General features: G+C 44.0%; 1 protein-coding gene across 1 annotated transcript; it reads right to left on the bottom strand.

Moving 5' to 3' along the window:
* Positions 1–30,768: 30,768 nt before the first annotated feature.
* Positions 30,769–49,663, bottom strand: capn12 (calpain 12). Its single transcript, XM_084147513.1, has 22 exons — positions 49,269–49,663; positions 47,944–48,013; positions 45,390–45,508; positions 40,698–40,831; positions 40,156–40,327; positions 39,848–39,931; positions 39,668–39,753; positions 39,496–39,573; positions 38,899–39,092; positions 38,572–38,774; positions 38,460–38,471; positions 38,158–38,237; positions 37,919–38,041; positions 37,776–37,812; positions 37,589–37,663; positions 37,450–37,495; positions 37,093–37,154; positions 36,343–36,411; positions 33,262–33,340; positions 32,965–33,081; positions 32,802–32,854; positions 30,769–32,333 (listed from the first exon to the last, which is right to left on the bottom strand). The coding sequence occupies exons 1-22, from the start codon at positions 49,464–49,466 to the stop codon at positions 32,307–32,309; spliced, it is 2,118 nt and encodes a 705-aa protein (XP_084003639.1). The 5' UTR covers positions 49,467–49,663; the 3' UTR covers positions 30,769–32,306.
* Between the last annotated feature and the right edge of the window lie 22,426 nt (positions 49,664–72,089).

The following is a 72,089-nucleotide window of genomic DNA, read 5'->3' as shown; positions in this document are numbered from 1 at the left end:
CTCCCATTCTTCTCTGCAGATACCCTCGAGCTCTGTCAGGTTGGATAGGGAGCGTTGCTGCACAACCATTTTCAGGTCTCTCCAGAGATGTTAGATCGGGTTCAAGTCCGGGTTCTGGCTGGGCCACTCAAGGACATTCAGAGACTTGTCCCGAAGCCACTCCTGCGTTGTCTTGGCTGTGTGCTTGAGGTCATTGTCATGTTGGAAGGTGAATCTTCACCCCAGTCTGAGCTCCTGAGCGCTCTGGAGCAGGTTTTCATGAAGAATCTCTCTGTACTTTGCTCCGTTCATCTTTGCCTCGATCCTGACTACTCTCCCAGTCCCTGCCACTGAAAAACACCCCCACAGCATGATGCTGCCCACACCATGCTTGACCGTAGGGATGGTGCCAGGTTTCCTCCAGACGTGACGCTTGGCATTCAGGCTAAATAGTTAAATCTTGGTTTCATCAGCCCAGAGAATCTCCAAGCGGGCTGTCATGTGCCTTTTACTGAGGAGTGGCTTCCGTCTGGCTACTCTACTATCAAGGCCTGATTGGTGGAGTGCTGCGCAGAGATGGAAACAAGGATGATCAATGGAAACAAGATGCACCTGAGCTCAATTTCGAGTCTCATAGCAAAGGGTCTGAATACTTATGTAAATGTGATATTTCTGTTTTTTATTTTAAATACATTTGCACAAATTACTAAAAATAAAATAAAATAAAATTGTATTTGTCACATGCGCCGAATACAACAGGTATAGAGCTGACAGTGAAATGCTTACTTACAAGCCTTTAACCAACAATGCAGTTTTAAGAAAAATAAGTATGAAGTAAAAACTAGATAAGTAAAAAATTAAAATTTAGAAAAAAACAGAAAAATAACAAATAATTAAAGAGCAGCAGTAAAATAACAGTAGCGAGGCTATGTACAGGGGGTACCGGTACAGAGTCAATGTGCGGGGGCGCAGGTTAGTCGAGGTAATTGAGGTAATATGTACATGTAGGTAGAGGTAAAGTGACTATGCATAGATAAGAGTAGCAGCAGCGAAAAAGAGGGGGCTGGAGACAATGCAAATAGTCTGGGTAGCCATTTGATTAGCTGTTCAGGAGTCTTGTGGCTTGGGGGTAGAAGCTGTTAAGAAGCCTTTTGGACCTAGACTTGGTGCTCCGGTACCGCTTGCTGTGCGGTAGCAGAAAGAACAGTCATTTTTTATAAGTTACAAATAACGCGAAAAAACACACACAATAGCACAATTGGTTAGGAGCCTGTAAAACGGCAGCCATCTCCTCTGGCGCCATTATAATTATATAAAGCTGTTTTTGTCATTATGGGGTATTGTGTGCAGATTGCTGAGGATTTTCTTTTAAAATCCATTTTAGAATAAGGCTGTAACATAACAAAATGTGGAAAAAGTCAAGGGGTCTGAATACTTTCCGAAGGCACTGTATGTAAATGTTGCGTTGATTAGATAGTAGCTGGGAGATTGTGTCTGATATTTGTGAGATTTGTTTATGACAGTTTGCGGTGGAAAACTTGAACAATTGCATGTACTTTCAGAATTGTTTGGCGAGCTACTCATAGCTGGGCTGTGAACTACTGGTAGCTCGCGATCGACCTGTTGGAGACCACAGCCTACCTGCTGCTGCAATGTCTGACTCTCTCTCTCTCCTTGAGCAAAGGCCTACTCGTCTCATACACATGCAGGTGATGCACAAACACAGACACGCTAAAGTGTCAATCCGATGTCTGCTCTAATCAAAATTACAACCAACTAATTGCAGCATTACCGCAAAAATTGAAAAGTGGAAGGGGGAGAAAGTAAGGAACTTGTCTGTTGGCCCTGCATTAAAGACCAAAATTGGATAAAGAAAATTGTGATAAATAAAAAAGTATACCAGTTTCATTTAAGGACCAAAAAATTGACAGCTGTGCCATATAGATTGCAAAATAGATGGAAAGAGATTTTCGATGTACCGATTCCATGGCACATGGTTTATGAACTGACACACAAAACAACGCTGCATTCAAAACTTAGAATTGTTCTATTTAAATTATACAAAATTCTTGCAACCAATAGAATGAGGGATACAACCATCCCAGCTCTGCACATTTAGCTGCGAAGAGACAGAATCATTAGATCATTTGTTTTGGTACTGTAAATATGTAGTTTGTTTTGGGTCGCAGGTTCAGGAATAGCTGAAGAATTGCAACATTTACCTGGAGCTAACTCTGCAAATAGCACTGCTGGGGGATTTAAAAAGTCATAGTCAATCGATCAATAATATAATAATACTCTTAGCAAAAATGTCTTTAATTTACAATATGTAGAATCTATGAGAATAGAACGGTTCAGAACTTTTGTGAAACATCACAGCACAGTTGAAAAATATATGGCAAATAGAAATCAAAACTGGATGGTGTTCAGAGATAGATGGGAGGGGTTGAGTGGAGCTGAAGGATGGGACTAAAAACAAACAAAAGATAACTATTGTAAAATGTATATAGTATTTATAAGCTGGAAGTAGAAGCCTAAGTGTTGTTGTCCATTAGTTTACTCCAATTAGCGGAGGGGTGGTAGGGTTAGGGGAAAATATTAAATAAAACACACATTGATATTTGTGGGCGCTGTGGGAGTCTTGTTGACACTGAACATGTCTTTGCCTCACAAACACAGTAGTCAGTTTTGGCCAGTGATCAATGTTATGGATTATCATACCAAATTGGTCTTCTTTGGAATGAGTCCCAGCTGTTTTAAGGGGTGAGGGGGGTAATTTGAGATCTCCCTTGTGAGTGACGAGAAGGGGGGGTGAAGAGGGGGGTAAAGGGGTCATAAATCTAGTGTGGTAATTATACAGCAGTACAACCAAACTGGCCGTTATCCTAGGGCAGGGATCATCAACTAGATACAGCCGTGGGCCAAACAGATATAATATTTGACTAAAACATAATCATTTCAAACCTTGCTTACATTTTTATACGATCACATATATCTCTCTATTATGCATGGGAATACTTTGGAACAGATTTCCAAAATTAAAATCACTTGGAGTTGATTTACTGGTGTTTTTATAGTCTTTTATTTCCAGCTATTAAAAAATAAAAATCACCCGCTGGCCAAATTCGGCCCACGGGCCGCCAGTTGGGGAACCCCTGTTGCACCACCTCCTCCCATAACACACACTCTCTGTCATACACACACTAACACACTCCTCTATTCTCTCATTCCCAATGTTCCTTAAGGACTCTTTAATTCTACCTCTCCATCTCTACTACTATTGTCAGTCCTACCTTTGCTTCTCTCACTCTTTTCCAAGACATGCTACTCAAATAAGATGGTAAGGGACATTTTTATTGCAATAACAAAAAGTGAGTATACAGAACACAAGCTCATGAACCCTCCCCACGTCTTACCATGAAGTGGAAGATGCCAGCATAGGATTCTGTCAGGCTCTGATTAGGTGGTACCACTTTGACAAAGAGATTGGGTGCGTGGTAAGGCAGGACAGGGCTGCCAGAAGCCAACAGTCACCTATTAGAAAAAGAAAGAGACAGGCCATAGGCAATATGCATGTTAACTAGAGGTATGATATGGGGTTTAGGTTAGTGTTAACACACAGTTAGGCTACACACTACCAGGCTACACTTCCACACTCCATCCCCAGGTGGCAGCACCAACCAGGTCAGGGGCATTGCTCTGCCAGGAAGCCTTAATAAGCTTCAGTTGTTGGCAATTATGGTGATCGTCAGTCAGGGTCCCAGCTGGCAGAGCCTGAGGTATTGATAAATCAGGAAATAAGATTTTGCGTGTTCATTTAAATCCTTTGTAAAGCAACTTCATAATGGCCTTTCAACTTGAAACTTTTTAGGGTCATCAACAACAATACCATGATGAACCATGTTAAGTTTGGCACTGAAATCTTAAAATACACTGAGTGTACAAAAAATTAGGAACACCTTCCTAATATTGAGTTGCACCCTCTTTTGCCCTCAGAACAGCCTCAATTAGTCGGGGAATGGATTCTACAAGGTTTCGAAAGCGTTCTACAGAGATGCTGGCCCATGTTGACTCCAACACTGGGTGAAAAGGGTCAATATCAGGGGATATCTTTATCAATATATTTCTGGATATCTGACATATTACTAGATATAAGGAGTAGACATGCTCCAGATACGCAGGTCCTTAATTTCATATATGGAGCTAGGATATTCTCTGTAATGGGACAGTTTCTACATGCATCCAATCCGGACCGCAGACATCTCACTGCTACCACATGAGTCCATGGAGATATCTGGGGTGAGATCCCTTCAAGTCACACACCTGATGCAAGTGCATCCGCTTACATATTTGTAGAATATTTTAACTCCGTAAAGGGTATGTGTTAACATGCTGACCTATCTAAGATTGTATACTTAGGCATGAACGAATCCACATACATTTCTGAAAGTATCATATCTATAGTCCTTACCTGATCATTTATGGATCCGTATTTCTAAAAAAAAATCATAATTTCAATAGATATCCTTACATGATATGTCTGATCGAAAATGTGATAAATCCGAAGCATGATCGATGTCCAGCGGCCAAATTATTTTACCTGTTCAGGCGCCGAAAATCATTGTGCTTCTTCACATGAAGGTGACATATCTGAGCATACATTTGCACCATATTGAGTAGTAGGCTACAATGCACGGAAAGGCAAACATAGTCATATTTAATCCAAAGCACATCTCTGCTATTTCTGTTTAGAAAATGCAGCATAGCAAATCCAGAGCTCCAATCACAACACGTTTTCTGTAAAGATGCAAATGTTGGCCAATCTTTGCTAAACATTTATTTTATTTAACAGAAAATAAAAGTTGCACACCCTCAATACCCCTGCCTGCCCTGTTTGTTATGGACGATGGATGAGATGAGTGCAGACTGGGTAGTCAGTGGCGCCAGCGGTCCCTCGCAGTCCAGACCCAACTTGCTGGTAGTGTTGGTCTACTGTGATCCACTCTAAACTGTCAATGCATAAATCATTCACCAAAATTGTGTCGATATTGCAAGAAAACATTTCCATTTCACATAACCATACCACAAGGTAGCTAGCTACTCTACCTGCTTCATCAATGACGAGAAAACTAACTGGAGCAAGCTAGCTAGCCAAGTTGCTAGTTAGCTAGCTTAGTTAGTTAGCTAGCTAGCTATCTTGTATTAACCAGTAATATACAGTGAGGGAAAAAAGTACTTGATCCCCTGCTGATTTTGTACGTTTGCCCACTGACAAAGACATGATCAGTCTATACATTTAATGGTAGGTTTATTTGAACAGTGAGAGACAGAATAACAACAAAAACATCCGGAAAAACGCATGTCAAAAATGTTATAAATTGATTTGCATTTTAATGAGGGAAATATGTATTTGACCCCCTCTCAATCAGAAAGATTTCTGTCTCCCAGGTGTCTTTTATACAGGTAACGAGCTGAGATTAGGAACACACTCTTAAAGGGAGTGCTCCTAATCTCAGCTTGTTACCTGTATAAAAGACACCTGTCCACAGAAGCAATCAATCAATTGGACAAGCTATATTTTCAAAACTGTTATGTTTACATGAATTCTGATTATTTCCAGGGCTACACAACATCGTGAAATATATGTAGATATCTTTGTTAGAATTTCCCTTGACATGGTGATGCTTACCCCACTCTCCCCTACTTATAATTTCAAATAATTTCCTGAGGTTTGAAGAACTTCTGCCACTGTAGATTTCCCACATGCACACACTCTCTCTCTAACAAACACATACACATGCACACACTCTCTCTCTAACAAACACATACACATGCACACGTGCACACAAACATGTCTGTACACACACAGGCACATTCCTCTCTAACAGTAAACAGCTGCTCTGTGTGTCCATGTAGAAGAAAGAAAGAGGTGTTGATGTTTGACGCACGTATGCATGCACACACACACACACACACACACACACACGAGGGATGCCACATTGCCACCAAATCCATCACACAAACCTTGAGGACAAATATTCAAGCAATAACAAGAAAGCAACATGAGAATTCTCACTATTTCACACCAATGAAAAACAGAATGGACATCACAAGAAAAGCGGTGAAAAAACAAATAACATTGTTTTTCATGAAAGAGAAAGGGTCACAGGGTCATTTTAGACCCACTGATACTCTGAGGATGTTGGCACTGGGAGAAGGCGGTAAAAGTACAGAATGTCAGCCCCATCCCCCCTGCTGTTGGGGCATGTGTTTGGAGCAGAGCCTCTGGGTGGTATGGAGGGGTGACATATTCAGTGTGTTTGATAGAGATCCTTCAAAGTCACAGAGACCGAACCATACAGAGAGGAGAACCAGGATCTCTCAACCCAATTACCAGGAGAATAGGTTTGGAGAGGTGAGGGCAATCTGGTTATACAGGAAAACTGTTAGTTGGAGTTAAGTGTCTACCTGTTACTGAAATGATACCCCATCCTATGATGTTTAAAACACACGCACACACACACACTAGTGATGCACGGGTTGACTCATAACCTGCAGTCCCTGTGGTTATATCCGTGGGGCAGGCGGGTTTAGGGTCATGAAATATTGTGTGGATGAAGGGCGGGTAGCTGGCAGGCGGTTTGAATTAAGAGAAAACAATGCATTAAAAATCCATAAATGTATAATTCTTGTGCAATTCATATCGATAGGCCAAATGCTTTTGGGAACTAGGGCAGAAAAAGTTAACGTTTATCCACTGAGGCAAAAATAACAATGTCAGAGTTTAATTCAATAAGAGAAAAGCTGTGAAATGGAGAGTTGAAGATAAAGAGAAGGGAGGGCCTGAATAGTAGCCTAATGTTTGGGAAAGATGTTATGTGTGATGATTGTGAGGTGCTATACAAATTTGACAGTCACAAGACGGGGACTTCAAATATGGCATGTCAAGGGAACTGTACTGTTCAGATGGCCTAACTGAAATCTGTTCAGATGGCCTAACCCACTGGGCACAGATGTCAGTTCAACGTCTGGTTTTGATGTACATTTGATTGAGTTGTCAACTAATGTGAATTCAACGTGAAATCAACCACAAATGTCACCCTGTCATTGGATTTAGGTTAAAACATGAGTGAAAAAAAGAAAGAAATTCCCTTACGTTTATGACTTTTTAGAAATCCAACCAGTTTTCCACGTTGATTCAACGTCATCACATTTAATTTTTAGGTTGAAATGACATGGAAACAACGTTGATTCAACCAGTTTTTGCCCAGTGAGAACCTCTCACATAGCCTAATATAATATTTACTCCTGCAGAATTAAGCAGTTCTTGCAGTAAAATGGTACACCAAATGTACATCTTGAGAGAGTGGATGCACGGTTAGGGACCGTCTGTAAAGGTGCTATCTTTATCAGCGTCATAAAAGCTGATAGTACTGTATTTCAACCACATAAAATATGCATCCAAGCCGAACTGAAATCTTATCAGAAATATGTTGGGTCATTTTCAGAACTTTTAATTCCCTTAAAACCGGTCATACTGATGTCATTTGGAAATTTAGCACGGAAATATTTTTTCGTAATTTTTTGGGGGGTCATTGCATTTTCTCCCCGGTCCATAAACGTCTTCCCTGAGCTAGAGAAGCAGAGATGACCGATGTCAACTAGATTGAAGCATTCTTCTATCAATGTATGAAATATTTTCTGGTGAGCAAGGGTTTATTTAGTCTTCTAGGGCAAAAAGTAATGACAGAAGAGAAGCTGCATGTATCTAATTAATGACTAATTAAGTTGACTAACAAACAGCCTACCAAAATGTCAGAAATTATAAGCAGAAACATTCCACTGGGCACAGATGTCAGTTCAAAGTATAGTTTTGAATTACATTTCGTTGAGATGTCCACTAACGTAAATTCAACATAAAAAAATGATAATGGCACCATGTCATTGGATGGAAGCTGGGTGAAAAAGAGACGTTATGTCCTTCAACTTCATCACAGATTTTTATGCTTGAAATGACGTGAAACAACGTTGAATCAACCAGTTTTTGCCCAGTGGGATAAGCCTATGTAAATTAGGCTTAAAATTAAATCCTGCACTCCCTGTCTAAAAATCTTTTGAGCATCTCTGACTGTATGCGCATTTTCTATATTTGCGGGTTAGGGTCGTGCGGGCCTCAGATTTTCACTTTATAACATATAAATAGTAGGGTAGTAGTGGATTGGTTATTAGCATTTGCCGGTGGGTGCAGGTGAACAAACTGCTGACCCGCACATCACTAACACACACACACACACACACACACACACACACACACTTACCCAGCTGGCCCTGGTGCAGGTTGTGTCCTCCACAACCACAGCATTGGCACTGATATCCTGCAGAGAGAGAGACAATGGGGCAGAGATTAAGACTTCAGTTTACACCACAGAACATGTTGCCGTTGAGTCTGAGGGAATGTGAAACCAACACAACACTAATTTCCACATAACAGTTGACTGGATGATGACAAGGAAATGTTAATGATTTAAACCGCACCACAAAACTTTCATGGCTTCTTCGGTTGTTATCTCATAATTCCATCTCTGTTCTGCTTTTAGAGATATCCTGTCCAGCTGTTTGGCTCAGACTCAAGGATTGGTCTGTACATTCTCTTTCTTCTCTCTGAACATGCTCCAGCAGATCAATCTATCTTCCTCAAAACTAGACCACACCTGACAGTGAGCAGGGTTGCCATGTTCGCGGTTTTCATGCTATTGGGCTAATTTGAAAACGATGTTGCTGGTGAAAATGTATTGGTCGCGGGTTGCAGGTTTTTGGGCGTCTTCTACAGTGAGGGAAAAAAGTATTTGATCCCCTGCTGATTTTGTACGTTTGCCCACTGACAAAGACATGATCAGTCTATAATTTTAATGGTAGGATTATTTGAACAGTGAGAGACAGAATAACAACAACAAAATCCAGAAAAACGCATGTCAAAAATGTTATAAATTGATTTGCATTTTAATGAGGGAAATAAGTATTTGACCCCCTCTCAATCAGAAAGATTTCTGTCTCCCAGGTGTCTTTTATACAGGTAACGAGCTGAGATTAGGAGTACACTCTAAAAGGGAGTGCTTCTAATCTCAGCTTGTTACCTGTATAAAAGACACCTGTCCACAGAAGCAATCAATCAATCAGATTCCAAACTCTCCACCATGGCCAAGACCAAAGAGCTCTCCAAGGATGTCAGGGACAAGATTGTAGACCTACACAAGGCTGGAATGTGCTACAAGACCATCGCCAAGCAGCTTGGTGAGAAGGTGACAACAGTTGGTGCGATTATTCGCAAATGGAAGAAACACAAAATAACTTTCAATCTCCCTCGGCCTTGGGCTCCATGCAAGATCTCACCTCGTGGAGTTGCAATGATCATGAGAACGGTGAGGAATCAGCCCAGAACTACACAGGAGGATCTTGTCAATGATCTCAAGGTAGCTGGGACCATAGTCACCAAGAAAACAATTGGTAACACACTACGCCGTGAAGGACTGAAATCCTGCAGTGCCCGCAAGGTCCCCCTGCTCAAGAAAGCACATATACAGGCCCATCTGAAGTTTGCCAATGAACATCTGAATGATTCAGAGGAGAACTGGGTGAAAGTGTTGTGGTCAGATGAGACCAAAATGGAGCTCTTTGGCATCAACTCAACTCGCCGTGTTTGGAGGAGGAGGAATGCTGCCTATGACCCCAAGAACACCATCCCCACCGTCAAACATGGAGGTGGAAACATTTTGCTTTGGGGGTGTTTTTCTGCTAAGGGGACAGGACAACTTCACCGGGCCATGTACCGTCAAATCTTGGGTGAGAACCTCCTTCCCTCAGCCAGGGCATTGAAAATTGGTCGTGGATGGGTATTCCAGCATGACAATGACCCAAAACACATGGCCAAGGCAACAAAGGAGTGGCTCAAGAAGGGGCACATTAAGGTCCTGGAGTGGCCTAGCCAGTCTCCAGACCTTAATCCCATAGAAAATCTGTGGAGGGAGCTGAAGGTTCGAGTTGCCAAACGTCAGGCTCGAAACCTTAATGACTTGGAGAAGATCTGCAAAGAGGAGTGAAACAAAATCCCTCCTGAGATTTGTGCAAACCTGGTGGCCAACTACAAGAAACGTCTGACCTCTGTGATTGCCAACAAGGGTTTTGCCAACAAGTACTAAGTCATGTTTTGCAGAGGGGTCAAATACTTATTTCCCTCATTAAAATGCAAATCAATTTATAACATTTTTGACATGCGTTTCAAAACAATGAAATAACACATTCGGAATCATGTATTAACCAAAAAAGTGTTAAACAAATCAAAATATATGTTATATTTCAGATTCTTCAAATAGCCACCCTTTGCCTTGATGACAGCTTTGCACACTCTTGGCATTCTCTCAACCAGCTTCATGAGGTCATCACCTGGAATGCATTTCAATTAACAGGTGTGCCTTCTAAAAGTTAATTTGTGGATTTTTTTCCCCTTTTTAATGCGTTTGAGCCAATCAGTTGTGTTGTGACAAGGTATACAGGAGATAGCCCTATTTGGTAAAAGACCAAGTCCATATTATGGTAAGAACAGCTCAAATAAGCAAAGAGAAACAACAGTCCGTCATAACTTTAAGACATGAAGGCCAGTCAATACGGAACATTTCAAGAACTTTGAAAGTTTCTTCAAGTGCACACTTAACCAGCATGGCTACCACAGCATTCTGCAGCGATACGCCATCCCATCTGGTTTGGGCTTTGTGGGACTATCATTTGTTTTTCAACAGGACAATGACCCAACCCACCTCCAGGCTTTGTAAGGGCTATTTTACCAAGAAGGAGAGTGATGGAGTGCTGCATCAATCAATCAATTAATCAATCAATCAATCAAAAAATTTTATAAAGCCCTTTTTACATCAGCAGATGTCACAAAGTGCTATAGAGAAACCCAGCCTAAAACCCCAAACAGTAAGCAATGCAGATGTAGAAGCATCAGATGACCTGGCCTCCACAATCCCCCGACCTCAACCAAATTGAGATGGTTTGGGATGAGTAGGATCGCAGAGTTAAAGAAAAGCAGACAACAAGTGCTCGGCATATGTGGGAACTCCTTCAAGACTGTTGGAAAAGCATTCCAGGTGATGCTGGTTGAGATTATGCCAAGAGTGTGCAAAGCTGTCATCAAGGCAAATGGTGGCTATTTGAATAATCACTTTTTTGGTTACTACATGATTCCATATGTGTTATTTCATAGTTTTGATGTCTTCAGTATTGTTCTACAATGTAGAAAATAGTTAAAAAAAATAAAGAAAAACCCTAGACTGAGTAGGTGTTCTAAAACTTTTGACCGGTAGTGTATATGTTTTTGCTGTTTGTTCTTTGTTATAGAGCGAAAAAGATTGGAGAAGTGGTTTATCCATACATCTCCATTTTGGATAGATAACTCTTCGTGTTGTTCTTTGTTTAGTGGTTCCAATTTTCCCAGAAGTGGTTGGATTCTATGGATTCTTCCAGTGGTGGAAAAAGTACCCAATTGTAATACTTGAGTAAAAGTTAAGATACCTTAATAGAAAATGACTCAAGTAAAAGGTAAAGTCACCCAGTAAAATACTACTTGAGTAAAAGTCTAAAAGTATTTGATTTTAAATATACTTAAGTATCAAAATAAATGTAAAAGTATAAATAATTTCAAATTCCTTATGTTGAGCAAACCAAACGGCACCATTTTCTTGTTTATTTATTTATTTATTTAAAGATAGCCAGGGGCACACTCCAACACTCAGACATAATTTACAAATGAAACATGTGTGTTTAGTGAGTCCACCAGATCAGAAGCAGTAGGGGTGACTAGGGATAAGTGTGTGAATTTGACAATTTTCATTTTACATTACATTTACATTTTAGTCATTTAGCAGACGCTCTTATCCAGAGCGACTTACAGTTAGTGAATACATTTTTTTTTTTTTTTTTTTTTTTTTTTTTATACTGGCCCCCCGTGGGAATCGAACCCACGACCCTGGCGTTGCAAACGCCATGCTCTATCAACATCCCTGCCGGCCATTCCCTCCCCTACCCTGGACGACGCTGGGCCAATTGTGCGCCGCCCATGAGTCTCCCGGTCGCGGCCGGCTGCGACAGAGCCTGGATTCGAACCAGGATCTCTAGTGACACAGTTAACACTGCGATGCAGTGCCTTAGACCACTGCGCCACTCAGGAGATAAATTGGCCTGCTAAGCATTCAAAATGTAACGAGTACTTTTGGGTGTCAGGGCAAATGTATGGAGTAAAAATTACATTATTTTCTTTGGGAATGTAGTGAAGTAAAAATAAAATAGTAAAGTAAAGCACAGATACCCCCCAAAACGACTTAAAGTATTTTTACTTAAGTACTTTATACCAGTGGATTCTTCAATTACATTGAGCTGATTTCTGACACACTGTTCCTTCTTTTTCCGTAGTGTATTTCTGTATTAAGTGCAGATTTTCTGGGTCTCTATGTTTTTGGATGGATAGGTTACTCAATTTCTTTCTTAGGTTTTTCGCATTCTTTATCAAACCATTTGTCATTGTTGTTAATTTTCTTGAAATATGTTGTCTGCTTGAAATATTTAGATTTGATAGGGAAGCTGAGAGGTCAAATATATTGATTAGGATTTCTACTGCCAAGTTTACACCTTCACTATTACAGTGAAACGTTTTGTCCAGGAAGTTGTCTAAAAGGGATTGAATTTGTTGTTGCCTGATTGTTTTTTGGTAGGTTTCTACACTACTTTCCTTCCATCTATAGCATTTCTTAATATTATGCATTTCCTTTGGCTTTGATGCGTCATGATTGAGTATTGCACTGTTCAAGTAGACAGTGATTTTACTGTGATCTAATAGGGTTCTCAGTGGGCTGACTGTGAACGCTCTAAGAGACTCTGGGTTGAGGTCAGTGATAAAGTAATCTACAGGACTACTGCCAAGGGATGAGCTGTAGGTTTACCTACCGTACGAGTCCCCTCGAAGCCTATCATTGACTATGTACAGACCGGCGTGTGCGACAGAGCGGCAGGAGTTGTGACCCGTTTTTGTTGGTTGTTTTGTCATAGTGTCTAAGGGGGCATATTTAGGAGGGAATGCTGTCACCTCAAGGTAGGTTTTTGTCCCCCTGTGTGCTGAGAGTGTCAGGGTCTTGTCCAGTTCTGGCATTTAGGTCAGCACAGACTAGTACATGTCCCTGAGCCTGAAATTGTTGATCTCCCCCTCTAGGATGGAGAAGCTGTCGTTGTTAAAGTATGAGGATTCTATTGGGGGGATATAGGTAGCACACATAGCGCTCATAAATGCAGTTATAGGGCCTGCAGTGCATGAGGAACTAATAAAGGACATTGGGAATGACCCTTACTCGTTGATTATTGATTAAAGTACTGATGTCACAACCAAGAAGCAACTGTGTGTGGTGATAAGATACCACAGCACGAAACTCTCTCAAATCATAAGCACATTTGGAGGAATAATCAACATTCCAGCTGTTGATTCACTGGCCATTGCCAATGCCTTGTTCAAGTTTCTTGATGACAATAAATTGCCCATTGACAACTGCATCGGTCTAGCCACAGATGGCTGCAATAAAATGTGTGGCAAAAACAATTCCATCCTGATAAAACTTCAAGCACGTAATCCGAATATCGTCTACATGAAATGCGTGTGTCATTCCCTGCAACTCTGTGCCTCCAAAACAGTGAATGTTCTTTCACAAAATGTTGAATATATGGTGTCACAGACATATACATGGTTCTCCAATGCCACCCAGCGACTCTTGAAATATGAGGACATATATACCACCATCAATGTTGGTGAAGCCCTTCTGAAGATATTGTAACTCAGATGGCTTGCAATCCGTGAGTGTGTCAATCGGGTACTGTCACTGTATGGTGAGCTGAAGCTGCACCTTCAGATCACTGAAGACAGTGAGAGAAACTATGCCGCAGAGCTACTGTAGTATCTGAGGAATTTATGACTTTGCTAATGGTTTCAAGTGGTTTTAGAGGATGTTGACTAAGCTTAAAGGCTGCATCTGGGGAGTAGTTCTATAGGGGCACCCTAAAGCCGAGGAAGTCTGTTAGGTGGCCTCCTGGGATTGGTTGGTAGGAAAAACCACCCATATTATATTACATAGGGCATAGGATGTAAATACCATGTTTTGAACAAAGGAGGACAGAATAATCATATTTGAGATGGGGCGATTATTCTCCAGATATCGGCAGATATCTGTAAATTGAAGCTGGAATACTCTGATATAATAAACCTTTATAATCAAAGTACAGCGTCAGCGGATTTCCTGGGTCTCACAGCATAATTAGCAACGTTTTCTCGACACAACACTACTTTACCAGTAAAGTCTCATTACCACTGACCCATTACCTGAAGTTTCTGCAGCCAATCGTGGGAGAGTTGAACAGGATCAACAAACTTTTCCGGCTAGACTCAGCCAATTTACATTACCGTGTAGTTTACCAACAAAATGGTCTGATGGTGATGTGGATATACTCGGTATACATATCCCAAAAGAAATAAATGATCTCACTCCAATACATTTTTATAGAAAGTTAGCAAAAATAGATAAGATCTTGCTACCATGGAAAGGTATTATCGCAGTTGACCTATTTACTTACGGTTTTGCCTATGCCTAGCGAACTGTTTTTTAAATTATATGACAAAAAGAAAATCTATTTTATTTGGAACGGCAAGCCAGACAAAATTAAATGGGCCTATTTATATAATGAATATGAATTCGGAGGACAGAAATTATTAAATTTTAAAGCATTAGACCTATCACTAAAATCTTCAGTCATACAAAGGTTATACTGAAATCCTAACTGGTTCTCTAGCAAATTAGTAAGATTGTCTCACCCTATGTTCAAGAATGGCCTTTTTCCCTTAATTCAGATTACAACCTCTCACTTTCAGTTATTTGAAAAGGAAATAATCTCCCAAATATCACTATTTCTAAATCAAGCCATAGAAAGTTGGTTGCAATTTCAATTTAATCCTCCAGAAACGACAGAACAAATAATGCAACAAATATTGTGGATAAACTCAAATATATTACATTTACATTTACATTTACGTCATTTAGCAGACGCTCTTATCCAGAGCGACTTACAAATTGGTGCATTCACCTAATAGCCAGTGGGATAACCACTTTACAACTAATTATGATTATTTTTTGAAAAGATTGTAATCTTCATAAATGATATCATAGGTAGGACTGGTGGAGTTATGTCGCACATGCAGCTAACAAAAACATATGGAAATGTCTGCTCTACCCAAAATTACAACCAAATAATTGCAGCATTACCGCAAAAATGGAAGAGGAAAGTGGAAAAAGTAAGGAACTTGTCTGCTGGCCCTGCATTAAAGAACATAATTGGTTAAAGAAAATTGTGATAAATAAAAGAGTATACCAGTTTAATTTAAGGACGAAAGGATTGACAGCCGTCCCATATAGATTGCAAAATAGTTGGGAAAATATTTTTGACTTACTGATTCCATGGCAAATGGTTGATGAACTGATATACAAACCGACACTGGATTCAAAACTTCAATTTAAATTATTATACAAAATCCTTGAATGTTATTTATATGGGGGATACAATCTTCCCAGCTCTGCAGATTTTGTTGCGAAGAGACAGAATCATTATAATAATAATAATATGCCATTTAGCAGACGCTTTTATCCAAAGCGACTTACAGTCATGCGTGCATACATTTTTTGTGTATGGGTGGTCCCGGGGATCGAACCCACTACCTTGGTGTTACAAGCGCCGTGCTCTACCAGCTGAGCTACAGAGGACCACAATTAGTTATGGTACTGTTTTTGGTCACAGGTATTTTTATTTTACCTTTATTTAACTAGGCAAGTCAGTTAAGAACACATTCTTATTTACAATGACAGCCTACACCAGACAAACCCGGACGACGCTGGGCCAATTGTGCGCCGCCCTATGGGACTCCCAATCACAGCCGGTTGTGATACAGCCTGGAATTGAACCATGGGGTCTGTAGTGACGCCTCAAGCACTGAGATGCAGTGCCTTAGACCACTGCGCCACTCGGGTGGAATGGCTGAAGGATTGCAATATTTACCTGGAGCTAACCCTGCAGATAGCACTACTGGGTGATCTGAAAAGTAAATAAATAAATAAATTGGTCATTTAGCAGACGCTCTTATCCAGAGCGACTTACAGGAGCAATTAGGGTTAAGTGCCTTGCTCAAGGGCACATCGACAGGTTTTTCACCTAGTCGGCTCGGGGATTAGAACCAGCGACCTTTCGGTTACTGGCACAATGCTCTTACCCACTAAACTACCTGCCGCCCTTGTTATTAGGTTGTTATTAGGTTGGGACTAATAACAACTAATAACAACAAGATAACTCATGGAAAACATACTGTGTCCATAATAATTAAAAAGTCATACACTCTACATTTTAGTCATTTAGCAGATGCTCTTATCCAGAGCAACTTACAGTTAGTGAGTGCATACATTATTTATTTTCATACTGGCCCCCCGTGGGAATCAAACCCACAACCATGGCATTGCAAGCACCATGCTCTACCAACTGAGCTACACGTTCCTGGAGGGGTTCTTCAAATTGAAACTGTGGGGGAACCCGTATAAGTTATTTGAAGAACCCTTTAAAAGGGTTTTTCAAAGAACACCTTTTAATGGATCCTCAAAGAACCATTTGAAGAACCTTTTGGGGTTCATTTTTGAACTACCCCCCCCTCCCCAATTATTAATATTATTAATAATAATAATACGCATAACAATAACAACAATAACACACTATTTTAGTTCTCAGTGTTCATTATGATTTTAGTGGCAAAGCAGAATAAAAAAATCTAAATTTGAGGTAAACTCCCAGCAGAGCCCGAAGTCCAATGGTATATCCTCTGGCATGTTGATGTTAATGTATTGATGTTCTCCGTATCCATAGCCAGAATGATTTTTCAGTGCATGGTGATCGAACAGGTTTCCTGTTATATTCAGGAGTAGGGAGGGTGAAGTCTGTGAATCCCAAAAGTAGTAATTATACCGTTGATTAACAAAACATGCAGACAACATAATTAATACCTTGGTTTTTGTGGTGAATGTGAATGAAAAAAACTGTTTTGATAATGATTTTCATACACATACCTTGTCAATAATGTAGAGGCCTATGGAATATTCATTGAAGAGTTAAGGGAGGAAGAATACTTTTAGCAAAAATGGTTATTTTCAATGGACAATCTGTAGAAACAATGAGAATAGAAGGGTTCAGATCTTTTGTGAAACATCACAGTACAGTTGAAAATTATATGGCAAATAGAAATCCAATATGGATGGTGTTAAGAAATAGATGGGAGGGGTTGAATGGAGCTGAAGGTTGGGACTAATAACAACTAATAACAACAAGATAACTCATGGAAAACATACTGTGTCCATAATAAGTATATAGGTTATAGGTTGAGAACTTTTGTGAAAGAGCACAGTTTGAACGATATTGCATATAGAAGCAAACCGGATGGACATCTTGAAAATGATCGGAGAGGTTGAGGTTAGAGGAAGTTCAGGAGTACAAACAAACAAAATAGAACTATTGTGAAATTCACTGTGTCCATAAAATGTATATAGTATGTATGAGCTGGAAGTAGAGGCCTAGGCGTTGTTGTTCACTAGTTTACTCCAATTAGGGGAGGGGTGGTGGGGTTGGAGAGTAATAAAGGAAAATATATTTTTTAAAGGATGTGTATCTAAACCCAGCAAAACAAAAAACGTCCTCTCACTGTCAACTGCGTTTATTTTCAGCAAACTTAACATGTGTAAATATATGTATGAACATAACAAGATTCAACAACTGAGACAGAAACTGAACAAGTTCCACAGACATGTGACTAACATAAATGGAATAATGTGTCCCTGAACAAAGGGGGGGTCATAATCAAAAGTAACAGTATCTGGTGTGGCCACCAGCTGCATTAAGTACTGCAGTGCATCTCCTCCTCATGGACTGCACCAGATTTGCCAGTTCTTGCTGTGAGATGTTACCCCACTCTTCTACCAAGGCACGTGCAAGTTCCCAGACATTTCTGGGGGGAATGGCCCTAGCCCTCACCCTCCGATCCAACAGGTCCCAGACGTGCTCAATGGGATTGAGATCCGGGCTCTTCGCTGGCCATGGCAGAACACTGACATTCCTGTCTTGCTGGAAATCACGCACAGAACGAGCAGTATGGCTGGTGGCATTGTCATGCTGGAGGGTCATGTCAGGATGAGCCTGAAGGAAGGGTACCACATGAGGGAGGAGGATGTTTTCCCTGTAATGCACAGCGTTGAGATTGCCTGCAATGACAACAAGCTCAGTCCATGACGGACCCTCCACCTCCAAATCGATCCCGCTCCGGAGTACAGGCCTCTTCCATTCCTGTGGCGGTCCTCATGAGAGCCAGTTTCATCATAGCGCTTGATGGTTTTTGCGACTGCAGTTCTTGAAATGTTCCTTATTGACTGACCTTCATATCTTAAAGTAATGATGGACTGTCATTTCTCTTTGCTTATTTGAGCTATTCTGGCCATAATATGGACTTGGTCTTTTACCAGATAGGACTATCTTCTGTATACCCCCCCCCCCCCCTACCTTGTCACAACACAATTGATTGGCTCTAATGCATTAAGAAGGAAAAAATTTCACAAATTAACTTTTAAGAAGGCACACCTGTTAATTGAAATGAATTCCAGGTGACTACCTAATGAAGCTGGTTGAGAGAATGCCAAGTGTGTGCAAAACTGTCATCAAGGCAAAGGGTGGATATATTTTGATTTGTTTAACACTTTTTTGGTTACTACATGATTCCATATGTGCTATTTCATAGTTTTGATGTCTTCACTATTATTCTACAATGTAAAAAATAGTAAAAAGAAAGAAAAATCCTTGAATGAGTAGGTGTGTCCAAACTTTGACCGGTAGTGTATATGTATATATTATTTTTTTCTCTCTAAAAATATATATATGGGGGAATGGAAGTGATGCAGACAATTACATTGATGGAAGTTACAATCTATCTGCAATTTTAAAGCTGATCTAACCCTAAAAAATATATGATGAATATGTAGTGGACTCATGATGGATCTCCTCTCTCTCTATTCTTTCCATAATGTTCCAGACGGAGGATGGATGACTGGGACATCAGGCTGCAACCACACATTAATTGACATTTATTATTAAATAAAAGAAGCCAAAAGCTAACTGTTGGGGCTTTTAGATTTGTATAGTCCAGTTTAAAGGAATACGATTATTTTAGAGCAATGCGACTTGTATTAACACTTGTGATAACACCATTTCAGAAGAATGTTTTCTGAAAAAAACATACCTCCTAACCATTCATTATCAACCATAGTTCAGATTAAATCATTTGGTGTGATGAACCAATAACAAAGGGAGAAATGCAGAGAATAAGGTAAATACAATTTGACCATAAGTATTTCGACTGTCATTATGGAGACACCTATTGGATAAATGTATGAACTCCTCTCTTGTTGCTGGAAAACAAATTTGGCTTACTTTGCAGGCCTTGTGTGCGGGGTTTGAGTGGTCATTGGGCTACAAATTTTAGTTTGACCTGGCAACATTGACAGTGAATCAGCTCAGGTGACCGGAAGCAACACCCAACTTTACCCAACTCTGCCTTGAACTATCTAGACTTACTCATATCCTCATTAAACTCAATTCATAATATCAATATAAAAATTAGAACATAGGCTACAGATATCCGTAAAATAAGCATGACTATCACGAGTAAGAAGCTGACTATTGCAATATAGAAGTAATTTATGTTTTTGAGCGTGACCACATGGCTGGCTATCATGTAGACACTGATAGGACCGTAGCCTACCTTGGATCGCAGCCACTTGATCTCCTTACTGGGGTTCGGGTCGGTGGGCATACCGATGGAGCTCTGGTCCGGGGCGAAGTTTGGATCAGAACAGCGAACCGGACTTAACGCACGCATCTAGGAGAGCTACATAGTCCTGGTCCCGAAATGATACCGGGTTGGCAATGGACCCAGGTGTGACCTGCTGAGTTTCCATTTTCAATGGTAGTTCAGATGAATTTGGAAAAGTAGGCCTAGCAAATGTAATCAGATTGAAGCAACATTCCTATCTCGACTTGTTAGTCTAAACTCAGTTTTGGAGAATTGTGCAACAAACAAACCCAGTTCTTAAATACACACATAGGCCTACCCATCCACTTACTCGAACCATCCGGGAAAGGTATGCAGAGCCTCCAGGAAGTTAGTCAGCTGGAGTAATGACATGGTGCCAGGAGCTTACTTTGAATTGTATTGTTTATCGTCCATTTGCATCATTTTCCGTGGTTAGTTAATCCCATGTCGATGAAATGTGTGGTGTCCTATAACCGCTGTTTATTAAAATGTCAAGGTCTTGCCCTCTCTCTCACACACACACACACTTTCATCTTCTTCCTTTAAACATTCTTTCACAATTCTTCTTCCACACATTGCCTATATTTAGGTAAAACGGTCCTCTCCATCAAACCTGTTATGTGGGGTCTCTGATCACCTTTTCGCAGTACCCGACTGCAATCGATAGTAGGCTACTAAATTTCGCCACTAGATGGCAGTCTGTCTCTGCTAGATGGGCGAGAGGGAACTGGAGTTGCTGCCCATACAATTTTGAAGCACTTCAAATGCCAAGAGACAACAAAGCAGGAAAAGTGATATCATCCGCAAATGTTACTAGCCTAAAATGGAAAAGGAGAGAGACAGTATACGCCTACGAATAAGTCTAGGCCGTATTTCTTTCCTTCTATGACTATAGCCTATGTTCGTCATCTATAGGCAGTGGTGGAAAAAGTACCCAATTGTCATACTTGAGTACAAGTTAAAGACACCTTAATAGAAAATTACTCAAGTAAAAGTGAAAGTCAGCCAGTAAAATACTACTTGAGTAAAAGTCTAAAAGTTTCTGGTTTTAAATATACTTAAGTATCAAAAGTAAATGTAATTGCTAAAATGTACTTAAGTATCAAATGTAAAAGTATATATCATTTCACATTCCTTATATTAAGCAAACCAGACGGCACGATTTTCTTGTTTTTTAAATGTACGGATAGCCAGGGGCGCACCAACACTCAGACATCATTTACAAACGAAGCATTTGTGTTTAGTGAGTCTGCCAGATAAGAGTCAGTAGGGATGACCAGGGATGTTGTCTTGATGTGTGTGAATTGGACCATTTTCCTGTCCTGCTAAGCATTCGAAATGTAACGAGTACTTTTGGGTGTCAGGGAAAATATATGGAGTAAAAAGTACATTTCTTTAGGAATGTAGTGGAGTAAAAGTAAAAGTAGTCAAAAATACAAATAGTAAAATAAAGTACAGATACCCCAAAAAAACGACTTACGTAGTACTTTCAAGTATTTTTACTTAAGTACTTTACACCACTGTCTATAGGCCTCCTTGCAGGGGTGTTAAAGAGAGGATGCAAGGAGAAGAGGGATACATTCGGTAGGGGTAAAATAACAGTTCAAATTTGGTTCAAATTCAGATGTTGAATTTCAGATGACTCAATACAGTGCAATACCTGTAATGCTATCTCACTGGGTTGAACTTATACAGCCCCTAGGGTGTGTGTGTGTTGTAATGTATTTCTTTTTTAGTGGAAAGAGAGACACAGAGAGGAGTACCCCATCCTGGTACATGTGTATTATGTCTCCTGGGCCCAGTGGTCTGTTTTAGAAGCTTGGGCTAGACCACTGCTGTCACACTAACTCATCACATACAGAAAACTCAGTCAGCTGAACCAGAATTGATTGATTGATAGATAGAGAGAGAGAAATAGAGTCACATACACATCTGTCTACTACGCTCCCTTTCTGTCCTGAGGTGGATGAACTGTTGCCATGGGCAACCTAGCAACCTGTGTGTAGTGATGTGTTTTTTTTTCTTCCAGTTAAGCATAGTAAGCATAGTTAATTACATCATGACAAGCTAACAATGTATGGTTAAATAGTTAATCACAACATGACAAGAAGAGGCCTGGAACAGAGCCAGGAAATGATGAGGATTTTTCAGTGGAGTATGGGATAGACATGGTTAATCAACAAACACAGAGCTAGGGTTAAACATTGATACATCTCTGTTGATAGGTAAGAATGTAATTGGTTTCTCTCACTGGGTTTATGTGTTTGTTCTCTGGTCATCTGACCTGTCTTCGGTTGTCTTAGGCTTGGGTATGTTTGAGAGAGAGCTAGCAACCTGTGCAAACCACCTCAGCTCTATTACGTATGTAATAAAGTCTATCTTAATTCTACAAAAACTCTGAAATACTTTGGTTCTTTGATTAGTATAAGGAAGAATTTGCCACATCATATTGGCACCCCAGATGGGACTGGAAAAAGAGACCATAAGGGGTGCAACGCCATCTGGAGGAAGCTGAGCGAATCACACAAGTATAGTGGCCGCTATGAACAAAGGTAAGCAACGTTCTTGCTTTTAGTGTAGAAATTGTGTGATTCGCCCGGCTGATTCTGGAAGGTCAGGTACCGAGGGTCTATCCAGTATTATGGGCTAATTTTAGGAGAAGTACAGAGTTTTTGTTGGAATGAGAAATAAGCATGCATGCAATGTTGTTGATTATTTATGTTTAAGCAGGCTAGCAGAGGCGCAGGCAAGTAGACAAGCAGGCTAGCAGACAAGAAGTTTAAAAAGTAGTTTTGGTGGGCAAAAACGAAATGAAAAATCCTGCGGATACAGCCCAGGGGATGCAATACATAGGGAAGTTAGTTAAAAAGTAGTTTTGCTCGTCCAGAGTAGGTGGGCAAAAACTGAAAAAAAATCCTCTGGATACAGCCCAGGGGTGCGCTACATAGAGAGAGCGCGAGGTGGAGTAGTAGTTCTGCTCAGCCCGTGCGGATGGATAGTTTGCTTGGACGAGTGTGATTCATTCAGTTCGATTAAGTTGGGTTGTTCATTTGTCTCATTCAGGTTGCTCATTTGGTCAGTTTGATACAGTGGGGAAAAAAAGTATTTAGTCAGCCAACAATTGTGCAAGTTCTCCCACTTAAAAAGATGAGAGAGGCCTATAATTTTCATCATAGGTACACGTCAACTATGACAGACAAATTGAGAAAAAAAATCCAGAAAATCACATTGTAGGATTTTTGATGAATTTATTTGCAAATTATGGTGGAAAATAAGTATTTGGTCACCTACAAACAAGCAGGATTTCTGGCTCTCACAGACCTGTAACTTCTTCTTTAAGAGGCTCCTCTGTCCTCCACTCGTTACCTGTATTAATGGCACCTGTTTGAACTTGTTATCAGTATAAAAGACACCTGTCCACAACCTCAAACAGTCACACTCCAAACTCCACTATGGCCAAGACCAAAGAGCTGTCAAAGGACACCAGAAACAAAATTGTAGACCTGCACCAGGCTGGGAAGACTGAATCTGCAATAGGTAAGCAGCTTGGATTGAAGAAATCAACCGTGGGAGCAATTATTAGGAAATGGAAGACATACAAGACCACTGATAATCTCCCTCGATCTTGGGCTCCACGCAAGATCTCACCCCGTGGGGTCAAAATGATCACAAGAACGGTGAGCAAAAATCCCAGAACCACACGGGGGGACCTAGTGAATGACCTGCAGAGAGCTAGGACCAAAGTAACAAAGCCTACCATCAGTAACACACTACGCCGCCAGGGACTCAAATCCTGCAGTGCCAGACGTGTCCCCCTGCTTAAGCCAGTACATGTCCAGGGCCGTCTGAAGTTTGCTAGAGTGCATTTGGATGATCCAGAAGAGGATTGGGAGAATGTCATATGGTCAGATGAAACCAAAATATAACTTTTTGGTAAAAACTCAACTCGTCGTGTTTGGAGGACAAAGAATGCTGAGTTCCATTCAAAGAACACCATACCTACTGTGAAGCATGGGGGTGGAAACATCATGCTTTGGGGCTGTTTTTCTGCAAAGGGACCAGGACGACTGATCCGTATAAAGGAAAGAATGAATGGGGCCATGTATCGTGAGATTTTGAGTGAAAACCTCCTTCCATCAGCAAGGGCATTGAAGATGAAACGTGGCTGGGTCTTTCAGCATGACAATGATCCCAAACACACCGCCCGGGCAACGAAGGAGTGGCTTCGTAAGAAGCATTTCAAGGTCCTGGAGTGGCCTAGCCAGTCTCCAGATCTCAACCCCATAGAACATCTTTGGAGGGAGTTGAAAGTCCGTGTTGCCCAGCGACAGCCCCAAAACATCACTGCTCTAGAGGAGATCTGCATGGAGGAATGGGCCAAAATACCAGCAACAGTGTGTGAAAACCTTGTGAAGACTTACAGAAAACGTTTGACCTGTGTCATTGCCAACAAAGGGTATATAACAAAGTATTGAGAAACGTTTGTTATTGACCAAATACTTATTTTCCACCATCATTTTCAAATAAATTCATTAAAAATCCTACAATGTGATTTTCTGGAAAAAAAAATCCTCATTTTGTCTGTCATAGTTGACGTGTACCTATGATGAAAATTACAGGCCTCTCTCATCTTTTTAAGTGGGAGAACTTGCACAATTGGTGGCTGAATAAATACTTTTTTTCCCCACTGTAAATCTGTTTGATTCGATTGTTTTGTCTGACTCGTTTTGTACAAGACTGGTTTTATTGGACCCGATCGAGTTTGCAAAAGCAATCCGTTCATCTTGGTCAATTGGTCTGACTCAATTTGGGCATTCAATTCATCGAGGTCACTTGATTGTTCGTCTGGTGCATTTGTTCAATTCGTATGATTCATTTGTTTGTCCTGCTGGCCATTCTGTTTGATTCATGTCGGTACGATTGGCTGCTCATCTGTACTGGTATGGGTATATGACATTTAGACATTGTGTGTCGGCCAGTCATTCAGGTGGGGTCAGGCTATTATAGCTCGGTGAGACCGATCCCTGCACGTTTCCCAAATTTGGAAACCTTAGAGGAGATTCAGGATTATGGTAAAATTGGTTATAGTAAAATGTTAATGTGATAGATTGGACATTCCAAGTTTGGGCCCTTTTATAGAAGAAAATATTCCTGCAGGTTATACGAATATTGATTAAGTGTGTTGGGAAATAGTATTGTGTGAATGTGATATGAGAGTTGTGTGAATATGGGAATGAGTTTTAATGTAAGTTTGGATAATACGTTTTGATATATAACTGTCACGAATTCAGCCGAGGCTGCCCCTCCTCCTTGCTCGGGCAGGCTTCGGTGTTCGTCGTCACCGGAGTACTAGCTGCTACCGATCCATGTTTCTATGTTCTACTGGTTTTGTCTGTATTGGTCTCACCTGTTTCCCATCATGTAATTATGTCTTCCCTATTTAACCCTCTAGCTCACACTGTGTGTTGTGCGTGTTTGTTCATGTTTTGGTTGTCGTATGTGAGCGGGTTTGTTCCTCCCTGCGTGGAGGTATGTTCATTAAGATACCTACGAGTAAAGTACGTTTTTCGATTAGCTCTGTGTCCTGCGCCTGACTTCATCCTACCGCATTACACTGACGCCTTGACTGAAACACGCACCAAATATGGAGTCAGCAGGTACAGCCATGCCAGCCGGATCGATGGAGGAACGTGTCCAACAACAAGCGACCATGATCCAGGCTCTCGGCACCGCAATGGAACGCGTGGTGAATACTATGGAGCGATGGGAGAGAGGAGGTTTTCCTATACCTCCTCCAACTACACCACCACCTACACCGCTGTCCACCTTTTCACCACCTGGGTCCAGTGGGATTCGGCTCTCGCTCCCGAGGGCATACGACGGTACAGCTGCCGGGTGTCAGGGTTTTCTGCTCCAGGTAGAGCTATACCTGGCAACCATCCACCCGGCTCCCAAGGGATATGAGAGCGTGTCCGCCCTCATCTCCTGTCTGTCCGGAAAAGCGCTCGAGTGGGCCAACGCCGAGTGGGGAGGAATAGACGCAGCATCTGTATGTTATGAGGAGTTTACCCGCTACTTTCGGGCGGCATTCGATCATCCACCGGAGGGGAGAGCGGCGGGCGAACGTCTATTCCATCTCAGACAGGGGAAGAGGAGCGCACAGGATTTTGCACTGGACTTTAGGACTCTGGCTGCCAGCGCAGGATGGAATGAGAGGGCCCTTATCGACCACTACTGATGCAGCCTAAAGGAGGACGTTCGTCGGGAACTGGCCTGCAGGGACACCAACCTTAACCTGGACCAACTGGTGGATATGTCAATCAGGCTGGATAACCTGTTGGCCACCCGCGGATGTCCGGATCAGGGGCCGTCCATTCCATCCCCCAGCACCTCCGACCCTACCCCTATGGAGCTCGGAGGTGCTGCTCTTAGGGAGACCGGTAGAGGGGCCGTCCCCTGCACCAACTGTGGCTGCAGAGGACACACTGCTGGTCGGTGCTGGGGAGGGTCTTTAAGGAGTCGAGGCAGTAGGCAGAGCACTGGTGGACCGTTTCAGGTGAGTAGGCACCCGACTCACCCAGAGCTCCCTGTTGCGCATATGTGTATAGATGTTGTATTTCCAGAGTTTTCCCTCATTCCCAGCATAAGGCGCTAGTAGATTCAGGCGCAGCTGGGAACTTTATTGATCATCAGTTTTCCCGTAGTGTAGGGATTCCTATTGTGCCTGTTGATGTGCCCTTCCCTGTACATGCCCTAGATAGTCGCCCTTTAGGGTCAGGTCTGATTATGGAGGTCACAGCTCCACTCTGGATGAAGACGCAGGAGGGTCATGAGGAAAAATGTAGTCTCTATCTGATTGATTCTCCTGCGTTTCCAGTGGTGTTGGGGCTTCCCTGGTTAACCTCTCATGACCCCACTATTTCATGGCAACAGAGGGCTCTCAAGGGATGGTCAAGTCAGTGCTCGGGGAGGTGTGTAGGTGTTTCCATAGGGGCAACTACGGTGGAAAGTCCAAACCAGGTTTCCACCATGCACATTCCGCCTGAATATGCCGATTTGGCTCTTGCCTTCTGTAAAAAGAAGGCGACTCAATTACCACCCAATCGACAGGGGGATTGTGCGATAAAACTCTAGGTAGGCGCTGCACTTCCCTGGAGTCACGTGTATCCTCTGTCACAGGAGGAGACGACAGCTATGGAAACATATGTCACCGAATCTCTGAGGCAGGGATACATTCGGCCTTCCACTGTCTCCTCAAGGTTCTTTTTTGTGAAGAAGAAGGATGGTGGCTTACGCCTGTGCATTGACTACCGTGGTCTTAATCAGATCACTGTGAAGTACAGCTATCCACTACCTCTGATTGCTAGTATGACGGAGTCATTGCACGGGGCGCGCTTCTTCACTAAATTGGATCTCAGGAGTGCGTACAACCTGGTGCGTATCCGGGAGGGAGATGAGTGGAAGACAGCATTCAGTACCACCTCTGGGCACTATGAGTACCTCGTCATACCATACGGGTTGATGAATGCTCCATCAGTCTTCCAATCCTTTGTTGATGAGATTTTCAGGGACCTGCACGGACAGGGTGTAGTGGTGTATATTGATGACATTTTCATATACTCCGCTACACGGGCCGAGCATGTGTCCCTGGTGCGTCAGGTGCTTGGTCGACTGTTGGAGCATGACCTGTATGTGAAGGCGGAGAAATGTCTGTTCTTCCAAGAGTCCATCTCCTTCCTAGGGCACCGCCTGTCCGCGTCAGGTGTGGAGATGGAGATTGACCGCATTTCGGCCGTGCGTAATTGGCCAACTCCAACCACGGTGAAGGAGGTGCAGCGATTCTTGGGTTTTGCCAACTACTACCGGAGGTTTATCCGGGGCTTTGGTCAGGTAGCGGCTCCCATTACCTCCTGTCTGAAGGGGGACCGGTGCAACTGCAGTGGTCAGCTGAGGCAGACAGGGCTTTTGGTCACCTGAAGGACCTGTTTACCTCGGCTCCAGTGCTGGCTCATCCGGATCCCTCCTTAGCATTTCAGGTTGAGGTGGATGCGTCCGAGGCTGGGATAGGAGCTGTACTGTCTCAGTGCTCAGGTACGCCACCAAAGCTCCGCCCCTGTGCTTTCTTTTCGAAGAAGCTCAGCCCGGCGGAGCGCAACTATGATGTGGGGGACCGGGAGCTGTTAGCTGTGGTTAAAGCTCTGAAAGTGTGGAGGCATTGGCTTGAGGGGGCTAAACACCCTTTTCTCATTTTGACTGACCACCGCAATCTGGAGTACATCCGGGCGGCGAGGAGATTGAACCCTCGCCAGGCAAGGTGGGCCATGTTCTTCACTCGTTTTGTGTTTACTCTTTCTTACAGACCAGGTTCCCAGAACGCTAAGGCAGACGCCCTGTCCCGACTGTATGACACAGAGGAGAGGTCCATTGAGCCCCCTCCCATACTTCCGGCGTCGTGTCTGGTGGCACCAGTGGTGTGGGAGGTTGACGCGGACATCGAGCGGGTGTTACGTACCGAGCCCACTCCCCCCCAGTGTCCAAAGGGTCCTATGTACGTGCCGCTCAAGGTTCGCGATCTATTGATCTACTGGGCTCACATGTCACCCTCCTCTGGTCATCCTGGCATCGGTCGGACAGTGCACTGTCTTAGTGGGAAGTACTGGTGGCCCACTTTAGCCAAGGATGTGAGGGTTTATGTTTCCTCCTGCTTGGTGTGCGCCCAGTGTAAGGCACCTAGACACCTTCCCAGAGGGAAATTACAACCCCTGTCCGTTCCACAACGGCTGTGGTCCCACCTATCGGTGGATTTTGTTACGGACCTTCCCCCCTCACAAGGGAACACCACGATCCTGGTCGTTGTGGATCGGTTTTCTAAGTCCTGCCGTCTCATTCCTATGCCAGGTCTCCCTATGGCCCTACAAACTGCTGAGGCCCTATTTACACACGTCTTCCGGCACTACGGGGTACCTGAGGATATTGTATCAGATCGGGGTCCCCAGTTCACTTCAAGGGTCTGGAGGGCGTTCATGGAACGTCTGGGGGTCTCGATCAGCCTGACTTCAGGTTTTCACCCCGAGAGTAATGGGAAGGTGGAGAGAGTTAACCAGGATGTGGGTAGGTTTCTGCGGTCCTATTGCCAGGACCAGCCGGGGGAGTGGTCGGGTTTTATCCCCTGGGCAGAGATGGCCCAAAACTCACCCCGCCACTCCTCCACTAACCTTTCTCCATTTCAGTGTGTGTTAGGTTATCAGCCGGTCCTGGCACCTTGGCATCAGAGCCAGATCGAGGCTCCTGCGGTGGATGAGTGGTTTTGGCGCTCTGAAGAGACCTGGAACGCTGCCCATGTACGCCTGCAGTGGGCCATCAGGCGACAAAAGGCGAGCGCTGACCGCCACCGCAGTGAGGCCCCGGTGTATGCACCGGGGGACCGGGTCTGGCTCTCAACCCGAAACCTGCCCCTTCGCCTGCCATGCCGGAAGCTGGGTCGGTGGTTTGTGGGGCCATTTAAAGTCCTGAGGAGATTGAACAAGGTTTGTTATAGGTTACAGCTTCCTCCTAATTACCGTATTAACCCCTCATTCCATGTGTCTCTCCTCAGGCCGGTAGTAGCTGGTCCACTCCAGGAGTCTGAGGTACGGGAGGTTCCGCCGCCCCCACTGGACATCGAGGGGGCACCGGCATACTCGTTCCGTTCCATCTTGGATTTGAGGCGTTGGGTGGGGGGCCTGCAGTATCTCGTGGAGTGGGAGGGGTACGGTCCGGAGGAACGGTGCTGGGTCCCTAGGAGGGACATCCTCGATCCCTCCATGTTGAGGGATTTCCACCGTCGTCATCCGACTCGCCCTGCTCCGCGTCCTCCTGGCCGTCCCCGAAGCCGGGGTCGGCGCACGGCTGAAACCGCGCGTCAAGGGGGGGGTACTGTCACGAATTCATCCGAGGCTGACCCTCCTCCTTGCTTGGGCAGGCTTCGGCGTTCGTCGTCACCGGAGTACTAGCTGCTACCGATCCATGTTTCTATGTTCTACTTGATTTGTCTGTATTGGTCTCACCTGTTTCCCATCATGTAATTATATCTTTCCTATTTAACCCTCTGGCTCACACTGTGTGTTGTGCATGTTTGTTCATGTTTTGGTTGTCGTATGTGAGTGGGTTTGTTCCTCCCTGCATGGAGGTATGTTCATTAAGATACCTACGAGTAAAGGACGTTTTTCGATTAGCTCTGTGTCCTGCGCCTGACTTCATCCTACCGCATTACACTGACGCCTTGACAATAACAGACTTAGATCATAGAAGATCAAGAAGTGGTATTGAGAGTGGAATGGTGTTTTACAAAGTTGTGGAAAGTCAGTATTTTCTGGGTGGATCCCATGACAGACAGGGCAATGTCCTGGAAACTACAGTCTGTTTTTTTGGTTCCGCTGGGAGTATGTTTCTAGAAGTTGATTTGTGTCGATTGAGAATCGTTAAAAAAAAGAATTGATTGGTTGATGTGAGTATATGACGATATGGTGAATTGTTATGTGTGTAGAATCGGTTATTAGAGATTTGATAAGGTTAAGCATTATATGACTGTCTCTCATTGCGGAGCTAAGGGGGTGTAAAGGAATGTTATTATGTCGCAAGGGAAAACATAATCCATTTGATTAAACTTGTTAGATCTGTTTCCAAATCACTGAATGTAGATTTGACTCGTTGACTGCTAATTATTCCCTTTGAGCATGTGAGATCTCTGCAAAGAAACACTTGGACGACCTTTAAGGCTATTTTCTGGTAATTGTGTTATGTGACAGATGTTAAGACTACAAACCATTGTAATTAGGATATTTGCGGGATTTATTTGTCATTTGAATAGGCATAGGTTCTGTGTTACTGACTAAAATCTGGGTTTCTGATTATAATTCGACTATGGCAATGGGTTGCTTAGATTGATATAGCAGCCAGTGTTTATTTTAAGAGATTGGAACGATTGAGGTAATTCGTTTTTTTGTGTGACCTAATGGTTTTCTGGAGGAACCTATTGAATGGAATATGAAAATTAATTGAATATATGCTTGTAAACTACAACAAGTGTATGTTTTGTTACCTGTAGCCTAATCAGAAATGACAGTTACCTAAATCTACTGACTTCAAATAATAGCAGACTGGCAATTGCGATAGAGCTGTTGCCATGATCTTAACTAACAACATTTATCGGAAAGGGGCACAATCTAAAGCAGTGTCTATAGTATTGAAAGAGGGGCATTCCAAAATGCTAAAATGTATGTACAATTATTATATAAACTGAGAGCTGGGAGGTGGACAATCAGATGTTTTGCAAACCACTTCGGCTCTATTATGTATGTAATAAAGTCTATCTTAATTCTACAAAAACTCTGAAATACTTTGGTTCTTTGATTAATATAAGGACGAATTTGCCACAACAGTGGTCACCTAAAGATGAACAGGAAGCTGTGTGTGAGCAAAGATTATATTTATAGGAGCATCAGGAGAAAGGACAAGAGCGTACATGTTTGTGTGTTTGTGACTGAGAGCACAGAGGGTATCAGAGGAAGGAGGCAGATTGTGAAACTGAGACAGAGTTACTAGAGAGAGCACGAGGGAGGGAGGGAGGGATGGATGGAGCAAAGGAGGGAGGGAGCGAGGGAACGTAGCGGAGGAGGTGAGTGCGTGTTGACGCTGTACGTGGCGTCAGTATGATAAGAATAGAGACGATGAGTGCAGCGTGGCTGAGACATCACCCTCACTCCCTCACCAGGGCAGGCCGTACTCACCGTGTGTGTGTGTGTGAGGCTGGGCTGTATTTATAAACCCAGAAATCACTGGATTTATTTTGGGATACATGTCATTACTGCGTTTTTTATTTTAATTTCCAGAGCTTGAACTACATTTTCACTATTAAAAACTCAAATAATGAAAGAAGTTAAAGAACTTGACTCAATTGCTGAAAATATTTAGCTGAAATGCTGAAAATTCTTTGCGGAAATAGAGATTTAGAGATTCATATTTGTGTACACATCAAATACATTAGTAGTGACACTAACTCCACAGGTACTATCCATGTAAATTAATGTAAAGCACTATAATACAATATTGCTGTAGAGAATGACAGTGGTGTACATAGAATATAATGTGATGTGTGACATCGTCATCACATACTGCTTTGAGGCTGTTATTCTGACACTGCTAACATGACAGTGCCTATAGCAGCAGTGTATCGTATGGTGACAAAGGCCAGGAGTTGTTTGTGTGTGTGTGTGGACGAGGGCGCCGACGGAGGCATGATGTTATCATATGGTCCTGGTCAGACAGAATGCCCCTGCAGTGCCCACGCAGAGACCCCGTTTGCAGAGCACACTCACACGGTCAGGAGTCGGAGCAGCCACTGTAAGAAAACAGCAAAAAGAGCAGCAACCAGTCAGGGTTAGAGGGCATTAGTAAGGGTATAGCCTGTATTAAAGGTGGGGTCAGGGTCAAGGTATGAGTTATGCTTGAGGATATGGTCTGGCACAGGACGGATTAGGGTCAGGTTATGGTTCATGTTTAGGGTCATGGTTACCGTCAAGATATAGGGTTATGGCTAGGGTAAGGGTTGAACAGGAATGTGGACATTATGCTAGGGTTGTGGGTGAGGGTAGGGTTAGGGTTGAACCGGGATGTGGACATGAAGCTAGAGTTAGGGTTAGGGTTGTGGTCAGGGTTAGGGTCGAACCAGGATGTGAACATGAAGTTAGGTTTTGGATTAGGGTTAGGGTTGTGGTTGAGGGTTAGGGTTGAACCAGGATGTGGACATGAAGTTAGGGTTAGGGCCAGGGTTTTGGTTGATTTGATTTTATGGTCAAGGAGGACTCACAGCATTGATTCCTCTGTCTTTGACCTCTGGGTTGCTCTCTGTTTGATACAGGGCTGGGGAAAGGGGATACAAAGACACAATATTAAGGCTGAATATCAAAACCTGCAACAAAACACAACACACCTAAGTGTGTAGAAATGTGCGTGTGTGTGTGTTGACATACCGAATAGCTTGCGCAGCCTGGTGACACAGGCCACAAAGCCATGGAACGGCAGGTGCAGCTCCCCAGAGCCAAACCTTTCCCACAGCACCTGTATGACCTGGCCATCACACTGCACACCTAGCAGGAGGGAGGAAGAAGAGAGAAATGTTCAAGAATGGGGGTAAAATGTAACAATGATATGGAAAGTGAGGGAGTGAGTGAGTGAATGAGAGAGTGAGAGACGGATGGAGGGAGGGAGGGAGTGTAAGAGGCAGAGAGAGAGAGTGTGGACGTGTGTGTGTGTGTGTGTGTACGCACCAGCAGCCTGGAGGGCCAGACAAAGCTCAAAGGGGCTCATGGTCCCTGAAGAGTCCTGATCAAACTTGAAGAAGATGGACTGAAAGAGAAAGAGCGTGAGAGGTCAATGACAGATGGTTGAGTAGCTGTAGCTTAGTAATATGACTAATTATTAACCAGGTATTTTGGGTCCTGGATGCTGATTGGCTGAAACAGCATTTCAGCCGTGTGTATATTAGACAATATACCATGCGTATGAACCAGTTTATCATAGCAATAAGGCACCTCTGGTGTTTGTGGTATTTGGCCAAAATACCACGGCTAAGGGTTGTATCCAGGCACTCAGCTTCGCATCGTGCTTAAGAACAGCCCTTATCCGCTGTATATTTAAGCTTTAAGGCCCGAGGAGGTGTGGTATATGGCCAATATACAACGGTTAAGGGCTGTTCTTATGCATGACGCAACACGGAGTGCCTGGATACAGCCCTTAGCCGTGGTATATTGGCCATATACCACAAACTCCCGAGATAAATTATTGCTATTATTAACTGGTTACCAACGTAATTAGAGCAGTAAAAATAAATGTTTTGTCGTACCCATGGTATAATCAAATCTGCCACATGCGCCGAATACAACCGGTGTAGACCTTACAGTGAAATGCTTACTTACAAGCCCTTAACCAACAACGCAGTTTTTTAAAGAAAAAAAAAATATATATATATTTTTTTAAAGTGTTCAGTAAAACATAGATAAGTAAAAAATAGAAAATAGCAAATAATTAAAGAGCAGCAGTAAAATAAAATAATAGTAGGGAGGCTATATACAGGGGGTACCGGTACAGAGTCAATGTGCGGGGGCACCAGTTAGTCGAGGTAATTGAGGTAATATGTACATGTGGGTAGAGTTAAAGTGACTACGCATAAATAATAAACAGAGTAGCAGCAGCGTGGGGTGGGGTTGGGTGGGGGGGGCAATGCAAATAGTCCGGGTAGCCATGATTATCTGTTCAGAAGTCTTATGGCTTGGGGGTAGAAGCTGTTAAGAAGCCTTTTGGACCTAGACTTGGTGCTCCGGTACCGCTTGCCGTGCGGTAGCAGAGAGAACACTCTACAACTAGGGTGGCTGGAGCCTGACCATTTTTTGGGCCTTCCTCTGACACCGCCTGGTATAGAGGTCCTGGATGGCAGGAAGCTTGGTCCCAGTGATGTACTGGGCCGTACGCACTACCCTCTGTAGTGCCTTGCGGTCGGAGGCCAAGCAGTTGCCATACCAGGCGGTGATGCAACCAGTCAGGATGCTCTCGATGGTGCAGCTGTATAACCTTTTGAGGATCTGAGGACCCATGCCAAATCTCTTCAGTCTCCTGAGGGGGAATAGGCTTTGTCGTGCCCTCTTCACGACTGTCTTGGTGTGTTTGGACCATGATAGTACGTTGGTGATGTGCACACCAAGGAACTGGAAGCTCTCAACCTGTTCCACTACAGCCCCGTCGATGAGAATGGGGGCGTGCTCAGTCCTCTTTTTTTTTCCTGTAGTCCACAATCATCTCCTTTGTCTTGATCACGTTGAGGGAGAGGTTGTTATCCTGGCACCACACGGCCAGGTCTCTGACCTCCTCCCTATAGGCTGTCTCATCGTTGTCGGTGATCAGGCCTACCACTGTTGTGTCGTCGGCAAACTTAATGATGGTGTTGGAGTTGTGCCTGGCCATGCAGTCATGAGTGAACAGGGAGTACAGGAGGGGACTGAGCACGCACCCGAGGGGTGAAACCGGCAGCTCTACCCTTTAGCTCAGTGCAGATGTTGCCTGTAATCCATGGCTTCTGGTTAGGGTATGTACGTACGGTCACTGTGGGGACGACGCCATCGATGCACTTATTGATGAAGCCAGTGACTGATGTGGTGTACTCCTCAATGCTATCGGAAGAATCCCAGAACATATTCCAGTCTGTGCTAGCAAAACAGTCCTGTAGCTTAGCATCTGCGTCATCTGACCACTTCCTTATTAACTGATGCACTGGTGCTTCCTGCTTTAGTATTTGCTTATAAGGGAGAGGGAGAGCTTTGTACGCATCTCTGTGTGTGGAGTAAAGATTGTCTAGAGTTTTTTTCCCTCTGGTTGCACATTTAACATGCTGGTAGAAATTAGGTAGAACGGATTTAAGTTTCCCTGCATTAAAGTCCCCGGCCACTAGGAGTGCTGCCTCTGGATGAGCGTTTTCCTGTTTACTTATGGCCTTATACAGCTCATTGAGTGCAATCTTAGTGCCAGCATCGGTTTGTGGTGGTAAATAGACAGCTACGAAAAATATAGATGAAAACTCTCTTGGTAAATAGTGTGGTCTACAGCTCATCATGAGATACTCTACCTCAGGCGAGCAAAACCTCAAGACTTCCTTAGTATTAGATGTTATGCACCAGCTGTTGTTTACAAATATACACAGAGTCAGCGCCGTTCTATCCTGCCGATGTAGCGTATATCCCACCAGCTGTATGTTATAAATGTCGTCGTTCAGCCACGACTCTGTGAAACATAAGATATTACCGTTTTTAATGTTCTGTTGGTAGGATAACCTTAATCTTAGGTCGTCCAATTTATTTTCAAATGATTGAACATTGGCTAATAGGATTGATGGAAGAGGAAGTTTACTCGCTCGCCATCGGATCCTTACAAGGCACCCCGACCTATGTCCACGATATCTCCGTCTCTTTCTCATGCGAATGATGGGGATTTGGGCCTTGTTGGGTGTCTGTAGAATATCCTTCGCGTCCGACTCGTTGAAGAAAAAATCTTTTTCCAATACGAGGTGAGTAATCGCTGTCCTGATATCCAGAAGCTCTTTTTGGTCATAAGAGACGGTGGCAGAAACATTATGTACAGAATAAATTACAAATAACGCGAAAAAACACACATAATAGTACATTTGGTTAGAGGGCTGTAAAACGGCAGCCATCTCTACGGCTCCATTCAACACAGGGTCTGATGTACCATGGCTGTCAGCCAATCAGCATTCAGGGCTTGAACAAGTTTATAATGGCCAATATACCATACCCCCTCTGGATTTATTGCTTAACACCTTGGAGCTTGTCCCTCAGTCGTACCTGCAGATTGCGAAGAGAGGCCAGCACAGGCTCTGTCTGCTCTCGGGTCAGACTGCTACGTCCCCCAGTCTGACAAGTGAGTTAGGGATCGCTCTCAGACACAGGTGCTCAAAAAGTACCAGGGCCCGTATCCACAATGCATATCAAATCAAATGTTATTTGTCACATGCGCCGAATACAACAGCTGTAGACCTTACAGTGAAATGCTTATTAAAAGTACTTAACCAACAACCCAATTTTAAGAAAAAATAAGTGTTAAGAAAGTATTTATTAAATAAACTGAAGTAAACAATAAATCAATAAAAAAAAAGAAAAATAAGAAAATAACAAATAATTAAAGAGCAACAATAAAATAACAGTAATGAGGCTATATACAGGGGGTACCGGTACAGCGTCAATGTGCGGGGGCACAGGTTAGTCGAGGTAATTGAGGTAATATGTACATGTAGGTAGAGTTAAGGTGACTATGCATAGATAATAAAAAGAGAGTAGCAGCAGCATAAAGGGGGGGGGGTCAATGCAAATAGTCCTAGTAGCCATTTGGTTAGCTGTTCAGAAGTCTTATGGCTTATGGCTGCTGATCTAGGATCAGTTTAGCCTTTTAGATCATAATGGATAAGATTAAATGGACAAATCAAAGATCAGCACTCCTACTCTGAGATGCTTTGTGGATACGGGCCCCGGCAAGAAAAACAAAGCCAGTGAGATGTAAGGGAAAAGGTTGTGACAACTGGCCAAATAAAAGGATACATTCTCTCCAAAGATGAGCTGTCTGCATGTCTCCAGTGGCAGCTGGTAATCTTTCTCCAGAACTGAGAGAGGGGAGGAGTGAACGAGGCAGAGGATTGTAATGGTATATTAGTTATGAGGTTTTGTCTAGAGAAGTCATTTCAATTTCCCCCAAAAGTTTGTCTACCTGCTAGAGGAAACATTGCTACTCTGCTCCCACCTACTGGCTTTTACTGGTACTGCAGTGTCAGAATATTCCCCTCAATAGGACCAACATACAATAGTTGTACCCTTCATTACAGCAGTTTAGGGAGTTCTGCAACATGGTTGGACTAAATTAACCTTATAATGACAACCTGAGTTCATGAATGATCTAACCTGAGTTAACCAGCTTCATGAACTCCTTAGCATTCAGCCTGTCATCCTGCCAGGGAGAGAGAACAGGAGGTTAAGACTGTCTAAGGGAGACATTTCTCTTCTATGGTTGAGTTATATTTTGAGATGAGAGAATTCCTACCGGCCCTGCCACCTCATCAAAGGTCTTCTGTACTCTCTTCCGATCCTCTGGCAAGACTGGTGGCATTGACATTACCTGTGAAGGACACACACACACACACACACACACACACACACACTGACAGTTGGCTTGCTGAACTGGAGAGCAGTAGTGCAGTAAAAGTATGCTTCAGTAAGGTTCAATTCACCATGAGGAAGCCAGTGGAGCAGGTGAAGGCTTGGGTCCTGGAATACAAGGAGGAGCACCATCAGTCTCAACGCAATATGAGATTGTCATTGAATTGTCATCATCAGCATAATCATCACCCGCCCCCACCCACCCCCTCTGTACCCCAGATTGTTGCCAGTCTTGGAATAGATGCGGAGGAAGAATTCCGCAGGCTGGTTGGGACTGTAGGTGGAGGCCAGTATCACATAGTTTCCTGGGTCCAGCCTCACCTCCCTCCACACAGCCCTACAGTGACAAAAGAGAAGAAGAGAAGAAGAGGTGAGATACAACTTTATAGACTGTTTTCATGAAAATGTGACATACTGTATTTGCCGTGAATACTGGCTGCTGAGGTACAGTACCTGATGGGCTGGTACTTCCCAGAGCTCCCCACAGGCTGCTGGGAAGAGAAGAAGCTCTGGTCCAGACACAGGCTCTGGAGCTACGACAGGTGGAGCAGGGAGGAGAGGAGAGAACGGGAGGGGAGGGGAAGAGAGGAGAAGAGGCGAGAGAGGAAGAGGAAGGCAGAGATAGAAAAGAGGGAGAGAGGGTGGTAATGGTGGAGAGAGAGGGGGCAGCAGACATTGGTAGATTAAAAGTGATGACATTGTCTAACTAATGAAATTATGTAGGTTTTTCAAATACTTTAGAATAACATACTCACCTTTGGAGGAACCTGCAGAGACAGGAAATACATCAGATTAACTGAAGATGTAGAACATTCAGATTCACAGCACATACAGGGACAAAACATTTTCTCTCCCTTTCTCTCTCACCCTGTAGATGTGGAAGGCGATGTGGAGGAAGTTGATTTTATCCTTCTTTCTCCGGTCTTTCTGCAGTAGTTCCACCAGCACGGTGCACTGCTTTGCTTTCTCATTCTGCTTCTCTGACACCTTGTTCTCCTCCGGGGTTATCACTTTATCATCATCATGCTCGGCAAGGATAAGCTGGAACTGGGGATTCTTCCAGAAAGATCCTACAATAGAGAGAGAAAAAGAGGGGGGGGGGGGGGGAGTCGGGGTGATGAAAAGGAAGGTAGTAAATGACAAGTAGGTGAAATTACAAACAATATGCTTTTGGAAACACACACACAGACTCACGAGGGTAACTACAGCTTCCCCCTGCAGTGGAGCCCGATACCCAGGAGCCTTTGTGGGAGCTGAGGGTCCAGGCAGAGATGGGGGCGGGAGGGGAGTCGGGGTCGGTGGGTGTGTCCTCGTCCACTATGGGGTCAGGGTCCACACTACACAGCTCCACTGTGTCAAACAGCTTGTTGAAGTCCTCCGCACTGATCCTGACACACAGAGAGGATACATCCTGTTAGAATGTGTGTGTGTGCTGTGGTTGTATTGTGTGAAACTAGATGAGATGTAGAGTTACGGTTAGAAACATTTATTAAAGTGTCATTCCACAATGATACAATAGTTGACATTACAAAATACAGATTTTAAAAACCACATTGTGGACCACTCAAATAGAGTTTTGAGACACTGAATGCAGTCATAGTCAAACATGGTACAGTATTTCATTTGGAGTCATCTATAATACATTACATCATTTTTCATTATTTGTATCAGTTATTATACATTATGTTATATATACACATGTATGCATAAACAAAAATAAAGTACAGTAGATATAGAGACTGGTCGATGTATGTGTCTACGTATGTTTGTGTTTGTAATGCCAGAACCTACCAGAACTCTCCGTCCTCACTATTTTTCAGCTCAATCCTTTTCTTTTCAGCAGCATCCACATCATCCCAGACTTTACTCCTACAATTACACACACAGGAAAATCAGCACAGGATTACTGTGTAACGACAAAACGAACACACATGCACGCAAACACACACATACACTTCCTCACTTGTCACTCCAGGGTCCAGAGTACTCCACAAAGCCCCAGGGGTTCCTCAGCCTCAGCAACAAGGCCTCACCAGCTGACTTCTTCACCTGAACCACATACACAAATAATTATGTGAGCAAAATGGGAAAGTGGATTATTTTCTGATGACTTTGGCTTGGTGAAGCACAGTATGAGACATACCGTGTCAGTGTCTGTGATGGCGTATGCATGGCCCTTCACCAGTCCCTCTGCAGTCACTGTGCCAATCTCAAGGTAGTTCCTAGCCTGTGGAGATACACAGCACATAGAGAGCAACTTGCTGCTTACACAGTGAGAATCACACTTGCAATCACAGTAGCTATTGACGAAGGAGAGGTGTGGGTGTGAGATAGGTGTGTAGCTATGTTGGGAACAGCATTCACCATAAAGTATATGAATCATATATGTGCCATGGGTGTGAGTGTGTGTGTGCGTGCGTTCTTGCGTGCATGTGTGTGTTTGTTCTGTACCTGTATGAAGCAGCTGAGCAGGCTGCCACGGGACAGGGCATCAGAGAGGGCTTTCCACATGATCCTGGGGGTGCGTGAGGATACAGGGAGGGAGTAGGCAATGCCGCCTGTGAAGTCCTCCATCGCCTCAGAGATATTACCCCCCTTCAGACTGCCATACGACCCGATCAGCCTGCTCCGAGATAGGGGTAGAGGGAGCAGGTGAAAGGAGTGTGTGGAGAGAAGGGGGAGGGGATAGAGTGGTGTGGGAGAGGAAGGGGATAGAGTGGTGTGGGAGAGGAAGGGGGAAGGGATAGTGTGGCGTGGGAGAGGAATGAGAGAGGAATGAGGCATATAAAGGAAGGGGACATTTTCTAGATTGACATTTTCTGTCATTTAGCAGATGCTCTTTTTCAAAGTGCCTTACAATAAGTGCATTCAAATGAGGAGGCTGAAACCTCATAAGAGCATTGTCAGGCACACACAGCCAGACACACACAAACAGTACAATGTAAGACATTACACACACACACAAACACACACACACATCTCGGTTGACTGACTTGGCATAGGCTTTCTCCACCAGGGCGCTCCAGTACTCGTTGCGGGTACAGGAGTAGCTGAAGAGCAGGCGGCCTCCGCGTACAGGCAGCCTGTCATCCACTACCACCTCCACCCACTCACCATACTGCCAGAACTACACAGGGAGGGGAGGGAGGAGGCGGGAAGGAGAGGGAGGTATGGAGGGAGAGGGAGGAAGGTAGGTAGGGCGGGAGAGGGAGGCATAAAGAGATTGGACAGTGAGGGAGGGAGAAGGGAGGAGGGGGATGTAGGGAGAGAGGTGGAGAGGGAGGGAGGAGGGAGAAGGGGAGAGAGACATCTACATGTAATGTGTTGCATAACAGTGGGCAAGTACAGGCCTACATTAAAACATCAGAGGTAACGAGTTATGCCTTAGTGATGTCTCTAAACTCATAGCTACATGTGGCAAGTTCTCATTGGTCCAAATTGTCTATACAGTTGAAGTCGGAAGTTTACATACACTTAGGTTGGAGTTATTAAAACTCGTTTTTCAACCACTCCACACATTTCTATAGTTTTGGCAAGTCGCTTAGGACATCTACTTTGTGCATGACACAAGTCATTTTTCCAACAATTGTTTACAGACAGATTATTTCACTTATAATTCACTGTATCACAATTCCAGTGGGTCAGAAGTAAACATACACTAAGTTGACTGTGCCTTTAAATAGCTTGGGAAATTCCAGAAAATGATGTCATGGCTTTAGAAGCTTCTGATAGGCTAATTGACATCATGAGTCAATTGGAGGTGTACCTGTGGATGTATTTCAAGGCCTACCTTCAAACTCAGTGCCTCTTTGCTTGACATCATGGGAAAATCAAAAGAAATCAGCAAAGACCTCAAAACAAAATGTGTAGACCTCCACAAGTCTGGTTCATACTTGGGAGCAATTTCCAAACACCTGAAGGTACCACATTCATCTGTACAAACAATAGTACGCAAGTATTAACACCATGGGACCACGCAGCCGTCATACCGCTCAGGAAGGAGACGTGCTCTGTCTCCTAGAGATGAACGTACTTTGGTGTGAAAAGTGCAAATCAATCCCAGAACAACAGCAATGGACAAAAGGTACAAAAGTATCTATATCCACAGCAAAACGAGTCCTATTTCGACATAACCTGAATGGCCACTCAGCAAGGAAGAAGCCACAGCTCCAAAACCGCCATAAAGAAGCCAGACTACGGTTTGCAACTGCACATGGAGACAAAGATCGTACTTTTTGGAGAAATGTCCTCTGGTCTGATGAAACAAAAATAGATATGTTTGGCATCATGTTGTGGGGGTGCTTTGCTGCAGGAGGGACTGGTGCACTTCACAAAATAGATGGCATCATGAGGAAGAAAAATGATGTGGATTTATTGAAGCAACATCTCAAGACATCAGTCAGGAAGTTAAAGCTTGGTCGCAAATGGGTCTTCCAAATGGACAATGACCCCAAGCATACTTCCAAAGTTGTGGCAAAATGGCTTAAGGACAACAAAGTCAAGGTATTGGAGTGGCCATCACAAAGCCCTGACCTCAATTGAAAATGTGTGGGCAGAACTGAAAAAGCGAGTGTGAGTAAGGAGGCCTACAAACCTGACTCAGTTACACCAGCTCTGTCAGGAGAAATTGGCCAAAATTCACCCAACTTATTGTGGGAAGCTTGTGGATGGCTACCCGAAACGTATGACCCAAGTTAAACAATTTAAAGGCAATGCTACCAAATACTAATTGATTTAATGTAAACTTCTGACCCACTGGGAATGTGATGAAAGAAATAAAATATTAAATAAATCATTCTCTCTACTATTATTCTGACATTTCACATTCTTAAAATAAAGTGGTGATCCTAACTGACCTAAGACAGGGAATTTTTACTAGAATTAAATGTCAGGAATTGTGAAAAACTAAGTTTAAATGTGTTTGGCTAAGGTGTATGTAAACTTCCGACTTCAACTGTACATTGAGCCTGAAACCGGATACTTGGGGGTTTGGCCGTTGGCCCAATTCTATTGCAAGGAATTCTAATTGGTCCGCCACATGCTAGGCTTGAGGCTATAAACTACATCCTGTCTCTTCAGTGGAGAAACATTGAGGACAGGAAAGAATTAACGTCTACCATCTACTTTCCAGCATTACAACTATGATTTGTTCTCTTTGAATAAATATATTTTTCTCCCCCTGATTTGCTTTGGGGTCTATGTTATTGAAGAATAACAACTGCCAACAACTCCCAACATAACCCCTCCTGCTCTCTAAGTCTACTCATATTTATCCCCCTTCCTTCCGACCGACACGTTACGCCATGCCACACATACTTCACTGCGAGGACCAAGTCACCTGAGAAAATATTAACGCAATTAGAGAAAATAACAAGGCATAACTCATGACCTCTATGATGTTTTAATGTTTCCAGACGTTATTTCATGAGACAATGTTTTAGTAATCAATTCCTTTAACCTGACAACTGGTCCAGAGAAGATGCATTTGAGGCAATTGTAAATGATTACATTTACATTTTAGTCATTTATACATTATTTTTTATTTTTTCATACTGGCCCACCGTGGGAATCGAACCCACATGCTCTACCAACTGAGCTACACCCCTGCCGGCCATTCCCTCCCCTACCCTGGACGACGCTGGGCTAATTGTGCACCGCCCCATGGGTCTCCCGGTCGCGGCCGGCTACGACAGAGCCTGGATTCGAACCAGGATCTCTAGTTCGAACCAGGATCTGCAGCGCCTTAGACCACTGCGCCACTCGGGAGGTTATTGAATGCTAAATGACGACAGAGGCAAGTTTGCTGAGACGAGATAGAGTGTGGGTTAGAGGTGTGTGTACGAAAGTGTGTGTGAGTGTGTGTGAGGGGTGGGGGGGACTAGTACAAGCAAAGTTAATCTAAGGCAGGGATCATCAACTAGATTTAGCCACAGGCCGATTTTTTTCTTGAGCGGATGGTCAGGGGGCCGGAACATAATAACAAATTATTTGTAAACTGCAAATTGACCGCAAGAAGCCTAAAACAGATATCCAAATATGTTCTATTGGGTTCAGGTCTGGAGACTGGCTAGGCCACTCCAGGACCTTGAGATGCTTCTTACGGAGCCACTCCTTAGTTGCCCTGGCTGTGTGTTTCGGGTCATTGTCATGCTGGAAGACCCAGCCACGACCCATCTTCAATGCTCTTACTGAGGGAAGGAGGTTGTTGGCCAAGATCTTGCGATACATGGCCCCATCCATCCTCCCCTCAATACGGTGCAGTCGTCCTGTCCCCTTTGCAGAAAAGCATCCCCAAAGAATGATGTTTCCACCTCCATGCTTCACGGTTGGGATGGTGTTCTTGGGGTTGTACTCATCCTTCTTCTTCCTCCAAACATGGCGAGTGGAGTTTAGACCAAAAAGCTCTATTTTTGTTTAATTAGACCACATGATCTTCTCCCATTCCTCCTCTGGATCATCCAGATGGTCATTGGCAAACTTCAGACGGGCCTGGACATGCGCTGGCTTGAGCAGGGGGACCTTGCGTGCGCTGCAGGATTTTAATCCATGATGGCGTAGTGTGTTACTAATGGTTTTCTTTGAGACTGTGGTCCCAGCTCTCTTCAGGTCATTGACCAGGTCCTGCCGTGTAGTTCTGGACTGATCCCTCACCTTCCTCATGATCATTGATGCCCCACGAGGTGAGATCTTGCATGGAGCCCCAGACCGAGGGTGATTGACCGTCATCTTGAACTTCTTCCATTTTCTAATAATTGCGCCAACAATTGTTGCCTTCTCACCAAGCTGCTTGCCTATTGTCCTGTAGCCCATCCCAGCCTTGTGCAGGTCTACAATTTTATCCCTGATGTCCTTACACAGCTCTCTGGTCTTGGCCATTGTGGAGAGATTGGAGTCTGTTTGATTGAGTGTGTGGACAGGTGTCTTTTATACAGGTAACGAGTTCAAACAGGTGCAGTTAATACAGGTAATGAGTGGAGAACAGGAGGGCTTCTTAAAGAAAAACTAACAGGTCTGTGAGAGCCGGAATTCTTACTGGTTGGTAGGTGATCAAATACTTATGTCATGCAATAAAATGCAAATTAATTACTTAAAAATCATACAATGTGATTTTCTGGATTTTTGAGATTCCGTCTCTCACAGTTGAAGTATACCTATGATAAAAATTACAGACCTCTACATGCTTTGTAAGTAGGAAAACCTGCAAAGTCGGCAGTGTATCAAATACTTGTTCTCCCCACTGTATCTACCTCAATCACTCCAGTATCCCTGCACATGTAAATATGGTTTGGAATTTACTTTTTAAATATTTCCTGTATATAGTATGCTTACTTACTTACTTTGTGTATTTCATATTTCTTATTCTTATTTCTCGTGTTTGTTTTTTCCAAGTAATACATTGTTATTGATTATTGCATTGTTGGGTTTTGAGTTTGAAAGAAAGGCATTTCACTGTACTTGTGCATGTGACATTAAAACTTGAAACTACTACTTTTCAGTCCTGCTATTACCACTCTCACTCTTTTCCAAGGCATGCTACACTAATAAGATTGTAATGGACATTCTTATTGTAATAACAAAAAGTGAGTACGCAGAACACAGCGTCTGCTAAATGGCATATTATTATTATTATAACACATGTACACAGCAAGCTCATGAACCCCCCCCCCCCCCCCCCCATGCACTACCGTGAAGTGGAAGATGCCAGCATAGGATTCTGTCAGGCTCTGATTAGGTGGTACCACTTTGACAAAGAGATTGGGGTGCATGGTGAGGCAGGACAGGGCTGCCAGAAGCCAACAGTCACCTATTAGAAAAAGAAAGACAGGCCAAAGGCAAGATACATGTTAACTAAAGGTATGGATTTGATTTCAATTGATTCTACATGTGTTTTTCATTTCAAATCATTTCCTGACGCTTGAGGAAGTTCTAACACTGCAGATTTCCCACACTCACACACTCTCTCCCTCACAAACACATGCGCACACAAACATGTCTGTACACACACAGGCACATTCCTCTCTAACAGTAACCGGCTGCTCTTTGTGTCCATGCAGAGGAAAGAAAGAGGTGTTGATGTTTGACGCACACACACACACACACACACACACACACACACACACACACAAAGAGGGATGCCACATTGACACCAGATCCATCACACAAACCTTGAGGACAAATAATGAAGCAATAACAAGAAAGCAACATGAGAATTCTCACCATTTCACAGCAATGCAAAACAGACTGGACATCACATGAAAAGTGGTGATAAACAAAGCACATTGTTTTTCATGGGAAAAAGGGGTGTGATCACAGGGTCCATTTTAGACCTACAGATACTCCGAGGAGGTTGGGACTGGGAGGTGAGAGCACAGAATGTTACCCTGATCCCCCTGCTGTTGGGCCATATGTTTGGAGCGGAGCCCCTGGGGCAGTGTGGAGGGGTGACATATTCAGTGTGATAGATCGAGATCCTCCAGCGTCTGAACCATACAGATAGTATAACCAGGATATCTCAACACCATTCCCAAGAGAATAGGTTTGGAGAGGTGAGGTCAATCTAGTTATACAGTGGGGGAAAAAAGTATTTAGTCAGCCACCAATTGTGCAAGTTCTCCCACTTAAAAAGATGAGAGAGGCCTGTAATTTTCATCATAGGTACACGTCAACTATGACAGACAAATTGAGAAAAAAAAATCCAGAAAATCACATTGTAGGATTTTTTATGAATTTATTTGCAAATTATGGTGGAAAATAAGTATTTGGTCATCTACAAACAAGCAAGATTTCTGGCTCTCACAGACCTGTATCTTCTTCTTTAAGAGGCTCCTCTGTCCTCCACTCGTTACCTGTATTAATGGCACCTGTTTGAACTTGTTATCAGTATAAAAGACACCTGTCCACAACCTCAAACAGTCACAATCCAAACTCCACTATGGCCAAGACCAAAGAGCTGTCAAAGGACACCAGAAACAAAATTGTAGCCCTGCACCAGGCTGGGAAGACTGAATCTGCAATAGGTAAGCAGCTTGGTTTGAAGAAATCAACTGTGGGAGCAATTATTAGGAAATGGAAGACATACAAGACCACTGATAATCTCCCTCGATCTTGATCTCACCCCGTGGGGTCAAAATGATCACAAGAACCACACGGGGGGACCTAGTGAATGACCTGCAGAGAGCTGGGACCAAAGTAACAAAGCCTACCATCAGTAACACACTACGCCGCCAGGGACTCAAATCCTGCAGTGCCAGACGTGTCCCCCTGCTTAAGCCAGTACATGTCCAGGCCCGTCTGAAGTTTGCTAGAGTGCATTTGGATGATCCAGAAGAGGATTGGGAGAATGTCATATGGTCAGATGAAACCAAAATAGAACTTTTTGGTAAAAACTCAACTCGTCGTGTTTGGAGGACAAAGAATGCTGAGTTGCATCCAAAGAACACCATATCTACTGTGAAGCATGGGGGTGGAAACATCATGCTTTGGGGCTGTTTTTCTGCAAAGGGACCAGGACGACTGATCCGTGTAAAGGAAAGAATGAATGGGGCCATGTATTGTGAGATTTTGAGTGAAAACCTCCTTCCATCAGCAAGGGCATTGAAGATGAAACGTGGCTGGGTCTTTCAGCATGACAATGATCCCAAACACACCGCCCGGGCAACAAAGGAGTGGCTTCGTAAGAAGCATTTCAAGGTCCTGGAGTGGCCTAGCCTGTCTCCAGATCTCAACCCCATAGAAAATCTTTGGAGGGAGTTGAAAGTCCGTGTTGCCCAGCGACAGCACCAAAACATCATTGCTCTAGAGGAGATCTGCATGGAGGAATGGGCCAAAATACCAGCAACAGTGTGTGAAAACCTTGTGAAGACTTACAGAAAACGTTTGACCTGTGTCATTGCCAACAAAGGGTATATAACAAAGTATTGAGAAACTTTTGTTATTGACCAAATACTTATTTTCCACCATAATTTGCAAATAAATTCATTAAAAATCCTACAATGTGATTTTCTGGATATTTTTTTCTCATTTTGTCTGTCATAGTTGACGTGTACCTATGATGAAAATTACAGGCCTCTCTCATCTTTTTAAGTGGGAGAACTTGCACAATTGGTGGCTGACTAAATACTTTTTTTCCCCACTGTACATGAAAACTGTGAGTTGGAGTGAAGATAAGTGTCTACCTGTTACTGCAATGATATCCCATCCTACGATGTTTAAAACACACGCACGCACACACACACTTACCCAGCTGACCCTGGCAGATATCGGTGGTGCACATTGTGTCCTCCACAAACACAGCATTGGCGCTGATCTCCTGCAGAGAGAGAGAGACAAGGGGCAGAGTTCAAGACTACAGTTTACACTGTCTGAGGGAATGTATAACCAACACAACACTCTCGTTTCATTCACATAACAGTTGACTGGATGATGACAAAGCAATGTTCATGATTTAAACTGCATCACAAACGTTTCATGGCTTCTTCGGTTGTAATCTCATTATTCCATCTCTTTTCTGCTTTTAGAGATATCATGTCCAGCTGTTTGGCTCAGACTCTGTACTTTGTCTTTCTTCTCTCTTAACATACTCCAGCAGATCAATCTATCTTCCTCAAAACTAGACAACACCTGTCAGTGAGTCAGCTCAGATGTAGCCTACATCTGTCCAGGAGCAACACCCAATTGTACACAACTAGACCTACTCATATCCTCAATTCATGTCATTAGAAAAATTAGAACATAGGCTACAGATATCCGTAAGATAAGCATGACTATCACGAGTAAGAAGCTGACTATTGCAATATAGAAGTAGGTTTTTGAGTGTGACCACATGGCTGGCTATCATGTAGACCAGGGTTTCCCAAACTCGGTCCTGTCCTGCCCCTCCCCCCTTGCACTACATAGCTGATTCAAATAATCCAAAGCCCTGCGTTTGTATTATTATTAGCATTTCGTCCTGTCTATTTTAATTTCAAGTAATATTTTGCTTTCTCTGGTCAAAGGAACAACATGGATTTGTGCATGAGGCAGATGCGGTGTGAGTGACTCGAGTTTCACCATCAGGTGGAAGATTGTGTCCCCTCTCTCTGTTCAGTCTCACCAGAGGAAAGAAAAGGCATAAGAAAGCAGGGACCGTGAGAGAGCAGGAACTCTGGGGGAGTCTTTCCGATTTTCGTTTTTTGTCTTGTTCCCAGTTGTCTTGAAAGCACCATGACCATCATATGCAGGTAGTATTAGTCCAGTAAAATAAAAAAGCGAATTATTTCAATTTATGCTCTGCTGTGCTACACCAACTGAACTATTTTGTTATCAAAGCTCGAGTTTTGAAATATAATATGGTCTGAGAATAACAATATTGGCAGGCCAGGCATATAGCCAATATGCTGTGATTATGTATTAGGCCTACTGCACAAACCTCATTTCTACAGAACAGTTTTGATTAGGTTAATGTGACATTTTTATAAGTCATGTTTTTAAAAAATATATATATGTGCGTTAGATCTCGGCTTGCTTTTTGACTGCGAAAGTGATCTCGACTCACTGGGGTAGACACTGATAGGACGGTAGCCTACCTTGGGTCGCAGCCACTTGATCTCCTTTTTGGGGTCCGGGTCGGTAGGCATACCGATGGAGCTCTGGTCCGGGGTGAAGGTTGAGTCAGAGAACAGCGAACCTGATTTAATGCACGCATCTAGGAGGGCTACATAGTCCTGGTCCCGAAATTTAACAGGGTTGGCAATGGAACCAGTTGCGACATTCTGAGTCTCCATTTTCAATGGTAAAGTTGAGATAAATTTGGAAAAATAGCAAACGTAGCCTAATTAGATTTAACCTATGCCAGCTTTCCTATTTTGACTCACTCGTCTATTTTTTGGGACTTGTGCAACAAACCCAGTTCTTAAATACACACACACACACTCATTCGCCCGTATGGAGACTTAAGGGCGCCTCCCGTACTCGAACCATCCCACAAAGGTATGCAAAGCCTCCGGGAAGTTTGGAATGTTCCCCTTTAGTTAACACAATCAACGTTTCCCTATACTGTGGCCGGAATTGTGATCGAATCAAAGTAATATTAGCCACTTTCAATGCAACATACTGAAACAAAACTGACTATGCAAGACTCAGTAGGGAGGGTTATTTTGTGGAACGTTACACAAATTATACTCAACCATTAGTATGCAAAACTAACTATGCAATAGATTTTGTAGAGCACTTCTGAGTAGGATTCTATTGCAATGACTGGCACAAGCGAGTAGATAGATGCGCTTGTTTTGAGATCAAAGCGAGAGTTGTGTGCACATTTGTTGATATTCTTTGCTAGTTAGTGAGTTATTAGCCCAGTTATAGCTAATTTCTGGTCAGCAATGGTGGAGTGATTGCTTCATACAAAAAGATAGTTACCGGAGTGTAACTCCAGTTCTATGAGTGGAGCGGAGCCCCATATGGGAGCTCTGCTCCTATTGGTTTACCCCGCTGCCTAGGCAGCGAACAGCCTGAGACAGAATTATGAACACACCTGCAGCCAATCGGAGTACAGGTGTCCCTATAAGAGGGGACGCTTCCCCTCAATCAGCCTCCCGATAAATTATCTTCAGCGAGACTACACTCCTGTAACTATTGTTCTATATCGTGGAGCTCCGCCCCATAGGGGAGCTCTGCTCCTATTGGTTTAAGGCGGAGCACAACCCTCCAAAATGTACTCCCTGCCAAGCACAACACTTCCCATCGAAATGAAAAGGTCGGGCCTAGGAATTGTTGCGACCAAATCCTGCAGTACTGTAACACACTGTGTCACAATATACTGCGTCCTCGGTTCAAATCCGCCCCACCTAGTCCAATGGCACTGCCAATGTCTAGTGGGCAGATAACCAGAATATGAGTCATACTAATCTGAACCAGCAGATAGATGACGTCACAATTCCGTCCATATTTTATGACTGGTCAATAGTAATGTAACAAAGTTACAAAAACTATTTCCCCTCATCATTCCGCCCCAACCCAGTAATACTGGTGGGCAGATAGATAACATTCCCTCTACTGTATTGAACATGTCAGTCAGGAGTCATGTCATGTCATGTGTTTTCAGGAGTGGACCTGAAAGAGACCTACCTCTTTTAGTCCTGCATTCCTTTCCCCTAGCTCAAGGCCTCCCATCAGCTACGCTGAGTCCAGACCGAGCCAAAGAATTAGAATACATATCCAAGAGATAGAAACTGATAAATGGAGACGGTGACGACCACGACGGCGCTGCACAGATATCCTCTACCCCTGTTCCTCTGAAAAGGGCAGTAGAAGCCGCTACTCCACGAGTGGAGTGTGCTCTTATACCCTGAGGCAATTGTCGCCCCGCTGCCTCATAAGCTGTCTCGATGCCTTCGCAAAGCCAATGAGTCAGACGCTGTTTCGAAAGTGGTCTACCTAGTGCAGCCGCACCGTGACACACAAACAGCTGAGGCGATGACCTAATTGCTGCTGTGCGCTCAACGTAACACGCCAAAGCGCGCACTGGGCACAGGCGATGGAGCCTTTCCTCTCTCCTCTCCCCATGGGGAGGGGGAGAAAAAGCCCACAGCTCCACGTTCTGTGATCTATATGAGCTCTTAATAACCTTCGATGTAACACCGCTCTGCTCAAATCGCAATTAATGCCAAGGCAGTCGGGTCTCGTCGAAAGAGCACACAAATCACTGACACGCTTAGCAGTAGTCAAAGCGAGCAACAGTGCCGTTTTCACAGACAGCATCTTGAGGGGAATTTGATTCAATGGTTTGAACGGCGACTCACAGAGCGTTTCGAGTACCAAAGCCAAATCCCACTGAAGAAGCGTGGCTCTAGGCATCGGCCTAAGCCGCCGTGTTCCCAAAAGGAAACGTTTCACCAGGGGGTGGCTGAAGACAGTGTCTCTGCCAAACCCCTCATGACAAGCCGAAATCGCCGCTGCAAACACCTTAATGGTGGCGGGTGAACGTTGTTTATCAAATAACAACTGTAGGAACGAGAGAACACTCTCAGCCTGACAGCACACGGGGTCCACATTTTCTGTGGCACACCATTGCGAAAAACCGTTCCATTTGCTGGCATAAACCCTGGAAGTGGAACTGGCACGTGAACCCTGTATGGTCCTGATCACTGCATCAGATAACCCACGGCGCTCTAGCCTGTCCCTCTCAGGAGCCAAGCCTTCAGTGGTTGGCCGATTATGGGCAATTGCCCTATCGCACCTCCCGCCTGAGTCAACGCGTCCCGTTGATGTGGAATTGGCCAAGGTGGCGCAATCAATATCTGAATCATCTCCGCAAACCATGGAGCCCCTGGGCGATCGGGAGCCACCAATATGATTGACAGCCCGCCTGATCTCACCCTGGCTAACAGTGGGAGAATGCAGGATAGCGGTGGGAATGCATACTGGAGAACTCTCGGCCACGGTCGGTGCGCAAACGCGTCCCTCCCCAGTGGCGGTTCGTCCTGATCCCTTAGAGAGAACCATAGAGGAGAATGCGCGATCACACATGACACGAATAGATCCACCTCTGCTCTCCCGAACTGTCCCCAAATTTGGAGAACAATGTCCGGGTGCAGACGCCACTCGTCATCTCAAGGACCCCCTCGAGACATGAGGTCTGCTCCCACGTTCAAGTAACCTGGAATGTGTGCTGCTCTCAACGAGCGAAGGTGCTCGTGAGCCCACAGTCACAATTCCTCCGCCGACCGGTAGAGTGCAGGAGACCTGACTCCTCCCTGGCGATTTATGTAGGCTACTGTGGTCCGATTGTCTGACCAGACCAACATCACGACCCCGAAGGGTAGACGCGAAGTGGGTCAGAACCAGTCAAACCGTTTCCAACTCCAAGAGGTTGATGTGGCGACTCAAAAGAGGCCACGCACCTCCTATCGCTTGGGTCTGACCTCCCCATTCAGTCAGAGAGGCATCTGTAAACACTGGAATGTAGGAGGACACTTTGCCTATTGGGACTCCGTGCCTGAGAACGCTCGGGTTTCTCCAATAGTTCAGATCTGCACTGAGCGAGAGAGGAACCACCACCAACCGATGACGTTGACGCACTGGGTCTAGTATTAGTTGGACGAACCATCGCTGCATCCTGCGCATGCGCAGGAGTCCCAGCGGGACCACGAAATGGGCTGACGACATGAGACCCAAGAGTGACATGACTGACAGCGCCGTTACCGTGTGATTCGGACGAAACCTTCTCAGGGCTAGCAACAGGGCTACACTTCGAGGGTCCGAAATTCGAGCCCTCATCATTACAGTGTCTAGCTGTATCCCCAGGTAGACAATCTGATGACTGGGCCAGGGCGCGCTCTTTATCCAATTCACCGCAAACCCCAGACGCGTGAGATGAATCACTGTCTGTGTCGTGTGAGTGAACGCCAGCTCTGCTGACGGGGCGAGAACCAGTAGGTCGGCTAGTAGCCTTATTCCCTGACGACGCAACGGTTCCAATGCCGCCTCCACACACTTTGAAAATGTGCGAGGTGCCAGGGCGTACCCGAATGGCATCCTCGTGAACTCGTACGCCACCCCTTGAAAGGCGAATCGCAGAAACTTTCTGTGATGCGGCTGCACCGCACATGAAAGTACGCGTCCTTTAGGTCAATGCTCATACAAAAGTCTCCCTTCTGGACACATTCCAGTAGACCTTTTGTCGTTAGCATTCGGAAGGGTCGTTTGGCTACGCTCTCGTTGAGAATGCGTAAATCCAATATCGGCCTCATTCCCCCCGTCTTTTTGGGCACCAGGAAATAGGGCGAATATAGCCTTTTGTTCCTTTGCTCCAGGGGAACTACTGTGACCGCCTCCTTCGCCAAAAGTTCCATAATCTCTGAAACCAGAGAGGCCACTTTTTCGGGCGTTTTCATCACCGTCTCAACCACCCCCCTGAACACTGAAGTGGTGGAACGGCCCAAGGCGGGCCTCCCCAGAAAGGGAGAGGAACTGTCAGCGCGTTCTGAGAGAAACGGGGGCGCCGATACGTTGGTTAAACTCATAACCGTAGTATTCCGGCCCTCCGTGAACGCAGCATGGGTCTGAACTGCACTGACTGAGGCGTTAGCCTGAGACAGAACGCCGTCCCCGAATAGCGGTTGCGTCATCATGCCATTATCTGGCTGAGACTGCAGCCTGCTATGTGAGACACTCACTACAGCACTCCTAGGAGTCTGTAAAGTGAGGTCTTTATGAGGTAACACAAGGCAGCGCCTTGATACCTTTTTTACACCTGCCTCGTGTATGCTCAGCTACGCACCCTTGGTGGGCTGAGCTACACTCAGAGTGGTGAACATCAGCGCGTTCTGAGAGAAATGGGGGCGCCGATACGTTGGTTACACTCGTAACCTCGATATCCCGACCCGCCGTGAACGCAGCACGGGTCTGAACTGCACAGACTGAGGCGTTCCTGAGACAGAGCGCCGTCCCCGCATAGCGATTGCGTCGTCATCGTTCGATTACCCGGTTGTGACTGCAGTCTGCTATGAGAAACCTTCACTACAGCACTCCTAGGAGTCTGTGGTGTGAGGTCTTTATGAGGTGAACTAAGGCGGCGCCTTGTTACCTTTATTACACACGCCTCGTGTGTGCTCAGCTACGCACCCTTGGTGGGCTGAGCTACACTCAGTGTGGTGGGAGAGAGACATAGAGAGTGAAGGGTTCTGAACGTTCTCAGACGTGTTATGGAAAAGAGGCTCTCTTGTGACAAAGTCAGGTGGAGCCAACTCTTTATTGCACACATCAACAAAAACATTATCCTCCGTACCCTCAACAGAAGGGTGGGGGGGAATAGCGGGCGCAGTCGAACTCGTCACTGTGCCGTCCTCCATTCTCTCCCCCACGTCCTGTCACATGCACCGTCTCTTCTGGTGCCCTTAGGCTGCCAGGTCGACGCTCTAATGACTTCCCTCGCCGGCGGCATCATCGGGGCCTCAGGTGCTGCTGGGGGGACGGAGCCCTCTCTCCTGCTGCTCGAAGCCGCTGTCTGGCGCCGGGCACGACGCCTCGTAGTAGAGCCTGCTCTACTAGAGGCGGTGGAGGTGGACTGTTTTGTAGTCACGTGGCCTGCTCTCCCTGCCAGTGGCAGGTGTCTGGCCATCTGCTTCCTCTCCTCGTCGAGCTTCGTGAAGCGCTCCGTCGCCTCTTTGACGGCGACTCCGAAGAGTCCGTCGTCAGAGAAGGGGGCGTTCAGAAGCGACGCTCTATCTGCTTCCTTCATGGTTGTCAGTGACAGCCATAGGTGTCGCTCCGCGACCACCGAAGTGGCCATGGACCTCCCCGCGCAGACAGCCGACACCTGTGTCAGGTGGAGAATAGTGCCAGAAATCCACCACACCTCTTCCACCTCCTCCCTGCCGAGCTCAGTCTTACCCGTGGTTAGACGGGACAGAGAGGCCGCTAGGAGGGCAATGTTATTCGCTGCTGCTACAGCTTGGGCCCCCAACGTAAAATACTTTTCCACCAGCTGTGCTGTGAAACGGTCTTTCTGCGTCGGCAAAGTGGCCTTCTTGGAAGAGGGCCAGGGACTCGAACCCGGTACGAGATACGCAGCCAGGGCGCTCTCTAGCCTGGGGATTCCCTTCGTGAAGCCCTGTTGCCTTCCCTCCACTCTGGTAAATGGGAGGTACGCCCTGGCCGGGGAACGCGCCGCCAGAGGCACCTCCCATGAGCCCTCAATGTATTTTGCAAGCGAGGGCATTGCTGGAGCCAGAGGCTCCGCCGCCCTCCTTGGCCGAGAATAGGGGCCCGCCCTCCATCATGTCCACATCCGGTCCGGAGGGAATGGACTCTCAAAGAGCTCTTCTGTCTGACACTTGTTTTGTCAACACAAGGATTTGGACTCTCAAAGAGCTCTTCTGTCTGTCACTGGGCCGTTCTCCAGCACACCTCATTAAAACGACAATGAGGACAAGAAAACAATGACCAGAGCTAATCAAACCCATAGAATGGTGCCCATTTAACTCCATTATCCGCCTGCCCATTCTCCCCGTATTGTCTTTGAGGCCGGGATTATACACAGCCCTAATAACAAAGATCGCCATGCCGACACTCCCAAACCTTCCGCGACCATTTGGATCCCACGACGGTCTGACGAAAACTGTCGCCGTGACTATTTAAAAATGTATATATATATATATATATATATATTTTTTTTTATAAATACAAAAATAGGTCAGAGAAATGAACAATATGAACAACCACCAGAAATAAAATAAATACAAATAGAATGTGACAGATCACATTTCAACATACCAGTACATCAAATGTAATTCTACAGTACAAATGTTACTATGTAACTTGAGGGTATTTTGTATTTTATTAGGATCCCCATTAGCTGTTGCAAAAGCCGCAGCTACTCTTCCTGGGGTCCACACAAAACATGAACCATGACATAATACAGAACATTAATAGACAAGAACAGCTCAAGGACAGAACTACACACATTTAAAAAAAGGCACATGTAGCCTTCATATCAATACATACATACATACATACATACATACATACATACATACATACATACATACATACATACATACATACATACATACATACATACATATGTATGCACACATGACTGTAAGTCGCTTTGGATAAAAGCGTCTGCTAAATGGCATATTATTATTTTTATACACACAAACTATCTAGGTCAAATAGGGGAGAGGCGTTGCTGTTCATTTGAGCAATATGAGATGGAACGGAGTTCCATGCAGTAATGGCTCTAGTAAGGCTGCAAATTCATAAATGACGGCTTGAAATCTGGGCGTCTTCTTCGAAAATGTACATTTATAAATATAGATTTTACTCATAAGTAAATGATGTTCTTTCAGAATGCCTTTTAGTCAGCTGGAGTCTGGGTAATGACATGGTGCCAGGAGCTGACTTTGAACTGTAGCCTATTATTTATTATCCATTTGCATCATTTTCTGTGGTCAGCGAATACCATGTCGATTAAATGTGTATGTCTCTCTCACTCACACACAAACACACATTCCTCTTCCACACATAACCTATATTTAGCTAAAACCAATTATATATACAATCGTGGTCAAAAGTTTTGAGAATGACACAAGTATTGGTCTCCACAAAGTTTGCTGCTTCAGTGTTATAAGATATTTTTGTCAGATGTTACTATGTTATACTGAAGTATAATTACAAGCATTCCATAAGTGTCAAAGGCTTTTATTGACAATTACATTAAGTTTATGCAAAGAGTCAATATTTGCAGTGTTGACCCTTCTTTTTCAAGACCTCTTCAATGCGCCCTGACATGCTGTCAATTAACTTCTGGGCCACATCCTGACTGATGTCAGCCAATTCTTGCATAATCAATGCTTGGAGTTTGTCAGAATTTGTGGGTTTTTGTTTGTCCACCCGCCTCTTGAGGATTGACCACAAGTTCTCAATGGGATTAAGGTCTGGGGAGTTTCCTGGCCATGGACCCAAAATGTCGATGTTTTGTTCCCCGAGCCACTTAGTTATCAATTTTGCCTTATGGCATGGTGCTCCATCATGCTGGAAAAGGCATTGGTCGTCACCAAACTGTTCTTAGATGGTTGGGAGAAGTTCCTCTCAGAGGATGTGTTGGTACCATTCTTTATTCATGGCTGTGTTCTTAGGCAAAATTGTGAGTGAGCCCACTCCCTTGGCTGAGAAGAAACCCCACACATGAATGGTCTCAGGATGCTTTACTGTTGGCATGACACAGGACTAATGGTAGCGCTCACCTTGTCTTCTCCGGATGCCCCAAACAATCGGAAAGGGGATTCATCAGAGAAAATGACTTTACCCCAGTCCTCAGCAGTCCAATCGCTGTACCTTTTGCAGAATATCAGTCTGTCCCTGATGTTTTTCCTGGAGAGAAGTGGCTTCTTTGCTGCCCTTCTTGACACCAGGCTATCCTCCAAAAGTATTTGCCTCACTGTGCGTGCAGATGCACTCACACCTATCTGCTGCCATTCCTGAGCAAGCTCTGCACTGGTGGTGCCCCGATCCCGCAGCTGAATCAACTTTAGGAGACGGTCCTGGCGCTTGCTGGACTTTCTTGGGCACCCTGACGCCTTCTTCACAACAATTTAACCTCTCTCCTTGAAGTTCTTGATGATCCGATAAATGGTTGATTTAGGGGCAATCTTACTAGCAGCAATATCCTTGCCTGTGAAACCCTGTGAAGCCTGTTATTCTAACAAAAAGCCTTGTCCTCATCAACACTCTCACCAGTGTTAACGAGAGACTCACTGACATGATGGCAGCTGGTCCTTTTGTGTCAGGGCTGAAATGCAGTGAAAATGTTTTTTGGGTATTAAGTTCATTTTCATGGCAAAGAGGGACTTTGCAATTAATTGCAATTTATCTGATCACTCTTCATGACATTCTGGAGTATATGCAAATTGCCATCATCAAAACGGAGGCAGCAGACTTTGTGAAAATTAGTATTTGTGTCATTCTGAAAACGTTTGACCACGACTGTACAGTGCATTCGGAAAGTATTCAGACCCCATGACTTTTTCCACATTTTGTTATGTTTGAGCCTTATTCTAAAATGGCATAAATAGTTATTTCCCTCATCAATCTACACACAATACCCCATAATGACAAAGCAAAAACAGGTTTTAAAAATGTTATGCTAATTTATAAATAAATAAAAATAATGAAATATGACATTTACATAAGTATTCAGATTTACTCAGTATTGTTGAAGCACCTTTGGCAGCAATTACAGCCTGGAGTCTTCTTGGGTATGATGCTACAAGCTTGGCACAACTGTATTTGGGACGTTTCTCCCATTCTTCTCTGCAGATCCTCTCAAGCTCTGTCAGGTTGGATGGGGAGCGTCGCTGAACAGCTATTTTCAGGTCTCTGAGATTTCAGAGATGTTATATCGGGTTCAAGTCCGGGCTCTGGCTGGGCCACTCAAGGACATTCAGAGACTTGTCCCGAAGCCACTCCTGCGTTGTCTTGGCTGTGTGCTTAGGGTTGTTGTCCTGTTGGAAGGTGAACCTTCGCCCCAGTCAGAGGTCCTGAGCGCTCTGGAGCAGGTTTTCATCAAGGATCTCTCTGTATTTTGCTCCGTTCATCTTTCCCTCGATCCTGACTAGTCTCCCAGTCCCGGCCGCTGAAAAACATCCCCACAGCATGATGCTGCCACCACCATGCTTCACCATAGTGAGTGTGCCAGGTTTCCTCCAGACGTGACACTTTGCATTCAGGCCAAAGATAATCTTGTTTCTCATGGTCTGAGAGTCTTTAGGTGCCTTTTGGCATACTCCAAGCGGGCTGTCATGTGCATTTTACTGAGGAGTGGCTTCCGTCTGGCCACTCTACCATAAAGAGGAACTCTGGAGCTCTGTCAGAGTGACCATCGGGTTCTTGGTCACCTCCCTGACAAAGGCCCTTCTCCCCCAATTGCTCTAGGAATAGTCTTGGTGGTTACAAACGTCTTCCATTTAAGAATGATGGAGGCCACTGTGTTCTTGGGGACCTTCAGTGCTGCAAAAATGTGTTGGTACCCTTCCCCAGATCTGTGCCTCGATACAATCTTATTTCGAAGCTCTACGGACAATTCCTTCAACCTCATGGCTTGTTTTTTGCTCTGACATGCACTGTCAACTGTGGGACCTTATATAGACAGGTATGTGCCTTTCCAAATCATGTCCAATCAATTGAATTTATCACACGTGGACACCAATCATGTTGTAGAAACATCTCAAGGATGATCAATGGAAACAGGATTCACCTGACCTCAATTTCGAGTCTCATAGCAAAGGGTCTGAATATTTATGTAAATAACCTATTTTTGTTTTATTTTATTTGATAAATTAGCAGAAAATTCTAAAAACCTGTTTTCACTTTGTCATTATGGGGTATTGTGTGTATATTGATAAATAAATAAAAATCTATTTTAGAATAAGGCTGTAACATAACAAAATGTGGAAAATGTAAAGTGGTCTGAATACTTTCCGAATGCACTGTAAACCCTGGATTGCTGATGCTATGTATTGGCCAATTAGAGGCTTTGAAGGCACCGGCGCCATTTTGGTACTCCTCAGAAGGAGCAGTCCTCCATAAGAATGAATGGAATTCAAAATTAAATGTACTTCTTTGTTTTATGGGGACAGTAACATTATTACTATCTAAAAAAATACTTTCAGGAATAGGTTTTTATAAACAAATATATATTTTATGTTCAGTTCACACATCTTAATATAATTTAAAAGTAGGCTATGCATTAAGGTGTCAGTAATAGAATATACTTGAAAAAACGAATGTTTTTCTATAGCTTCCAAAATCTTTTTTTCAATGGAGTACCAACATGGCTGTGTGGTGTCTTCAATACAGCGCCCTCTGTCAGTCATACAGGGTTTATAGGCCTACACATCATTGGCTAAAACCAGAGAGTGAGGCTAAGCGAGAGGGTTTACTGCGCCCAAAATCGAAGTAAAGTGAGAACATTTTGTATATAGGTCAATGAGAGCGTGTCAAACTCAACAAAAAATGTAATTGCTTATTTGCTACATTAGGATTATTTTGTAATGGTTAGGTTGTTAGGAATGCACTGATATAATAGGAAACTTTGAAAAAATACGACTTTATATCGGAGTTGTGCCTGTGGTTCACATGCGTATCTGCCCTCTCATTGGCTAGAATGGTCCCACCTGATCTCTCCTCCTCCCACCTGTCTTCCATCTTTGAGGACATGCATTTCCATTGTTAGAGGCTAGACTATCTTGTCAATATAATAGATAATATTTGCCAAAACTGTCCTCTCCATCAGACCAGTCACGTGGGGGTCTTTAACGTGAGTGCCTTTTTCGCAGTACCCGACTGCAATCGATAGTAGGCTACTACATTTCGCCACTAGATGGCAGTCTGTCTCTGCTAGATGGGCGAGAGGGAACTGGAGTTGCGGCCCATACAATTTTGAAGCACTTCAAATGACAAGAGACAATAAAGCAAGAAAAGTGATATCATCCTAATGTTACTAGCCTAAAATGTGAAAAGAGAGATACATTATACATACAAAAGTATGTGGACAACCCTTGAAATGAGTGGATTCGGCTATTTCAGCCACACCCGTTGCTGACAGGTGTTTAAATCGAGGATACAGCCATGCAATCTCCAGAGACAAACATTGGCAGTAGAATGGCCTTACTGAAGAGCTCAGTGACTTTCAACGAGGCACCGTCATAGGATGCTACCTTTCCAATAAGTCAGTTTGTCACATTTCTGCCCCGCTTAGCTGCCCCGGTCAACTGTAAGTGCTGTTATTGTGAAGTGGAAATGTCTAGGAGCAATAACGGCTCCACCGCAAAGTTTTAGGCCACACAAGCTCACGTCTGTCCTCGGTTGAAACACTCACCACGAGTTCCAAACTGCCTCTGGAAGCAACATCAGCACAAGAACTGTTCATTAGCAGCTTCATGAAATGGGTTTCCATGGCCGAGCAGCACACAGAAGCCTAAGATTACCATGCGCAATGCAAAGCGTCGGCTGGAGTGCTGTAAAGCTCTCCGCATTGGACTCTGGAGCAGTGGAAATGCATTCTCTGGAGTGATGAATCACGCTTCACCATCTGGCAGTCCGACGGACTAATCTGGGTTTGGCAGATGCCTGGAAAACGTTACCTGTCCGAATGCATAGTGCCAACTGTAAAGTTTGGTGGAGGAGGAATAATGGTCTGGGGCTATTTTTCATGGTTCGGGCTAGGCCCCTTAGTTCCAGTGAAGGGAACGCTACAGCATACAATGACATTCTAGACAATTCTGTGCTTCCAACTTTGTGGCAACAGTTTGGGGAAGGCCCTTTTCTGTTTCAGCATGACAATGCCCCCGTGCACAAAGCGAGGTCCATACATAAATGGTTTGTTGAGATCGGTGTGGGAGAACTTGACTGGCCTGCACAGAGCCCTGACCTCAACCCCATAGAACACCTTTGGGATTAACTGGAACGCTGACTGCGAGCCAGGCCTAATTGCCAAACATCAGTGCCGACCTCACTAATGCTCTTGTGGTTGAATGGAAGCAAGTCCCTGCAGCAATGTTCCAACATCTAGTGGAAAGCCTTCCCAGAACAGTGGAGACTGTATTAGCAGAAAAGGGGGGGACCAACTCCATATTAATGCCCATGATTTTGGAATGAGATGTTCGAAGAGCAGGTTCCCACATACTTTTGGCCATGTGGTGTATTTCTACACGACCTTCCCCTTGCACTGTAAAATAAATCGAACACCCTACCCCCTCATAGTGTTAACTAAAAAAAATGTTTAGACCACAAATACAAATAACTGTAGCGACCCTGTGTTTATAAACGTGGATATCTACTGGCATGTCGATGCCACGAAGGGGTATGAGCCAGAAGGATGAGGTTTCACCTGCTTGTTTCATTACTTCACGATCAGAGCCGGTTGCAGACAATGATCAGCTAGGGGGAAATCAGATTTTCAACATTTTGATGCCATATTTATAATTATATCAAATATATGCAACACATTTTCCACCAACAGGTTTCTGTGCCAATGCACCACACAACCAATAAACAAAACATACCGACATGGTTTGCGTTTTAAACACCACAATAAATAGACTATGTAAATCTCGACAAACAGAAAACACATTCCTCCCTACCTTCTAGGCTTACCCAGTCTCGAAGGCTTGGCTTGACAATCTCTGAATGTCATTCAACTTTTTGGTGTTTTGTAACAATGTCTCTTTCCATTCATCAAATTACCTCTGCACAGTCTGGATTGATTGATTGATTTTTATTTATAAATGACTGGGATTGCACAACAAAGTCAGGGACTGATTTCCATTGTGGTCCCTATATTTGCTGCAGCATATGCTACAGTAATATAAGGACTGATTGTAAGTCGAATTTACACATCTCCGTCTGGCTTTCTGGGGTCACCTTCTTTTTTAACATAGCTACATCAATGGGCTTTTATGTTCTTCTGTCGTGCGTTATGTGCGGGAGCCTATATCATAGGCTATGTATTGGATAATGGCACAATCATTTGGGCTTTTTTGGCTTGGGTTCATAAAATGTATTTGACGTAGGGCTCATAAAATGTATTTAATGTATAGCTCATCAGGCTCGGGTAGCATCAGACTTGAATTTTCATGCCGATCAAAGCTCTAATCAAATCCAGACATGTTAATATAATTTTTATGCTTTAGACTGTCACTTCTGGTTTGGGAGGGATATACCGGGATACCCGGGAGAATATATATTATTCTCGGGATGGAACATTTGTAATACAGGGAAAATATTCTACACTAGTCTGTAGCTTATTCTTTAGATATTTGGGGCTGCTGGTGAACCATGACGCGCAGGCATAATCAAAGTGACACTGAACAAGAGCACTTGCCAGAGACTTTAGGATGTCTATAGGTTTCACATATGCACATGTCAGGGTTTCCTTTAGGAAAATGTATCACAGGACAACGTGACCGGGGAGATTTTAATTTACCAGATATTTGAGAAATCTACCAGACCTCCATTTGCATTCAGATCCGCCTTGGCGCAGCCAGCGCCATTAATAAACTATGGTTTTGGGCCAAATTAGCCACATTTATGTGTCCTTAACAGCCTTTAACAAATTACAAAAGCACTATTTAATGTGTAGCATTTGCAAAACTTTATAAAAAAATCATTTTTTTATAGCTTTTTAGCCTACTTTTCTAAAAACAGTAATTGTCCACCTCACGGTTCAGCTGTTGGAGATTTGAGCACTAAATGCATTACGGTATGCATATGCCTATAGGCTTAGGTGTCTACTGTATGATATTAATATTTAAAGGAAGAGAAGCTTAGGCCTAGCCTGAGAGAGAGCGAGAGCGACAGAGATATGCCGGCAGCATGCTACGATGCCGACATACATTTATTCTATCTGAATAGGGAGTTGCACAGTAGCCTGCATTCTCTCATCTTAGTCCAGTACAATATTAAAAGTTATATAAAATTCCCCTTGTAGGCTTTTCAATATAGACATACTCTTTTTCCTCGAACTTTTGTTTGACTTCAATAAAAAAGGCCTCCATCTTTGCAAGTAACAGTGGCCTAGGCCAAGGCTCCTCTGTTGCTCTCTCTCTCTCCTCAGCAGCAGGCACACGTGTGCGCAAGGCGTGAGTGTCACGGATTCAGCCGAGGCTGCCCCTCCTCCTTGTTCAGGCAGGCTTCTGCGTTCGTCGTCCGTCACAGGAGTACTAGCTGCTACCGATCCATGTATATATGTTCGACTTGTTTTGTCTTAATTGGTCACACCTGTTTCCCATCATGTAGTTATGTCTTCCCTATTTAACACTCTGTCTCAGACTGTGTGTTGTGCGTGTTTATTCATGCTTTGGTTGTTGTTAGTGTGCGGGTTTGTGCCCTCCCTGCGTGGAGGTTGTTGTTCATTCTTTTACCTACGAGTAAAGTACGCCTTTTGATTAGCTCTGTGTCCTGCGCCTGACTTCGCCTACCGCATTAAACTGACGCCTTGACAGTGAGAGAATGGTACTGAACCGCGAATTCGGGTTGTAGGCTACGATAGACACCCTCTCCTTGACAATTTGTCCTGCTACAATTTTATTTATCTGCTTAATATCGCCCAAATGCAGGCAATTAACAGCTAATGGAAACCCTGGAGCATTTTCCCATCAAGGTTGTGTTTCCATCAAATTGACATGTTGCTGATAAAAGTCTGTAAATATGTAGTGCACATAAAAATATCTTTAGAGGTTACATTTCCATGTACCGAATTTAAAAAACGAGTTAAACGGGTTTCCATCACATTTTCAAGTCTAGGCTTACTGATGGTTTTGTCACAAAAAATGTTGCCCACTCTGGTATTGGCAGGTGCGCTCTAGCCAACAGTTTACAGTTCAGGTATAGCCTACATGATGAGATTATTATGGACAGAAGTGCAAGATTATTTTCATTTGTTAAATGGCAGCCAAGCATCGATCATCATGTCACCAAAATAAAACCCTCGATATTTATTGAAAAGAGCATCAACCTCATCACTGTGCAGTTTCACCACCATGGGAAGTTCATCATAACGTATTTCATCTGTAGCCTAATAAACTGCATGCTTTCCCATGATGTGGTGACATTTTTTATCCGACATGTAGGCTACTTTACTCGCATAAAAAGGTTGGATGGAGACCTGGTTAATGTCAGGCCATTTTGAGGATGCTGAAATTGTATTTTGAATGAACGTGCGCATGTCTACATTAGACTTTTGAAGTAGCCTAATCAGATGAAAACATTGTGACTGATAGTGTTTATGCCATATATAAAAGGTATTACATGTAAAAAGTTACATGACACATATTTTGGCTATATTGAAGTGTTAGGTTCTAGGTGCGTGAAGAATAGCCGCTCCGATTGGAGAGGAAGCAGAGCGTGCTACGCTTTCCTGAATAACTGGGCTTGCCGGGAGTATATGTGGCCACATTATTATAGGACGACTTGGGAGAATGATGATCTGCAACAGACAACACATTCAGTATCAGAAGTAAAAATACAGCCAGACTGGCCTGCTACTGTGCCTTTCTAGACCTTATAAACTGTCAAGAGTAGACCCACAACTGATCCAAATCTAATGAAATATTCAAATCACAGGGCTTTTGTACTGTTATTCAAATGACATTTTCACTGCAGCCTAGAGTAGGCTGCAATGTTGTACTCACTTGAAAACAATACAATTTCACTCCATGATAAGAGACACTGACTCAAAGCCACAAGAGGGTAGAACATATTTAAAACGTTGCTTGTTAGGGGGGGGGGGGGGGGGGGGGGTAGTTGCAGAAACGTTGGAATGGTTTAGTCGACTTCCTCAATAGTTGGTCCAGATGATCAGTAGGGGAGATTTTTGAGCTGTATGTCTCATGTCTTCACTGTTCTTTCATGCGCAATGACGCACCTGGCAGCTCGGCTGCCTATCAGCTAATCCTATTTGTTCTTGTCGATTCATATAAAAATGTATGCAGCTTTTAATGTTTTTGTGTGGTATGATTGCTAGTTAGCCTATTGCAGATCTGAACAAACGATCCACTTATCATTATTGCCACTGAATTGTGGATAGACCGTTAGACAGGTAAACTATACTGACCTGTGGTATACTAAAAGTTAACATACTGAAAAGCAAGGTGCATATCACCTTGATATAGGGGAAGTTTATGCAAGCAGATGAGGAAATTTGGCTAGGATGGAAGAAATGATGTAGTAAAACATGTAAAAGAGCTAATGTAAACCAGGGAAAAAACGCACTACCCTCTCCTGTGCTCAATATATTTAAAAAAAAACACAACCCACCCCAAAGCAAAATAAAAAGTTTGACAACCCTCCCCTATTTTGGACCACCCCTCCCCCCCAGTAAATTGCGATTTGTCCCTTATTTCTCCTTGGCTGTCCCATCTATGCCCCCTCCACTGCCTTGCCAGCCCAAACTGCCTCAACTTCATCCCAAAACGACTGAGACTTAGGACTGAGACTTTCAATTTCCATTATTTCAATTTTGTGTTTGTTGTTTTATTTTGTATGTGCTTTGAGATTCTTTGAAAAGCGCTATACAAGTAAAAAAAAAACGTATGTAAAAGTATTGTGATGAGGTGGTGTTGAAGAAGTCAGGTGCAGGAGGGTTAATCACAGAATAACAGGCTTTAATCCACAAAATACAGGTTTACGCAGAAATGCGTCAAACACACTCCAGGGCACAAAACTGGCGCACTGGAAAATACAAGGCACACGGGAAAATACTCCCGTCGATACACAATACATGCGCTCCACCGAGCTTCACAAACCTCCACAATAAACAATCACCCACACAGACAAGGAAACAGAGGGAACACTTATACCATGACTAATGAGGGAATAAGGACCAGGTGTGTGTGAATGAAGACAAGACAAATGGAGTGATGATAAATGGATCGGCAGTAGCTAGTAAGCAGGTGTCGCCGAACGCCGAAACCTGCCCGAACAAGGAGGGGAGGCAGCCTCGGCGGAAGTCGTGACAAGTATAATGATGTTTACAATTAAACCAAGCTTCTTAGCAATGTTGTCAAAATAGAAAAGTGTCATTTTTGCTCAAGGTAAAGTTATGAACAGACTTATTTGAAAAATATCAAGATCATTCAAGAATTTGGATATTACATGTCATCCCTAAAAAAGGTGACATTACCACAAAAAAAAAGCTATTCTTGTCCACATCTGTGAACTTCTAAATCAAGGCATTTGTTGGATATACTATGTAGCTGTAAGGTTCTGTATTTATTTTCTTAGTCAACCTTGTGTTCTTGAACAGAGCCCTGTTTCTTTGTGTTCTTGAACGTAGCCCTGTCTTTCATTTTTGTTCATTGATTTCACCTGTGTTAGTTACTCACCTGGTCTCATCAGCTCCTTATTTAGTTCAGTTCTTTCTGTTTGTGCCTTGTGAGGTATTGTTTGTTTTGACTCTATGAAGCCTTTTCCTAGCTTGTTTGTGAGAACCAGTTATAGCCTTCAGTCCTAGTTTTTGATTCTCCTGCCTGTTTGCCTACCTGTGTATGACCATTGCCTGCCTGTTACCACGATTCCTGCCTTCTGCGAAGGTGAAATAAACACCTGCCGCGCTCTGCGCGTGAATCTACACCTTTTTCTCCCTGAGTATTCATTACAGTAGCACCTTCAAATGGACCTCTCTCTCAAGCCTTATTTGGTATACAAAACCTGTAAGGTGTTAACCATGCTTTTTTCAAATATATGTAATCAATAACTGAATTCGAATAAAACTTCCTTCTTGGTGTCGCCACCACTAGTATTCTGTCAGCAGCACAAATTATGACATCACCTTCGTATGGTAATGAGGAAACCTTCAACATAAAAACCCGCATTTCAAAACATTGCAATGAGAATAACTCATTGAAAATATATTTAATTTTAAGCAATGTCCATTTTTCCTTGGTGTGCTTATAAGCAAATGCAAGAAGGAAGTTATTTCTACGCCACCCATTCCTTTGGCCACAATGCAATACACTGTATACATGTATGAATTACATATTGGCTTATAGAGGTAAAAGTGGGGTTGGGAATACTCAGTAGGGTCTGTAGTTAATAGTAAGCTAACTCTATATCTTGCAGTTAGCTATCTAATTGTGTGCTGCCTTGAATTATGCAAAGTAGTATGAATTTGCTATGGATTGCAATGCAAAGTATTTGCTGTGGATTGTAGTGATTAGAAGCAACAAAACATTTGCCTGACCATCCATGAATATGACAATCCAGGGACCATAGTCTATCTCAGCTATTCCTGTGACCCATCTGTACTGAAAGGTAGCTAGTTAGCTAAGTAAAGATAACTTAAAATACCCCTTTTCTAGGGTTGTTATGTGATATTGTGTTACTTAGTATGTGAATAATATATACCAGTCCTACACAATGCCGGGGCTGCACAACTGTCAAGACAGAGCAGTTTAAGGCTAGAGCCATTGTCCTCCATAGCTCTGGTGTGTACTATTTGTGTCCTTACCACAATTTGAATTGTGACATTGTGATAGCATCGTCCTTCACTTGTTATTACTGTTGTCTAGCACATAACCCTTTCCTTCTCTCTGTTACAGAAACCAATTTCCACTATTCACCATCATTCTCTGCGAGTCTCGCTATAAAGTGAAGTGTGTTGATCTCTCTGTGAGGATGCCTAATTCCCTCTGACTGAGTGCTGTACATACCCACTTGATGGACAGATGTACCCACTTTTTGTACAGTTACCTGCCTGTTCTCCTCTCCATGTTTACTCTGCTCCATCTCTACAGAATCTACAGAGGGGTTCTGCAGCGCTAGACCGCAGATACCGCCAGGGCTCCTTTCCCAACATCCAGATTTGTCCCCCTGGATCTACCCAACATCAGACATCCATCAAGATGCATCCTACTCCTAAATCTCATCTACCATAACATTCTGGTTAAGTATTTTCTCAGTAAATCTTCTCTAAACACTTTTCAGTTGTAGGTATGGTGTGTTAACTTGTGAAGCAACAGTTATAACAACTTTCACCGCTCTTCGTACTTGGCGACTTCAACCTCCCGACGTCTGCATTCGATTCATTTATTTCTAACTCTCTCTTTCCCCTCCTTGCCTCTTTTGACCTCACCCTTTCCCAATCCCCACCAACTCACAAGGCAGGCAATACGCTTGACCTCATCTTTACTAGAGGCTGCTCGCCTACTAATCTCACTGCAACCCCCCTCCAGGTCTCTGATCACTACTTTGTTTCCTTTTCTGTCTCCCTTTCATCCAACCCTAACCACTCAGCGTCTACCCAGATGGTGAAGTGCCGTCGCAATCTTTGCTCTCTCTCTCACTAATCTCTCCTCTTCTATCCTTTCATCTCTCCCTTCTGCTAAATCCTTCTCCCTCCTGTCTCCTGATTCTGCCTCTTCGACCCTACTCTCCTCCCTTTCCGCATCCTATGACTCGCACTGTCCCCTTTCCTCCCGGCTGGGTCGGCCCTCCCCTCCTGCTCCGTGGCTGAGTGACTCATTGCGAGTTTACAGAACAGGGCTGCAGGCAGCTGAGCAAAAATGGAGGAAAACTAAACTTCTGGAGGACCTATCATTCTTTCACTCCCTCCTCTCTACCTTCTCTTCCTCTGTGTCCACTTCTAAAGCCACTTTCTACCACTCCGAATTTCAAGCTTCTGCCTCTAACCCTAGGAAACTCTTCTCCACCTTCTCCTCCCTCCTTAATCCTCCACCCCCTCCCTCCCTCCCTCTCTGCGGATGACTTTGCCAACCACTTTGAAAAAAAGCTTGACGACATCCGCTACTCATTCACTCAGCCTATTGAGTCCACTGGTCTCACTCACACAGAACTACCCTACACCTTGACCTCTTTCTCCCCTCTCTCTCCAGATGGCCACCAGAAAACCTGCCCGCTCGACCCCATCCCCTCCTCCCTTCTCCAGACCATCTCTGGAGACCTTCTCCCACTCCTCACTTCCCTCATCAACTCATCCCTGACCACTGGCTGCGTCCCCTCTGACTTCAAAATGGCCCAAGTTGCTCCCCTCCTCAAGAAACCAACACTCGACCAACATCTGAAACTCGACCAACATCTGACGTCAAAAACTACAGACCTGTATCCCTTCTTTCTTTTCTTTCCAAAACACTTGAGCGTGCTGTCTCTGATCAACGTTCTCGTTATCTCTCTCAGAACAATCTTTTTGACCCTAACCAGTCAGGATTAAAGACGCGTCACTCAATCGAGACTGCTCTTCTCTGTGTCACGAAGGCTTTCCGCACTGCCAAAGCTGACTCTCCTCTGTTCTCATCCTCCTAGATCTATCCGATGCCTTCAACACCGTGAACCATCAGATCCACCTCTCCACCCTCTCAGGGCTGGGCGTCTCAGGCTCTGCACACTCTTGGATTACATCCTACCTGGCAGGCCGCTCCTACCAGGTGACGTGGAGAGGATCTGTGTCTGCACCACGTACTCTCACTACTGGTGTCCCCCAGGGCTCAGTTCTAGGCCCTCTCCTCTTCTCTCTATACACAAAGTCACTCGGCTCTGTCATATCCTCACATGGTCTCTCCTATCATTGCTATGAAGATGACACTCAACTACTTTTCGCCTTCCCCCCTTCTGACATCCAGGTGGTGACACGCATGTCTGCGTGCCTGGCAGATATCTCAACTTGAATGTCGGCCCACCACCTCAAGCTCAACCTCAACAAAACGGAGCTGCTCTTCCTCCCGGGGAAGGCCTGCCCGCTCAAAGACCTCTCCATCACGGTTGACAACTCCACAGTGTCACCCTCCCAGAGTGCAAAGAACCTTGGAGTGACCCTGGACAATACCCTGTCGTTCTCTGCAAACGTTAAAGCAGTGAACCGCTCCTGCAGGTTCATGCTCTACAACATCCGTAGAGTACGAACCTACCTCACACAGGAAGCGGTGCAGGTCCTAATGCAGGCACTTGTCCTCTCCCGTCTGGACTACTGCAACTCGCTGTTGGCTTCTGGGCTCACCGCTTGTGCCATCAAACCCCTGCAATTTATTCAGAACGCTATACCCCACCTGATTTTCAACCTTCCCAAGTTCTCTCATGTCACCCCGCTCCTCCACACACTCCACTAGCTTCCAGTCGAAGCTCACATCCACTACAAGACCATGGTGCTTACCTATGGAACAGCAAGAGGAACTGCCCCTCCCTACCTTCAGGCTATGCTCAAACCCTACACCCCAACCCAAGCACTATGTTCTGCCACCTCAGGTCTCTTGGCCCTCCCACCCCTCAGCCCAGTCCAAGCTCTTCTCTGTCCTGGCACCCCAATGGTGGAACCAGCTTCCAACTGAAGCTAGGACCGCAGAGTCCCTGCCCATCTTCCTCCTCCTCACCTCGATCCCGACCCACCACAGAACTTGCACTTCAAATAGCCACCCTTTGCCTTGATGACAGCTTTGCACACTCTTGGCAAAGGGTGGCTATTTGAAGAATCTCAAATATAAAATATATTTTGATTTGTTTAACACTTTTTTGGTTACTACATGATTCCATATGTGTTATTTCATAGTTTTGATTTCACTATTATTCTACAATGTAGAACATAGTAAAAATAAAGAAAAACCCTTGAATGAGTAGGTGTTCTAAAACTTTTGACCGGTAGTGTATATATTTCCTGAGCTTTCTTACATCTCCTAGATATAAAACAGACACTTAAAAACCGTATTCCTTATGATACATTTTTGGACTTCCTTTTTTGCCATGTATATGTTTCTATGGGCTATAGTAGTAAAGGCCAAATTCAATATTTGATAAATAATAAAAAATAAAAAAGTATTTGATACCTAAAGGGGTTCTAAAATTCTAAATCAAATAGTTAAACAATTCCAAATGTTAGCTTTGAGTGGGGAGGGGAAAACTGAAAATGTGTTATTGGCAGAGAGGATTGGAACTCTCTTTCTTATTGGTCTATTAAGTAATTTACTGCATGGTGATGTCACCATGGAAGGCCAAAACTCCCTCCCGCCAAAACAGGCAGAATTTTCAGGCAGCCTTTTCAAACAGCTCTTACACTAAAAGGCCAGTGTCTGTCATCATTTTCACAATTTCAGAGTATTATTCCAACTGCATTGTATATATATATATATATATAAAACACAGGAACATCACGTTTGTGAGTGCATTGGCCTTTAAGATCTTGTGTAGTGATGAGTAATAATTCAGTAGTACCTTTTCATAAGGGGTAGCCTGCCATCTTGTGGTAGGTTGCTGCAGTTGCAGTTACTGTCTTGTCCATTTTGGGTCCTTTACCTGGGAATATACAGAGAGCACCTGATGGAATCTTTATCCCAACCTCGGGAAACAAATCTTTATTAATGATGATGATATGTTTGGGTGTGTGTACCTTCTACGGCAGCTCC

Source organism: Coregonus lavaretus, assembly GCF_964263955.1.
Source record: "Coregonus lavaretus genome assembly, chromosome: 30".
Taxonomy (NCBI): Eukaryota; Metazoa; Chordata; class Actinopteri; order Salmoniformes; family Salmonidae; genus Coregonus; species Coregonus lavaretus.
The sequence above is the reverse complement of the archived record's forward strand: the minus strand, read 5'-3'. Positions and strand labels throughout refer to the sequence as shown.

Excerpts from the sequence above, each read along its gene's own strand:
- capn12 (XM_084147513.1), bottom strand. The coding sequence starts at position 49,466 with ATGGAGACTCAGAATGTCGCAACTGGTTCCATTGCCAACCCTGTTAAA. Across the intron at positions 48,014-49,268 it reads TCAAGTGGCTGCGACCCAAG|GAGATCAGCGCCAATGCTGT; the intron begins GTAGGCTACCGT and ends CTCTCTCTGCAG. Across the intron at positions 36,412-37,092 it reads AGCTCATCTTTGGAGAGAAT|ACTGGGGGACGTAGCAGTCT; the intron begins GTATCCTTTTAT and ends CTCACTTGTCAG.